This window comes from Panicum virgatum, chromosome 8K (genome assembly GCF_016808335.1).
Source record: "Panicum virgatum strain AP13 chromosome 8K, P.virgatum_v5, whole genome shotgun sequence".
In the NCBI taxonomy this organism is placed as follows: Eukaryota; Viridiplantae; Streptophyta; class Magnoliopsida; order Poales; family Poaceae; genus Panicum; species Panicum virgatum.
Window position 1 is genome coordinate 9,631,741 of NC_053143.1, and position 71,786 is coordinate 9,703,526.

Below are 71,786 nucleotides of genomic sequence, written 5' to 3' on the forward strand. Positions count from 1 at the left end.
ATACACGTAGTTATCCGTAACTATGCCCCAAGGACCTGAGCAGCCGGACCCCTGTGGTCTGAATTTGTCTCACCGGGCCAACGGCCTCGGATCCACTCCGCTGCGGGGAGGTGGATCCGGTGACGCCAGGTGTCCCAGAGGTGGAGATGCTCAGGGCCTTCCGGCCGTGGGTCCGGACCCCCAGCTGGGTCCGGGACCTCCACGTGCCCATCCGGACCCCCAGCCGGATCCGGGACCGACACTCCCGCGTGCGCGACCGGACTCCCGGCCGGGTCCGGGACTGCCGCGTAGTCACCCGTACCCCCGCAAGCCACGGCTCAGCACTCCGCTCGGGAGGGGTCCGGAGCCGCCACGTGTCCCACTAGCCAGGGCGCGGGCGCAAGCCTTCCGCTAGTAGCATTCCCGCCACGTGTCCCACAGACACGGGCCGGGGAATAAGCCTTCCGCTGGAAGCTCCCTCAACCACCCGCAATTAATGCGGGTAGTGGAGGCGTGCTCTGCAGCCGCCGCAGAGGTGTGTCAGGCCACACTGTAGGCCGCAATTTACCGAGGTGGGCTTAGTGACCACACTGTTGGTCACGAGTTACCGAGGTAGAATAGTGCTGTTACAGGCGCCGCCCACTCCTCCACGCTAAACAGAGGTGACTGTTCGTCTCTCCATCATGACGCCTACGCCGTCAGCACACAGTCTACGTATTAGACTGTGCATCTACGCCGCAACCTATCTCATAGGCGCCGCTCCCACAAGACGGGGCGCAACGGGCAGGAGATTAACGCCGGTCTGAACACCCACGAAGGCAAGACAAGGATCCAGGATAAGATCTCCGTCACCTGCAACGTCATAATGCTCTGTACAGTATGTTATTTTATACTACATCGCTGGGCCCATCTGTTGGGGACCCAATGGCTATGTACACTCCTCCCTTGAGATATAAAAGGGAGGAGTACGTAAAGCCAGGGAGGCTTTCCAAAGGGCTTTCCAAGGGCTCTACACACACTCTCCAAGGGCTGTGGGTTTGCACACCACGACATTTGGTGCGCCAGGTAGGGGAACTTTAGCAAGTTTAGTTCCTCTCTTGCTCATCTCCATGGTTCGGGTGGTTGAGCACTCCCACCACCACAACGACATGGAGATGACGGAGGGTGTGGCGTCATCCGCGCCACGCGCCTCTCGCCTTCCTGCGCCAGGGGCAACCGTGTCCGTGGAGCAGCCACCGTCGGCAGCGGCGTGCGCTGCACGTCAGCGAGAGTCAGGGCGCCCGTCAAGGGCCCCCTCACAAGCTGCGAGCGGCGGAGCACTGGTGGCAGCTAGGGAGTTGCCTCGCAACCCTCCGGCTGCTGCAGCCTCGCCAGACGCCCTGAGGCAGTGGCGGGACGACGTTGACCGTCTCCTCCATCTGGCTCAGGCCTCCCCCAGTTCTACAAGGACTAGGCAACGACCTCCGCCTGGCAATGCGGTGGTACCCTACCACCACCAGCGCCAGGGCGGTGCGTCAGCGTCCGTGCGCTCCCCCACAGTGAGGGGTGCGCGAACAGAAGACCTGCGGGCAGAGCTCAACCGCAGGCACGCGGGTGAGGATGCCCGCATCTCCGAGGAAAGGGCGTGAGAACGCTGCCTCAACATCGAGCACCTCCGTAAGTTTTACCCATAGATAGGATGGGGAATTTCCTCCTCTGAAAAAAGGTAGTACCAACGTGTGGCCTAGAGCGGTAGAGGTCCGCCCTTGTAAACCCGGCCTCTGGCATCCATCGCACAAACTGGTAACGCCTCGGTGTGGTCCAGAGCAGTGGAGGTCCGCCCTCGTAAACCCGACCTGTGATGTACACCACACAGATCATATGTATCAAGATTATTCCCAGTCCTATCTTTGTGTAATTTCTACTCGCCTTCATTTCTGCTTACAATTTACCTTCTTCTAACCCCTGCGCGGATCCCTACTCATGTTGCTGAGATTTGTATTGAGTTCGCCGGATTGTGGCCAAGGACGGGACCCCCCTTTCTGCTAGAGGGAGGTCCAGACCCCTAGGGACTAGCTCTAGAGAAGTGGTACTTGTTTCCTGGGGCGGTTCGAGGTCCCGTGTAGTCGCTTAGCCTGGTTCTGTACCCTAAGCCTACGCACCTCACCACCCTGTTACGAGTACCCCAGTACCCGGAGCTGCTGTATCTAGGAGCCCGGACCTCATTCTAGCCAAGGGAGTGGCTTCCTAAGCCATACCACTAGCTCCGGTTTCATATCTCAAAGGATCAGTCACAACAGGCCAACTCCCCTACTGCTAGGAAGTGGTCCGGATCACTAGGAACCTGGACCGGAGAAGAGGTGCTTGTTCCGGGGGATGGTTCGAGGACTCGTGTAGCTGGTTCCGTGCCCTAAGCCTACGCGCCTCACCACCCTGCAGCAGGTGCCTTAGTACCCAGACCTGCTAAATCTAGAGGTCCGGACCCCGTTCTGGCTCCAGTAGTAGCCATCCCACGGTGTGCTACTAAGCATCTATCTTGAAGTTGTATGCAGAGCACGCTTGGTGGTAATCAGCCTCAATAACTTGAGAGCCTACCTACCAGGGGGCCAGGGGGCCAAGGTATGCCAGGGTACAACTCTGCATAGGCCAGGACAGGAACAAGTGGCAACAGCCTAAAGCAGCTAAGTCTAAGTTCCATTCCTCAACTTCATTAAAGATCAAATAGAGGATACATTGATTTTTTACATAAAAAAACTACTGCTATGATGGCCGGAAAAGCTCCCTGTCTTCTTGCAGGTTATCTTTTTCAGCATCGGCACGCCTCCACGGGTGATCCGCCGGACTCCGTGGTGCTCATGGGGAAGAACGCGCGGACCGACGAGCGACTCCGTGGTGCTCATGGGGGAGAACACGCTCGTCGGGCGCGGGCAGATCCGTGGTGCTCACGGAGAAGAACACGCTCATCAGGCGCTGCATCAAGGCCTATGCCGGCTACAACATCTAGAAGGAATCCATCCTCCACCGGGTGTTTCGCCTCCGCGGAGGAGTCATCGACAAGACTGGAAACCACACCTTCGACCAGCGCCAGTCCAACCGCGACCTCTGCTGTAGGGGAGCAATCCGGCACTCGAGGGAATCCCCGAGCATGGACCTTGAGGTGGCCAGCTCCCTAATCTTGCCCAGCACCGGGTCGAACTCCGACGGCAGGAACGGCTTGGTCCCCCAGCCCTTGCGGTCGGAGATGGGCCCGGTGGCTGGCAAGATGAGGTGCTCGCCAGCGACGATTCCGGTGACCACCTGGCGCCAGAACTCTCACTCTCACTCCCATTGTTGCGGTGACACCGGATGCAAAGGGGAAGATTGCACAGTGGAGGAGGGCTCAAGGGTTTGGAAGGAGAAGGCAAATGAGGTGGCGTGGCCGCAATCTGTGGCGGAGTGCCCCTTAAATGCCCATCTCGCCCACTCATCCCGAATCATCGCGCAAGACGGCCTGCAACACTCACACCGGGTGCTCGCCACCCAGGCCATGACAAGGGGGGCCGGGGGCCACCTGTCATGAAAGAAGGGTAGCAAGCCAAGGTGTGGAAAAGAAGGAAGCTGAACCGTCGCGCGCGCGCGCTTTGCGAGGGCACGGGGAATCTTAACCGTCGCTCCCCCCTAATGCGCGGTCAAATCAAAGTCCCTTCGGGAACCGCTCAGGTCAGTAAACCACTAAACCGTGACTTGTGGCATGTAATCCGGGGATAAACTCCTGCAGTACATACTGCAGAGCACTAGAAGCAACCAAGTTGATTGGCGCAAGATCACAGTAGTGGCCCCACCTGCGGGTTCGTAGCCTAGCCCGAGGTGGGCCCGGGGTCCTCTGTCGGTACTCCACGGCTGGGGTACCCACTGCTACTGTGCCAAGACTAAATACGCGTAGTTATCCATAACTACGCCCCAAGGACCTGAGCAGCCGGACCCCTGTGGTCTGACTCTGTCTCACCGGGCCAACGGCCTCGGATCCACTGCGCTGTGCGGAGGTGGATCCGGTGACGCCACGTGTCCCAGAGGTGGAGATGCTCAGGGCCTTCAGGCCATGGGTCCGGACCCCCAGCCGGGTCTGGGACCGACACTCCCGCGTGTGCGACCGGACTCCCGGCCGGGTCCGGGACTGCCGCGTGGCCATCCGGACCCCCGCAAGCCACGGCTCAGCACTCCGCTCGGGAGGGGTCCAGAGCCACCACGTGTCCCACTAGACAGGGCGCGGGCGCAAGCCTTCCACTAGATGCATCCCCACCGCTTGTCCAATAGACACGGGCCGGGGAATAAGCCTTTTGCTGGAAGCTCCCTCAACCACCCGCAATTAATGCGGGTAGTGGAGGCGTGCTCTGCAGCCGCCGCAGAGGCGTGTCAGGCCGCACTGTAGGCCGCAATTTACCGAGGTGGGCTCAGTGACCACACTGTTGGTCGCGAGTTACCGAGGTAGAACAGTGATGTTACAGGTGCCGCCCACTCCTCTACGCTAAATAGAGGAGACTGTTCGTCTCTCCATCATGACGCCTACGCCGTCAGCACACAGTCTACGTATTAGACAGTGCATCTACGCCGCAACCTATCTCACAGGCGCCGCTCCAACAAGACGGGGCGCAACAGGCAGGAGATTAACGCCAGTCTGAACACCCACGCAGGCAAGACGAGGATCCAGGATAAGATCTCCGTCGACCGCAACGTCATAATGCTCTATACAGTATGTTATTTTATACTACATCATTGGGCCCATCTGTCGGGGACCCAACGGCTATGTACACTCCTCCCTTGAGATATAAAAGGGAGGAGTACGTAAAGCCAGGGAGGCTTTCCAAAGGGCTTTCCAAAGGCTCTACACACACTCTCCACACTCTAGACTCTCCAAGCGAGATCGCTCGGAGAAGACAAGCAATACAACACACAGCGGACATAGGGTATTACGCTCCGGCGGCCCGAACCACTCTAAACCTGCTGTGTTGATCGTGTTCTTGCATCTAGATCGGACTAACACTAGCTACCCCTGAGTACTCACCCTCTGGGTTTAGGCAGGTGCACTACGCCACGCGACAGTGAGGCCTGGCAAAAGCTCTCCCACGTGCCACGGCGGCAGAGCACGCCTCAACTACCCGCATTGAATGCGGTGGGTGGGCGAGGCGCCCCCAGACCTCCCCCCGGCGGTATATTGATTCTATGCACGTGGGGGGCCTGGACGGGCGCAAGGAGGTCCCGGACCCCCATGGGGGGGCCCGCGCCCTCGCCGTTGGCGCGGAGCTTTCCTTCCTCGGGGACACGTGGCGTCACCGAACCTGTTCCCGAGCGGGGAACTGGTCCGGGGCCGTTGGCCCGGTGAGGTAGGTTCCGGACCCTAGGGGTCCGGCTGCTCCGCCCCTTAGGGTGTAGTTACGGATGACTACGCGAGTCCTGCCTTGCTGTAGTAGGAGTGGGTACCTCTGCTACAGGGTACCAACAGCTTCCATTAGTTAAATTTGTTAATTAAGGAACCAAATGCAACCGCATATACTTACAATGCATATGTATTTGCATCATATATATATCCAACAGGAGACATTCAGGCCGACTAGATTTACTCATTAATTTAATATAAAAATATACATGCTTCGCTTTATGGAGCACAATGGAATATATTATTTGAAAGGAAAAAGGATATGGTCTGAAAGGAACTTAAGATGCCTAGAGGGGGGGTGAATAGGCCATCTGCAATTTAAAACACTTAACAAAAATGTCAGACACAGACTAGCCCGGATACTCCGGGTATAGGCCCGGATACTCTGGGTTTTGTGATCCGGAGTATCCGGAGATATATCCGGAGTCTCCGGGTATGAATGACCTGAAAAGAAAACTGCAAGAATCTGTGTATGAAAAGTAGATCGAGTTAAAGTAAGAGTACCAGGGGTTCCTTAAGGTTGATATCCAACAAACAAAACTTACTAGAAACTTGTGAGTGAGTAGATCGAGATCAAACCCTAGAAATGAAGTCTCACAAGCAAATAGCAAAGAAATCAAGTAAACTAACACAAAGAAGACAAGGATTTGTTTCAAGAAGTTCACACCCGAAGGTGCTACGTCTCCGTTGAGGAAGGATTCGAGAGACGGTGCTCAAGAACCCCTATGCTCCTCTTCCAAGGGCGAGATCACCTCTCAAGCCCAAGGTTACTTACTATAGATTCCTCGGCGAGGAATGAATCTTACAAACTTCTTGTGCAGCTCACAATCTTGATTGAGCAATCACAAGCACGCCTAGCCGTCTAGGAGCACAAGGCTCCAAGAGTGACAAACTTGAATCCGCGGGCTTGACCAAAACCAAGTGCTCAAGAGATGGAAATGAGGCTCACTAGCACTAATCCTTGCTCTTGCTTGCTTCTCACTCAAATCCCTCAAGGGAATCACTCAAGAATGGAGAAGGGAGAGTGAGAGAGCTCTTTTTGGCTTAGGTTTGAGTTCTGTTTGTCAAAATGGCAAGAGGGAGGGCTGAAGGGGTATGGAGGGAGTATTTATAGTCTTCAGCACAAAAATAGCCGTTGGGCGAAAGGGTACCCGGAGACTCCGGGTATATGCCCGGAGACTCCGGACAACCCTAACTTTTCAGCCCAGAAACAGCACCCGGACACTCCGGGCAATGGGGTCCGGAGTATCCGGCCCTATACCCGGAGAATCCGGGTAAGGCAGGGATAAACTTTCAGTTTATGGCTCTTTTGAGTTGTTTTGTGGCTCACAAATGTTTGTATAGGTTCTCTTGAGCACAAGATCTAAATCGAAACCCTTGAACCAAGTCCCTCTTGATAGTACGGCGTCCCTATACTCAAATTTCAAAATCAAAATCTAATTTCTTGAGTAAACTTGAACTCCGCCTTTTCATTTCCTTTTTGAGGGTCGTATATCGTCACTTGATTCACCTATACATGTTCACCACCTGCACACATGCTCAATTACACAATTAAATGCACATGTGTTTTGTCATTAACCACCAAAACCCACTTAGGGGCCTAGATCACTTTCAATCTCCCCCTTTTTGGTGATTGATGACAACCCACATGTAACTCATTTGATAATCATAAAGAGATAAACATCTAGCATATAAGAGCTCCCCCTAAATGTATGCCATGAACTTTGAATTTCAATTTTGACTTGACATGTCAACAATTGGCATATTTATCGAGAGAAACACAAAAGCTCTTATAAGTTTTACAGTGGGGTGAACAGGTGAGTGCCAAGAATATGTGTGATGCATATGACATGTTATCCACTCAATAATGTGTATCTGTCAGCTGGACCCGGAGACTCCGGGTATAAGTCCGGAGACTCCGGTCAAGATATCCGGAGAATCCGGCCTGTAGCCCGGAGTATCCGGCCTTTCTGAACCAAAACACAGAAAAATAGAAAACAGATAATCCACAGCTCAAATATGTCACACACTAGCAGAAATTCCTTAGAAATAACTCAAGTTTGACAGCTAAGCACAGAGCACAGAGTATCACATATTACAAAGGTTCTCACACCACATAGTCCTTACAAACGATCAAGGGAGTTTAAAACGGAATGGAAACGACATGAGTTCGATACAAAGGCGACACATGCCCAAATGAGTACATAAATGGCATTTTCACTCCCCCTTTGTCATCAAGTGCCAAAAAGGGAATGAAAAGAAGTATGAAGTTCATCTATTCATCATCTTCATCTTGAGCGGCATCCTCGGAGGTATCCTCATCTTCATTGGAGTCGGGGTGCTTACGATAGCCTATGGGCTCATCCTCTTCGGTCTCCTCTTCCTCATCAAAGATCTCTTGGCCACTTGGAGGAGCACGGCGGGAGGAAGAAGAAGCATGGCGACGAGGAGAACGGGGCTGACGACGAGCACGTGGAAGTGGAGCATGTGTAGCGGCAATAGAAGCCTCATCGGCGGCATCCCACTCAGCAAATGGATCATCAAAGTCCGGGAGCTCGCGGTGAGGATCCAAAGGAAGTCCCAAATGACCCCGAATCTCATTGATGGACCTTGAGTTCTCATGCACATCATTTGCAATATTCCTACACATCCCAAATAAGCTGCGGAGGGCCCTCTTCACAAAGGAGTCATGATGACGGTGACGAGACGACGAAGAGGCACCCACAGAAAATGGAGGAGGATCATGTCTTGGATTCCTTGTTGCACCGGCATGAGCTGGAGGAAGAGGTGGTGCATCACCTGAGCGGGCACGCAAGTGAAGAGGCTCATGCTTAACTGTCTTTGGAAATGTGACCTTGGTCACCCTCTCTATCATATACATGATGTATGGTGCAGCAGGAAGGGACTTCTTGGTCTCAATCATAGTCCTTCTTAGCTCATTCCAAATGAAGTCCATAATGCAAAAAGGTCTACCACTTGGCAAAGTCCGGGCTAGAAGATTCACTGCATAGTATCTAAGTGCCACGGGATCACCATCCTTTGCATCAATGGTTGCTCTAAAGAATTAATTCATTGCATAGTAAACCGGCAAGAGATGATTTGCTTTTCCTTCTTGAGCACAAATAGGATTGTAGAACAAGGTGGGTACTTGATATGTCTTGAGTTGTTCCTCAACATGAATGGGATCTCTCTTCTCATCCTCAGGGCCAAGTCCAAGTAACCTAGAGAAAGTCATGTAATCCACTCCATATTTTGCTCCTTCGGTGGTCCAATAAAATGCAATCTCATTTTCATCATAATATAAAGAAGAATGAAATTGAGCAAGAATCTCCTCATTCCAATCATAGCGAAAACCCATAATATCATAGAGACTCATCTCCTTGCACTTTTCCATAGCCTCATTAAAGAATGGATCCTTCATATTCTCATAATATTTCCAATCCACATACTTGCAATGAACAATGGGAGCACGAGACTTACGCATCACAACTAAAGAATAGAAGTCTTCATGAAGCTTGCACCAAAAGCGCCGCTCAAGACCTTCACTCTTGTCATATCTGTAAACTTTCTCCTTGCGTGCCTCCCTAAGTGCCACATCTTGCTTGTAATAGTTTCTTTCCATCTCTACTGTGAAGCCAGGCACTATCCCAGGTCGATGAAGTCTTGGAATGTTAGGATAAGTGCGCTGCCCGGGAGGGTACTCAACTACCAAGCGAGGAGGAGTCTTAGGACATATGTCATGAGCAATACCCTTGCTTGTCGGAGTCGGACGGGATGGAGGAGCCGCGGCTCGGCTTTGCAAAATGTAAGGAGCTTTCCTTGGCTCCTTAGAACTGCTGCCAGCGGGTTCCTTGCCCGCACGATAACGTGGACACAGCTCCCTTGGAGGATTTCGAGGAGCATCTTCCCTTTGAGAGTGAGGATCATGACGCCTCTTTTGTCTCCGTTGTTCTGCGTCCTCCAAGGACTCACCCGGACGTGGCCTTACCATGCCTAAGGATGGATAAGAAAGATCAAGACCAAACCGGATACAATTGGGAATAAAAGATTTGCTGGTGGTGATCAAGTCCGGAGACTCCGGGTATATCCCCGGAGACTCCGGCCCAGAGCGTCCGGAGTATCCGGGTGTATATCCGGAGTATCCGGACAAGAGCGCCTGAAACCCTAAGTTTCAAGAATCTAAGAATTTGACCATGGGATTTGAATGAAACTTGAGCCAAAGGTTCCTACACATGCTAGGAAGAGATGCCCTAAAGATTTTTTCAAAGAAACCTACGATATTGGGAGATCGGGCGATCCGAAGTTCAAAAGTACCTTTGAGACCGTTGCGAGCGCGGGAGCTTCAAATCCAAGGCCTCCCCGGAGTTTCCGGAGGGGAGGAGAGCCTTCCTTCAAAGATTGATGAGTTCGTGATGGCCGGAAGGTAGAAATCGCCCCTAGGGCGTGAGTGGAAGTGTAGAGAGAAGAGGGGGCGGCGGCTGTGGTAAAAAGAATGAAGCGAACCGTTTGCCCCGACCCTCCCCGCGGTATATATAGTAACTTCCAGATATCCGGAGTATCCGGCCTCAGGACCGGAGTATCCAGATAGTCCGGAGTTTCCGGGCCCTGGGCCGGAGACTCCGGCTCCCCCTGAGACTGAGCAGAAAGAAGTTCAAGGAACTTGATCTAGATGGATTTGATATAGATAGATTTTGAGGATATAATGGTGTGAGAGAAATTACTCAACTTGAGATCAGCCAACATTCAATCAAGGAGAACAATGATTTCAAGTGAGCAAAGTGAATAACCAAATTTTTCATAAAACAAAGGTCACATAATTTGAAAGTTTTCAAGATTCTTAATCTATGATCAGTCAAGTGTATGCAGTAATTCAAGCTAGGTTACGAGAAACCAAGATGTTTAGTTCACTTCTCAAAGCACAAAACCTTGACTCATCTAGAGGCTTAGTGAAGATATCGGCAAGTTGCCCGTCGGTGCTTATATGTTGTAAAGCAATATCTCCCTTAGCCTCATGATCCCTTAAGAAATGATGACGAATATCTATGTGCTTTGTTCCGGAGTGTTGTACGGGGTTGTTTGCTAACTATAAATATCTTAGGATTCTCTTAACCGCTATCAAATGACATTCTTTCGGATTAACTTGAAATCTTGCACACATGCACACACTAAGCATAATATCGGGCCTAGATGCACAAAGGTAAAGAAGGGATCCAATCATGGAGCGATATACCTTTTGATCCACGGCATTGCCATCTTCATTGAGATCAAGATGCCCATTGGTTGGCATGGGAGTTTTGATGGGCTTGGCATTTTCCATGTCAAACTTCTTGAGCATATCCTTGGTGTACTTGGTTTGACTAATGAAAGTGCCATCCTTGAGTTGCTTGATTTGAAATCCGAGGAATAAGGTCAACTCACCCATCGTAGACATCTCAAATCTCTTTGTAATAATCCTACTAAAATCATCGCACCAAGTTTTGTTAGTAGAGCCAAATATAATGTCATCGACATATATTTGGCACACAAAGATATCTTTATCAACTTTGCGAGTGAAGAGAGTAGGATCGGTTTTGCCTATTTCAAAGCATTTCCTTAAGAGAAAGTCCTTAAGGCATTCATACCATGCTCTAGGGGATTGCTTGAGCCCATAGAGCGCCTTATGGAGCAAGTAGACGTGATTTGGGAATTTTGGATCTTCAAAGCCCGGTGGTTGCTCAACATATACCAATTCGGAGATTGGTCCATTAAGAAAAGCACTCTTCACATCCATTTGATATAGCTTGAAATCATGGTGAGTAGCATAGGCAAGCAAAATACGAATTGACTCAAGCCTAGCTACGGGTGCATACATCTCACCAAAATCCAAACCTTCGATTTGTGTGTAGCCTTGAGCAACCAACCTTGCTTTGTTTCTTGTTACCACGCCATGTTCATCTTGTTTGTTTTGAAAGACCCATTTGGTTCCAATGATATTTTGCTTGGGTCTTTCTACTAAGGACCAGACTTCATTCCGAGTGAAGTTGTTCAATTCCTCTTGCATAGCCATCACCCAATCCGGATCATCCAATGCTTCTTCTACCTTAAGAGGTTCCAAGGAAGAAACAAACGAGTAATGTTCACAAAAAGTAGCCAAACGAGATCGAGTGGTTACCCCTTTACTTATACTTCCAAGGATATTATCCACGGGATGATCCTTTTGAATTATGTGATGAACTCTTGGATGTGGAATGGAGGATTGATGTTGGATTGGTTCAGCTTCTCTATCATCTTGAGACTGATCTTGATGTTGAGTTGATGCCTCGGCTTGAGTATCCCGGATACTCCGGTCTGGAGTCCGGATACTCCAGTCAAGATGTCCGGAGTCTCCGGCTTCATATCCGGAGTTTCTGGGTTTTGCAGCGGATGTAGAGGTAGATGGCCCTTGAAACATCAACTCATCATCATCATTGTCCACTTGTTCTTGAGGCTTTATTTCACCAATCGCCAACTTCTTGATAGCTTGACTTGATGATTCTTCCATTCCTACAACATTATCAACTTGCTCCCCTTGAGAGCCATTAGATTCATCAAATGTCACGTCACACGCTATTTCAACACAACCGGAGGTTTTGTTGAAAACACGATAGCCATGAGCATTTGAGGCATAACCAAGAAGAAAACCTTCATCAACTTTAGGTGCAAACTTAGAGTTCTTGGGCTTCTTGTTAAGAATGAAGCACTTACTTCCAAAAACTCTAAAGTAAGACACATTAGGCTTTTTACCAAGTAGGAGCTCGTATGCCGTCTTGTTCAAGATCTTGTGAAGATATAGGCGATTGATTGCATGACATGCCGTGTTGATTGCTTCCGCCAAAAATTGATCCGAGATCTTGTACTCATCAAGCATTGTTCTTGCGGCCTCGATGAGAGTTCTATTTTTCCTCTCAACAATTCCATTTTGTTGAGGAGTATATGGAACCGAGAACTCATGACCAATGCCCTCTTCATCTAGAAACTCTTCTACATTAGTGTTCTTGAATTCGGTGCCGTTGTCACTTCTCACTTTCTTGATCTTAGTCTCAAATTCATTTTGAGCTCTTTTTGCGAATTTCTTGAAAGTCTCTTGCACGACACTTTTGTCATGCAAAAAGAACACCCAAGTGAAACGAGAATGATCATCAACAATGACAAGACCATATATTGTTACCACCAATGCTAATGTACGCCACCGGGCCAAAGAGATCCATATGTAGAAGTTCAAATGGCTTGACGGTGGTGACGATGCACTTTGATGAATGTGGAACACCAACTTGCTTCCCGGCTTGGCATGCACTACATACACGATCTTTCTCAAAAGAAACATTTGTTAGTCCTAGAATGTGATCCCCCTTTAGAAGCTTGTTGAGATTTCTCATCCCAACATGAGCTAGTCGGCGATGCCATAACCAACCCAAGCTAGACTTTGCTATCAAGCAAGCATCAAGTTGAGCCCTCTCTTGAGAAAAATCCACAAGATAGAGCTTTCCCTTGAGCACCCCCTTGAAAGCAATGGAGTCATCGCTTCTTCTAATGACGGTTACACCCTCGTTAGTGAACAAACAATTGAAGCGCGAATCACAAAGTTGTGAGATGGACAACAAATTGTAACCAAGTGACTCAACTAAAAGAACTTTTGAGAGAGTGAACTTTGAGTTTAGATTAATGTTACCGGTACCAAGCACTCTTCCCTTTTGATTTCCCGCAAAAGTAATGAAATGATCTCCACTTGATGCGGTTATTGTTTCGAACATACTCCTTTCTCTGGTCATATGATTTGTACAACCACTATCAATCACCCAAGTTGATCCACCGGAGGAGTATCCCTACAAAATAAAGTTACTCTTTTCTTTTAGGTAGCCAACAATACTTGGGTCCTTTAATGTTAGTCATAAGAACTTTGGGCACCCATACATGGTTTTTCACTTTTGAGTTCCATGTACGGTGTCCTACAAATTTGGCAACCACTTTACCACAGTGGTTCCTTGTCAATACATAATCGGCATAGAAGGTTACATGAGATGATTCTTGTGCCTTGATCTTAGTTGGGTTAGAGGTCTTGAACTTATCTTCTTTGAATGAGGATGCAACAATCTTAGCACCCTCATCACATGTTGTGCCTCTCTTGATGAAGTTGACATGACCACTTTCTTGAATTACATCATTTGTCTTGTGAATGGGAGTGGTCATGTTCACTAGACCTCCTTGAGCACCCAAGGCGGTCTTGTTCTTGTTCTTGGTAAATGGAATGGCATGTGGGGTACCTTGCCCATTCCTACCAAGTCCCTTACCCACTTCAAACCCAAACTTGCTCATGTATCTTGACCCAAATCCCTTGGTGTGTTTCTCAAATTCACCTACCCTTGTAAAGGGAATTTTCTTTGGGACTTGAGTATGTGATGGAGCCTCTTCTTGCAACAAGTGAGTGAGTCTAGAGATTTCTTTCTTCATTGCATTCATCTCAACATGGTTAGTAGCACAAGTTTGAATATCAATATTAAAGCACCGTGCACATCCATTACTTGTAGAAGGACTAGATGAATTAGATGTCTCTTTAGTCTTAGAAGTACTTTCCCAAAGAGTATTAAATTGAACTTCAAGTGTCGTGTGATTAGCTTGTAAGCTTGTCATGCTCTCTTGAAGTTTCTCATTATCCTTCCTTAGGAAAGTGTTAGTGTCATTGACAAAAGAAAATTTTCTAGTCAAATCATCCACTTTTTCTTTTTCACTAGAGAGTGACTCTTTCAACTCAAGAAGAGTGCCATCCTTGACTTTGATTGAGTTCACAAGCATCTTGTTTTCCTCCCTTTCATAGGTGAGGTCCTTTTCAAGAGCCTTGAATTTTTCTCTCTCAAGTCTAAGCAATTCTAATTGTGTTTCAAGAGTCTCATCCGCTTCATCTAGTTTCATAACTAATTTCATCATTTTAGTTGCGGCCCCTTTACCATATTTCTTGACTAGTTTAGCAACTTCTACTTCATTATCCAATTCATCGTCCGATGAGTTTGGAGATGTTACCTTGGAGTTTTTAGCCATGAGGCACATGATAGGAGCTTCATCTTCATCGTCGGTGAGATCTTCAAACAAGCTTGGAGGATGTGGAGAAGATGCCTTGAAAACCATGGTTGCAACATCTTCTTTCTCGGACTCACTTTCTTGTTGTGAATCCCATTCTTGACCAAGATGAGCTTCTCCGGCTTGCTTCTTGTATCTTGATCTCTCTCTCTTGGATGTGCTTTCTTTGGTGTCTTTGTCCTTCTTCTTCTCTTCCGGGCAATCGGCAATGAAATGCCCAACTTTGTTACACCCAAAACACGGCCTATTAGATCTTCTTCTTGGCTCATACTTCTTGTTCCTTCCAAAGTTTCTAAAGTTGCCTCTCTTCAATACTCTTGTGAAGTTCTTGATGAAGAAAGCCATTTGCTCATCATTAAGCTCTTCATCATCATCACTACTAGTGCCATGATTTTTTGAGGATTGGTTTGCCTTTTCTTTGTCTTTTGACATAGCTTGAAGTGCCAACCCACTATTCTTGGCCGCTTATTCTTGAAGCTCGGCTAGATCTTGGTTGATCTTGACTCTCTTCAATTGATCATAGTGAGCTTCAATTCTTCCAAGGACATTCTCGGCGGTGAAGTGCTTAAATCCTCTTTCGGCTCTAATCAAGCTAGGTAGAGTAACATCCCTAGCCATATACACGGTCAAGAGCTTGTCTACAATCTCACGGTCACCCCACTTGTCACCACCAAGAGATTTGATTTGGTTTGTGATCTTCTTCATACGGTTATACATTTCTTTCACACATTCATCCTTCTTCATGGAGAAAAAGCTCAATTCATCTTCTAAAGTTTTGATTCTTGATTCTCGTACTTTTCTTGACCCTTGATGGTTCACTAGGAGTGTCCCAAGCATCTTTGGCGGTTGGTGCATCCTCTATCTTGTCAAACTCTTCGGGACTCACGGATGTGTGTAGGATGTTCAATGCTTGGAAATTCCTTTGTAGCACATATGCTTGAATCGGTGTTGGAGTTTCATCTTCATCCGGAATTTCACACCCAACTTCCACAACTTTCCAAAGATCCTTGTGGATTGCATTCATATAACCGAACATCTTAGTCTTCCATTGATTATATCCGGTACCATCAAAGAAAGGTGGCTTGCCCATATGAATTGATGCATTGTGCTCACTAGGTAGAGAAAAAGTGTAATCATGAGCAACTCTTCGATAATCACCTTTGTCTTTTGACTTTGATGAGCTGCCCTTGTTTGAAGAGCGTGAGGCTCTTCTCTTAGAATCGGTGTCGGAGTCATCACTAGAGTCAATGATAACTCGGGAGCTAGTCTTTTTCTTCCTTTGCTCCTTCTTCTTTTTCCTCCATGCCTTCCACTCCTCGTAAGACATCTCATCATCAGATGTCTCTTCTTCACTTTCTACTCCACCATTCTTATTCTTTCCCTTCTTGTTGTTGTTGGATGGCTCTACATTCTTGTCTTTGTCTCTTTTATCACTAGGATCACCTTTTTCACCTTCATTAACCGGATTCTCTTGATTCTTTTCATCATCCGACATCTTGACCTCTCCGGACGGTTAAGCTCTTTGAATGGAGAGCCAAGCTCTGATACCAATTAAAAGGAACTTAAGATGCCTAGAGGGGGGGGTGAATAGGCAATCTGCAATTTAAAATACTTAACAAAAATGTCAGACACAGACTAGCCCGGATACTCCGGGTTTTGTGATCCGGAGTATCCGGAGATATATCCGGAGTCTCCGGGTATGAATGACCTGAAAAGAAAACTGCAAGAATCTGTGTATGAAAAGTAGATCGAGTTAAAGTAAGAGTACCAGGGGTTCCTTAAGGTTGATATCCAACAAACAAAACTTACTAGAAACTTGTGAGTGAGTAGATCGAGCTCAAACCCTAGAAATGAAGTCTCACAAGCAAATAGCAAAGAAATCAAGTAAACTAACACAAAGGAGACAAGGATTTGTTTCCCGAAGTTCACACCCGAAGGTGCTACGTCTCCGTTGAGGAAGGATTCGAGAGACGGTGCTCAAGAACCCCTATGCTCATCTTCCAAGGGCGAGATCACCTCTTAAACCCAAGGTTACTTACTATGGATTCCTCGGCGAGGAATGAAGCTTACAAACTTCTTGTGCAGCTCACAATCTTGATTGAGCAATCACAAGCACTCCTAGCCGTCTAGGAGCACAATGCACCAAGAGTAACAAACTTGGGCTTGACCAAAACCAAGTGCTCAAGAGATGAAAATGAGGCTCACTAGCACTAATCCTTGCTCTTGCTTGCTTCTCACTCAAATCCCTCAAGGGAATCACTCAAGAATGGAGAAGGGAGAGTGAGAGAGCTCTTTTTGGCTTAGGTTTGAGTTCTGTTCGTCAAAATGGCAAGAGGGAGGGCTGAAGGGGTATGGAGGGAGTATTTATAGTCTTCAGCCCAAAAATAGCCGTTGGACGAAAGGGTACCCAGAGACTCCGGGTATATGCCCGGAGACTCCGGACAACCCTGACTTTTCAGCCCGGAAACAGCACCCAGACACTCCGGGCAATGGGGTCCGGAGTATCCGGCCCTATACCCGGAGAATCCGGGTAAGGCAGGGATAAACTTTCAGTTTATGGCTCTTTTGAGTTGTTTTGTGGCTCACAAATGTTTGTATAGGTTCTCTTGAGCACAAGATCTAAATCGAAACCCTTGAACCAAGTCCCTCTTAATAGTACAGCGTTCCTATACTCAAATTTCAAAATCAAAATCAAAATCTAATTTCTTGAGTAAACTTGAACTCCGCTTTTTCATTTCCTTTTTTAGGGTCGTATATCGTCACTTGATTCACCTATACATGTTCACCACCTGCACACATGCTCAATTACACGATTAAATGCACATGTGTTTTGTCATTAACCACCAAAACCCACTTAGGGGCCTAGATCACTTTCATAGTCAACACTCAAAATCAATTACTAAACAAAATTTAATTAACCAACATATGAAAATTCTATCTAACATTATTCAAAAGCATGCTGAAAGTAGCTAGGTACCTAAATAAAGGAGCGCCGTTACTGTACACATGCTGGTCTTACTGCACGCCAGACGTGCATGTTTTTTGCTTGTCTTGTTTTATTTTAAAACTTTCCATGTATTTCTTCTTAATTTATTTTCTCTTAGTCTTTTTTTGCTTGTCACCACACTCTTTTATTATGTTTACTAAAAGTAGATTCATTCTTGTTAATCTTATAATCTCTTTACCTCCATGTTTTTATTGATATTTTATCGTGAGAACTTTTTGAAGTTTTTTACACAGAACTTGGTTGATGATGTTTTTTCTAGAAAGTTTATTTTCAAATGCTTTTTCATTTCACCATTCAAAAAAGTTTTTTTTAAGAAAGCTTTTCGAACATTTATTGTATGGCGAAGAAACATGGGGATATGAAGGGGGAGGGGTGTAGTGCCCATAGGCCATATATATAGGCTGAAACCATCTGGCATACATGGATAGACATGGAGGCTGAACAGACGGACGCGAGCACTCTCAACGTGGCTGGGATGCTCTGCTTTGAGGTGGCTCTTCCGCAGCAGCAACTGCTAGGACATGCAGTGCACGCCAGGGAGCGGGAGCTGCACCAACCGCCAAGGGAATAAACACAGGAAAAGGGAGAACCAGATTTCATTTTCCAAACCTCACAAACAACACATCGCCTAATAATGACCATGACCCATAGTGCATAGTTTCCGCATTCTTTTCAGGGGAAAATTTTATTATACTGCCCTACAGCAAAGACAGAGCAAATCTAGTAATGCACCAACCCTGATCTGATTCTGGTACCAATTTTTTATTTGAGTGTAAAGCTGAATCATATTAATAACAAAACAAAAGCAATGGCAAGAATCAGAGGATCCCGCTAATATTATCATCACACTTCAAATTACAGATAGGAGAAGTTAACTAATCTCTAATGCTAATGCATAAGGCACAAAGCTCTCAATACTACCGAGGGTACCTTGCAGACATCATCATCGACTGCTCCAAACTGTATCTTCTGCTTGACTCTTCAAAACATTGTCCTTCTTTAGTTGATGAGGGACGGTTAATCACAATGCTATCATTTTCAGATTCTGCTGCTACCATATCATCTACTTTGTACTTTGTGGAACCACGGAGCCCCTCTAGTGTATGTTCCACTTGTCGCATCGTTGGCCTTTCTTCACCTCTCAGATTTACACAGGATGCTGCAAGTGCAGCAACTTCTTGTACTTCTTTACCTCCTTCCTCTGTAACTTGTGGGTCTATTATCTGAACTAGGTTTCCCTCAGCAATTAGTCCAACAAAATGGGCAACAAGTCCATCACCATCAGCAGACAAATATGAAAATGGTTTCTTCCTAGTGAGCAATTCCACAAGAATTACACCAAAACTATAGACATCACTTTTCTCAGTGAGGCGGCTGGTGTAAAAGTACATAGGATCCAAGTATCCTATTGTTCCCTGAACCCTTGTTGTCAATCCTGTTTTCTCAATTGGAATGTACCTTGAAGCTCCAAAATCTGATACTTTTGCTGTCAATGTGTCATCAAGAAGAATGTTACTTGACTTTATGTCCCTGTGGATTATTGGTATTGAAACTGCCGAGTGAAGATAGGCAATAGAAGTAGCTACTTCAGTTGCGATCCTCAACCTGTTACCCCATGATAGTGATCTTGGTCCTTCAACATGAAGGTGGTGGTAAAGGGTTCCATTGGAAATAAACTCATACACCAACAATGGGACCTCAGTCTCAAGGCAACATCCAAAGAGTTTGACCACATTCCTATGGTTGATCTGTGATAGGATTGCCACCTCATTTATGAACTCATCTATTTCTTTTTGGATGGTGATCTTTGACTTCTTAATGGCTACAACATGTAGATCCGATAAGATACCTTTGTAAACAGTACCGTGGCCTCCTCCACCAAGCTCACGAGCTCTATCGAAGTTGTTTGTGGCCTTTGCAAGCTCATCCACTGGTATGATCATCCTTTCTGCAATGTCTGCTTTTTGTGACATTAACTGCTGCAGCAACTGTCCACGGTTTTGCTTGAAGTACTTTTGTTTGAGTACTTTTACCCTATGCCGCTTAATTTTGCGGAGTACAAATATTATAATGAGAACCAAAAGTAGGACGGTCGGGGCACTAGCAACAGACAAACCAATGATTAAACCTGAAAAATGTATATACACATCATGGTACCATGCAGAAATCATCATTAAAACTTTATTACGAGGATCTAGTGGCAATCACCTGTGGGGGAGCAGCCACCGGGCTTGTAGGGGTTGCCATAGGATCCTCTAGGGCACCGGCACTCGTGTCCACCAGGAAAATTAATGCACTTGCCGAAGCACGGTTTGCCTGATAACGCCATGATGTGGCACTTGTCGATAACTATACATTTCCATCCAGAATGAGCAGTAGTTGAAGGCCCCAATAAACAAACATTGAGAAATTAAACATGCCCGTAAAACAAATACATCATCACTCATCAGAGGAGTAAGTAAGTACTCGAGTAAAATGATCAGTAGTGACCTTGGCATCCGCCGTCGAGGTAAGGGTTCCCCTGGTAGCCGGTGTTGCAGTGGCATGTGAAGCCTCCCCCATCATCTTGCTGGCAGACTCTGTCCTTGCTCTTGCAAAGCAGGCCAGTACTGGCTACGTCCCCGAGGCACGGCCCCAATGAGTAGTTGGCAGGAGCGGTGACGCCTTGCTTAACCGCCCATCGTAGAACAAGGGGAGATGCCATGTAAGAGAGCCACCAAAGGTCAGACCTATTTAAGATAACACCCCACTGATCAGTCAGCCCGTCTTCCGAGACGAGCGCGACCGCAAGCAACAGACTATTACGAAACTCCTGTCTGGTGGTTCCGTTAAGCCCTTTCATCTTCAAGCCCTTGGGCGTGCTACCCAGGGAGATAGGCGCATGGCAGCAGCCATCATGGCCGGAGCAGTACCCGCCATGGGGGTGCTGCGTCGAGACCAGCGGCCGGGCTCTATGATGATCTCCAACAATGATCTGTACGCTGCTGGAGCTGCAGGTGGAGGCGCAGTGGCTGATGCTATCAGTGGTCTTGTTGCTGCCTTTCCTTTTGTACAGGGTCGCCTGCAGGTCGCATCCGAAGAGGATGAGCTCGTTCCTCGTTGACAGCATGTAGGGCGCGCCAATGTCGGGGAGGTCGAAGTAAACAACCCACTCGGGCTGGGCACCGAAAGGGTCGGCGTCGAAGGTGTTGCTGGTGTGATGGATGACGCGCATCGTGGAGTTGGGTAAGAAGATCTCGATGACCTCAAGGGTGCCGTTCTTGTGGAGAAGTAGCCGCGGGGGACTGTAGCTCGTGTTGCAAGTGAGGTTGAAACCCGGCAAGTAGCACCCAGGGCTGATGCCGAAGGGGTACGGCACCCGCACGCCACCGCAGGTGGTGCTGCAGTTGGGCTTCCCTACCAGCGCCGGAGCCACCGTCGGCAACAGTGCATCTGCGTCAAATGCAAGAACTTAACATTTGTTGCAGCTGTTCGTGCAAGAAGTGCGTCGCTACAGCAGGTCGATTGTAATACTGACCTCTGGTACTGGAGCTAATCTTGAAGCAGCCACCTTTGACGCCAGGGTTGCCATATGTTCCAAACGGGCACCGGCAATCCATTGACCCGATCGTGTTGATACATTCACCGAAGCACCTACTCTCTTCATGTGGGAGCTTGCACTCATCGATATCTGCAGCCAAACCCAATCAACCGCACCAATTAATACATGGATGTTGGAAATCTATCTATCTATTTTCTATGCATTTCTGTGATAGTATAGTGGTGGGTAACTTAAAATACCTCCAAATTAAACGTACTTCTAGTTTCCCGCCACTGTCATTATTTAAAACAAAAATCCAGGTGACAAAATAAAAGGCAGAAACAACGACATAATTGGAATGCATAAATTTGTTGCACCTAGATGATGCATTTAAGGTTCAAAGTTTCAATTCAGTAATTAGGTAACTTAGTTCATAATTTATGATCAGTTTGTGTCAATAATATGACTGCTGGGTGTAGAATAAAAGCTAAACCTAAAATGTATATATAATATATATAATAATTCACTTGCTACTTGATTCAAGCGCAAACCAGCTAGTTAAGTAGGAGTAGCCACTAACCTTGGCACCCGCCCGGCAGATAAGGGTTGCCGTCATAACCACTGTCGCATTGACATGTAAAGCGGCCTTGTTCTCTGTACGAGCACCAGCTGTGTTCGCTCCTGCAGACCATGCGGCCTATGCCGCTGTCGCAATCTTGGTGCTGCGGCAGGCCCCGCGTGACGCTCCATCCGAGGAGAATGGGAGCCTCCTCCAGCCCGTCGTCGCCCAGCAGCCCGTTCGCGTCGACCCACCCCTCCTCCGCGACGAACACGTTCACCGGCTGCTGCAGGAGCAGCTCCGGGGCGTGGTTACTGTACAGCCACCTGGCCTGCACACCGTTGGGCAGACCGCTGAGGGAGATGGAAGCCTGGCAGCAGACGCCGGTGCGGGTGCAGTATTTGCTTGCCTCCGCCAAATTGTACATCGAGACGTACGCGCCGGGACCGTCCTCGCTGTCGATTATGGTGCAGAAGCTGGCGCAGCCGCCGATGATCCTGGGGGTCTTCTCCCCGATGTCCCCTAGGAGCGTCGCCACCACGTTGCAGCCGGAGACGACAAGCTCGTTTCTGATCGACAGTTGGTAGCCGTGCTCCGTGAAGCCTCGACCGAAGGAGGCGTTCCAACCATCAGAGGTGAGGTTGCCGGTTGCGTTTAGGACGAGGCCGGCACGCACGACGCGAACGGTTCCGTTGTTGAGGGAGATGTCGGTGACCCGGAGGGTGCCGTCGCCGAGGAGCAGCCGCGGTGGGCCGCTGCGGCTCGTGTCGCAGGTGAGGTTGAGCCCGGGCCAGTAGCAGTGCGAGGGCCCGAAGCCGAAGGGGTACGGCACGCTCACGTTCCCACAGGTGGTGCTGCAGTTGGGCTTCCCCATCACCGGCGCCTGCGGTGGCGGCGCCGCAGTTGCTGATGCGGCCGCCGGGAGCTGCAACAACACCACTATCAGCACCGCCGCCGGTAATAGCACAGATGCTGCAGAGGTTTGCGACATTGTGGCTAAAGAGTGTGTGGACTTATATTTGCTATAGCTGCTGCTTCTACTCCCAGACCCCGCACAGTGCGGGAAGCCTACGGCACTGGGTACGCTCTTTTTAGCTGCTGCTCCTACTGCAGTCTGCAGCAAAGACTCGCTCACAATGCAAGATGAGCTGGGCCTGCGCTCTTCGGCTAGCTAGCTAGCTGCATCATGCTGCCATTGTGCTGCAGCTAGTGAACTGTGGAGCACACAAAGGGCATCTATCTCTCTATATATAGATACATGGATATGGGTTCTCTAGCTAGTAAGCTGCGCGTTCCCGGCTATGGGGAGGTGGTGTGTTCTGATTACGACAGATCTCACCAACCACGCGAATATATGCCTCTACCCAGCTGCGTGTGCTAAACTTGAGAGAGAGTAGTTAGTTGATCTGCTAGCTGGTCACGAGAAGCGCACTTCGTCTAAACAAAGCAGGTGTCCAAACTCAGCGATCTGTGGATCCAACATGTTTATTTACAGGTGCCTGATTAGCACTGTGTGGTTTTTTGGCTGGGCATGGCGCGTGCAGTGATTCCTTGATCCAATCTAGGTATCAGACTTTTGAGATTGAACTCTCCAATCAATTGGCCACCCTCAGCTGTCCATCTCGGATCCAACGATCACAACAGTACATCTGCGGCGCTTAACCACCCTCCCCCCCCCCCCCCCCACCTCCGGCCATCATGGAGGCATGCATCCAGCCTCTCCTATCGATCAAATCGTCTGTTTATACATATATATGCCAAAATCAGAGGTCACTAATATGACTTCCCCTCTCTAATCATGCCAATCACTGCTAGAGTTCGTTGTTGGCCTTTTCTATTCATGTTTATCTTAGACCAGTCTTAATGGGAATTTCACGAAGAGTTTTATGGTATTAAATTTCATGCCACATCATTAATTTTGCTGACATCATGCTGGTTAGAAGAGAGGAGGGAGTTTCATAGGATACGAGTGGAGTTTTATCCCCATAAAACTCAGCCGACACAGTTATCTACTATTTATTCTTGGTAACTGTACCATAAAAATATGCACTGAGACTGGCCATAGGCATCTAAGCTCATAAGAGGAGCCAATAACAATAATACAACGAGGAATCCCACGTAGTAGGGGGCATTATGCAATGTGAAGGACGTGACCAATGCAAAGAGGACGACACTATTGCAGGGTACTTTCGTGGCAACTACGTACTATATACCAGCACAACTCGATCACCAAACACGCGCAAAAAGAAGTATGCACTTTGGAGCTACATGTGCAAGTTAATATATACCGTATGTTGGAGCCACATCTTGAACTTTGTAGAAAGATACCATGTGTACGTGGTTTTTGTATGCTTCATTGACGTTTAGCCTGACTAACAAGCTGGCTTCAAATTTTGTATAATTTTACTGAAGGATTAGCATGCTGCCGGTCCTGACCAAAGGTACCAGTTGCTTTTGCAACCGGTAATGATGCCAGCAGCTGGTACCTTTGGCCAGCGACGATCAAAGGTATGGTGTTTGGTACCGGGTTAAAGCATTATCCGGTACCAAAACCCCAGTATAGGCACCGGTTAGTGCCACCAACCGGTACCAAAAGAACAAGGAGGAATATGTACCGATTGGTGGCACCAACTGGTGCCTAAAGGGCGGACAATGGCACCGGGTTTTGACATGACCCGGTGCCGCCACGTGCCCACAACAAAGGCACCGGTTGGTAACTTCAACCGGTGCCTATGCCTTTTGTTTGGCACCGGTTGTTGAGCACCAACCGGTGTCTTTGAGCCACGCCTATAAATACCCCAACACCTCCCCCACCAAGCTGCCGTGAACTCACTGTTCATGGCAGCTGAGTGAGGGGAGGGGAGACGAATTTTTATTTTTTTCAAAAAAGGTTAGTTATTTTTCTCCATAACTTAGCAATTGGTTTTTAGAAGCAGTTATCACTTAATTTAGTTTATACATGTGATAATTATTTTTAGTTGTAGCATTTTATTGTAGTTATATGCGTTATCAATTTATTTGATATGTGAATACTATCAAATTATTGTATTTATATGTTTTATCAATTTATTTGATAAGTGAATAGTATCTATTTATTATAGTTATATGCATTATCAATTATATATTTGAATTCAAATTTTGTATGGAAATATTATCAATTACATATGCAAGGGTGCTTTATTTAGTTCCCTTCAAAATTCCAAAACTTTACAAGATTCCACATTCGAGATGCATGCTGCGCCAATTCGAGACCCGCAGCTCAGCTAGGCCAGAAGGCCACATGCGTCGTTTCTTGTACAAAAAATAAAGTTCCATATAGAAAACAAAGTTTTTACATAGTCATGCAGTCGGAAGGCCATATGCATCGTTATAATTTTGTAGTTTAGTTTTATTAATAGCGTATTCAATATTAGTTATAAATTGGTAGTATGAATGAACTATTTGTACACTACAATGATGTATATAAATGTATTGTGGACCCAGATGAGCCGGCAATGGATGTACATGGCCGACCGGCGTTCAGAGGAGTTCATTGATGGCGTGCATGAATTCATAGAAGCGGCCGAGAAACACAAGTATGGCGGTTTCATTCGTTGTCCATGCAAATTCTGTAAGAATGAGAAGGATTACTCATCATCAAGAATCATCCACAGTCACTTGTTCAATAGTGGTTTCATGCCGAACTACTATGTTTGGACCAAGCATGGCGAAAGAGGAATTATGCTGGATAATAATGTAGAAGAAGAGGACAGGATTCCTGACTTTGCAGCCAATTAGAAGGCATTTTTCAATGACACTGCAATGGGTGAGCCTGAAGAAGATACTGAAAGATACGTTGTAGAAGATGATCTTGGTCAGATGCTGCGCGAAACTGAGGAAGGTTGCGAAACAGAAAAGGAATCGAGAGATCTGAAGCATATGTTGGAGGACTACAGAACATTGTTGTACCCTGATTGCAAACAAGACCAAAAGAAGTTGGGTACGACATTGGAATTGTTGCAATGGAAGGCATCAAATGGTTTGTCTGACAAGGGATTCGAGGAGTTGCTGAAACTTATAAAAAACTTACTCCCTAAGGGTAACACCTTGCCGGCGACAACATACGAGGCAAATAAAATTGTTTGTCCTTTAGGATTAGAGGCACAGACGATACATGCTTGTCCTAATGACTGCATCCTATATCGAGGTGAGTATGAAAATTTGGATGCATGCCCTGTATGCAACGCATGCCGGTATAAGATCCCTCAAGATGATCCAGGCGACGTTGAGGGGATGCGTGTCAAGAAGAGGGTGCCTGCCAAGGTGATGTGGTATTTCCCTCTAATACCACGTCTGAAACATTTGTTCATGAACAAAACGAATGCAAAATTGATGCGATGGCACATAGAAGAACGTAAGCAAGACAATATGTTGAGACACCCCGCTGATGGGTCGCAGTGGAGAAAAGTGGATAGAACATTCCCAACATTTGCAAATGATGCGAGGAATATAAGGTTCGGCTTAAGTACGGATGTCATGAATCCTTTCGGTGAGCAGAGCAGTGGCCATAGTACCTGGCCTGTGACACTCTGTATATACAACCTTCCTCCCTGGTTGTGTATGAAGCAGAAATTCATTATGATGCCGGTGCTTATCGCCGGCCCGAAGCAACCCGGTAACGATATAGATGTGTATCTGAAACCATTGATTGAGGATCTTCTATTGTTGTGGAAAGAGGAGGGTGTTCGTATGTGGGATGCGCACGCAAAGGATTATTTTAACCTTCGTGCATTGCTTTTCGTAACCACCAACGATTGGCCAGCACTAAGTAACCTCTCCGGACAATCCAATAAGGGTTATAGAGCATGCACCCATTGTTTAGAAGAAACCGACAGCACGTACCTCAAGCACTGTAGGAAGATCGTGTATATAGGTCATCATCGATTTCTTCCAATCAAGCACCCATTAAGGAGGAGGCATGCTCACTACGATGGAAAGGCAGATCATCGTACCAAGCCTAGGCACCGTTGTGGGAAAATGGTGTTTGAAATGGTCAAAGATATAAAAGTAGTATTTGGAAAAGGACCCGGCAGCAGATCAGTGCAGAGTGATGATGGACGTGCACCTATGTGGAAGAAGAAGAGTATTTTTTGGGAGTTACCTTATTGGGAAGTCTTAGATGTCCGCCAAACAATTGATGTGATGCACCTAACAAAAAATCTTTGTGTGAACCTTCTAGGCTTCCTTGGTGTCTACGGTAAGCCAAAGGATATATTGGAAGCGCGGCAAGATCTTCAACGTATGAAACATCGGGCCGCCCTACATCCAGAAAAAAGGGATAAATGATGTCATTATCTAGGTCCCATCATGCTACTCTTAGTAAGGAAGAGAAGCAAACTATGTTCGACTGTTTGAACAGTATCAAGGTCCCATCAGGCTACTCTTCGAATATAAAGAGGCTACTGAACTTGAAAGAGAGGAAATTCACACACGTAAAGTCCCATGATTGTCACATGTTGATGACACAATTGATTCCAGTTGCACTTAGAGGTATTCTACCAGCTAATGTTCGAGCAACAATTATAAAGCTATGCGCCTTTTTCAACATAATTTCTCAGAAGGCAATCGATCCATCGAGTTTAAGCAGGCTACAAGAGAATATTGTTCAAAGTTTAGCCAGTCTTGAAATGATATTTTCTCCATCATTCTTCAATATTATGACGCATCTTATAGTTCAGCTGGTCAAAGAGATTGGTATTCTCGGTCCTGTTTTTCTTCATAATATGTTCCCTTTTGAACGATACTTTGCAGTCCTAAAGAAATACGTTCGTAGTCGGGCTCGTCCAGAAGGAAGCATTGCGAAGGGTTACGTCACAGAGGAGGTTATTGAGTTTTGTGTTGACTATGTGGAAGAACTCTGCCCAATTGGGATTCCAGTATCACGTCATGAGGGGCGGCTGATTGGAAAGGTCACACTTGGAAGAAAATCAGTAAATGCCACAGATCATGCCACGTTGAGCAAAGCACATCTCACAGTTCTGCAACAATCAGCCTTGGTGGCTACATACATGGAGGAGCATATGCAAATTGTGCAAAGCATATACCCTTTGAAGTCTGAGACATGGATTACAAAACATCATAACGATACATTCGCCACCTGGTTGCAGAAGGAAGTCATGGCCAACGATCAAATTCATGAGCAGCTAGCTTGGCTGGCTAGGGGTCCGGCAAATTCAATCCTGATTTACCAAGGATATGAAATTAATGGTTACACATTTTATTCAAGAGCCCAAGATAACAAGAGCACCAATCAAAATAGTAGTGTCCCTATAGATGCCACCGACTCTAGTGGCCAAACGAACTCATATTTTGGTTACATTGAAGAGATCTGGGAACTCGACTATGGGCCGTTGAAGATACCTCTATTTCGTTGTCAATGGGTTAAACTCACAGGAAAAGGTGTCGATATCGACGAGTACGGAATGACAACGGTAGACCTCAAAGAGCTTGGCTATCGAGACGAACCATTAGTCCTAACTAAAGATGTCACTCAAGTTTTCTATGTGCAGGACATGTCTAGCAATCCGAGAAAGGACAAGTCCAAAAATAAATCAAGTTTTGTAGGTGCCGGAGATGAGCCAAAGCGACATATTGTTCTGGCAGGAAAAAGGAAAATTGTGGGATTCAACGATGTCACAGATGAAGAAGAATACAATAAAGTTGAAGATATGACTCCGTTCGCAGTGGAGGTTAACACAAGTATTCTTTTAGCCGAAGAGGAGGCTCCGTACGCACGTCATGATCATAATGAAAGGACGATTGTAAAGCGAACCATCGTTAATATTCCCTTAGTTGAATGATTATGTCTTGTAATATTTTCTGTGAACATTATCAGATTTCTTATACAATGAATTGATTTATTGGGCAATTAAATGATTTATTATGCAATTATTTGATTTATTATGATTTATTTTGCAATTAAAATGATTAGTTATGAACCTAAATGATTTATCATGTAGTAATTAAAATTATTGTGCATTTAAATGATTTATTATGCAATTATTTAATTTATTATGCAATTAAAATAATTAGTTATGCACCTAAATGATTTATTATGTGGTAATTAAAATTATTGTGCATTTAAATGATTTATTATGCAATTATTTGATTTATTATGATTTATTATGCAATTAAAATAATTAGTTATGCACCTAAATGATTTATTATTTAGTAATTAAAATTATTGTGCATTTAAATGATTTATTATTCAATTAACTAATTTATTAGACGATTAAATGATTTATTAGGCTATTAATGCAATTATTTGACTATTAATTGATTTACTAAGCATTTATCAGATTTATTATTCAATTAACTAATTTATTGGGCTATTAATAAGTCAATTAACTAATTTGTTGGGCCATTAACTCATTCACACACACAATAATTGATTTATTAGGTATAATATTTTTTTCGAATATCATGAAGCAATATTTGATTTATTGGGCAATTAACAGATTTATTAGAGAACCAGAAAAGGGAAAAGAAAAGAAACAAAAAAGCCTTAGGTACCGGTTCGAATTTTGAACCGGTACTTAAGGCTGCCTAGTCCAAAAAAAAGGGGGTTGAGGAGTTTCGAACCGTGGCCGCGGCGAACAAAATACCCAGAGTTACCATTGCGCTATCGAGTAATTTTAGTTAGATTGTCGCCAACAAGCAGGGAAAGCAAATGTCATGGAAGCCTTAGGCACCGATTTTCGTTCCCCACCCGGTGCCAAAGGGGAATTTCAGTTCCCGCCTGTTGGGCACCTAAGGCACCGGGTGGGAGGTCACCCGGTACCTAAGGCATTCCTTAGGCACCGGTTGGACCGGTGACTAAGGAATGCCTTAGGTACCGGGTGACTTTATCACCCGGTGCCAAAGGCTTCCACCATATAAGCACCGGCCCTCTCCATCTTCCTCCACTCGCTGCCGCCCTCCGCCGCCGCCCGGCCCATCCGCTCCCACCATTCGACCACGCCATCGCGCAACCCGTCTGCCTCGATGCCCCTGTGCACTTCTCGACCGCCGCCTCAACGACGCCCCCTGTCCCCTGCACGCCGCCGCCGCCTCGTCCCCTGCGCACCGCCGGCGGGCCATCCCCTGCGCACCGCCGACCCCATCCGAGCCCGCGCACCGCTTCGCGCTTCGCCTCGACATCGTTCGCGATCACGTTCGCGCGCTGGTAAGGCCACGCCGTCCCGTTTCCACCTCACCTCGCCGCGGTTCGCGCATCCGCCATGGCCAAGCCTCGCCGGAACCCTAATCCGGCCGCGGTTCGGGGGGAATAGCTTCGCCTCGTGACTCTGAACGTGATGCACTAGCTGGTTTGGCTCGCCATCGCTTAGACCCGCGTGTTCGCCGTCGAACCGCGCTGCCGTGCCGCCATTGTTGCCGACGAGCTCCGTCTCGTCACTCCAGCCTAGGGTATTGTAGCTCGTTGAGTTCGCGGTCAAGAGAGGAGTCGAGTGCTGCCGTTAGTTTTGCCGGAGACCTCGCCGACAGCGAGTTCCGCCATCGCCATCGTCATCCTCCCTGTTCCCCTGTCCCTGTCTCGCTGTCCGGTGGGGCCCAGAGTCAGCGGGACCCACCTGTAAGTGACCGGCAGTGTAAAAGAAAAGGAGAAGTTTGTTTTTATTTCTTGGTTTCCTTGCAAAAATCACAGTTCAAAATGTAGGGCTCCAAATTGAGTCAAATCAATTTTGTTAGTCTTCTTAAGTCCAGTACTACATGCTAGAAATATAAAACTTGGTCATTACTATGGTAAATTTAATTGTTTAGATTTAATCTTGAATCTACAATTTTCCTTATTAAATTCATAACTGCTATTCATAACTGCTATTTTATACTAAGTTCTAAAATTGTTCTCCTTATGAGCTTTGAGACATGAGCTCTATAAAGTGTAGTTAGCTTTAGATAATTTTTTTTCTAAACCAACTAATGGACTTTACCTCATGCTTTTAAAATATTAAAGAGAGAATTTAGGTACAAGTGTACAATTTAGTTATTAGAGAGAATTTCTATTATTAGTCTTATGTATAGTGTACAATTTTTCATTATATATAGTGTATAATTTAGTTATAGAATTTAGTTATTAGAAAGACTTTATTTAGTCATGTATTTAAATAGAGAGTGAATAATGCTTGTATTTATGTATTTATCATGTATTTCTGTAACTCATGTATTTTATCATGTAACTCATGTATTTATCATGTAACTCGTGTATTTCTGTAACTCATGTATTTATGTATTATGAATTCTTCATTCTTAATTATGAAATCAAACACGATGCTCTCTCCTTCTTAACGACATCTTAACGGTGATCGGTCTCTCGCTAACTCTCGTTGTCTCCTTGTCCCCGACGCTCTCTCACTGTCTCCCCACCGACGCTCGGTCTCTCACTCACACACGCGCACACACACACACACACACACACACACACACACAAACACACACTCACTCACACACCCACACTGACTCACACACACACTAACTCTCTCTCTTTCTCTGTCCCACTAACACACAAACACACACACACACTGACTCACACACACAATCACTAACTCTCTCTCTCTTTCTCTGTCCCACTAACACACACACACACTGACTCACACACACACACTCACTAACTCTCTCTCTCTCTTTCTCTGTCCCTCTAACACACACACCCACACACACTCACAAACTCTCTCTCTCTCTCTTTCTCTGTCCCTCTAACATACACACACACTCTCTCTCTCAAACACGCATATTTGTTCAAAAAATTGAATTCTCCTACTTAATTTAAGGATGGACACATACTCTAACACATTTTTACAGTTTCAGTTAAGGATGGACCCCTTCGGTGATGACGAGGTCGCCGAGCAATACATGTTGGACGCAATAAACGAAGATACGAGGGCCAACACCACCCAGCCAATCGCTGAAGAAGATGCTCAGACAGCTGATTTATTCCTAAATATGTCTGGAGATGCCGATGAAGAAGATGATGACTTTGCGCCGCCGCCCAATCAATAGCAACATGTTCCAGTACGAATCTTAAAACTATATGCATGGTGACTTCGGTAGATTAGTTTTGCGATTAACATATATCTTTTCTGTAATTTAGTCGACCTCCGCATCGACTTCGTTGAGCCAGTCAAAAGGGAGACGCCGGCCAACTAAGAAAATGGAGGGAAGACAGGTCGTCACAGAAGTGGACGTAGAGGGCTGTCCAAGTGCTCCAGAGGCTGCTAGCACAAAATTTGTCAACCAATGTGGGGTTATTGTTCGGGCAAGAATTCTGATCACCACAAGACTATGGAAAACGAGCAAACCTGAAGAACAGCAACACGCCGTGCCTGCACATCAGAAGGAAATGCTATGGGCAGAACTCAAGGATATGTTCACTCTTCCTGAAGGAGTTGACCAAGAACTTATGAAGAAATGTTACTTGAAAAAGATGGCCCTTGCCTTTATAACTTTCAAGAAGAAGTTGTACATCAATTACATCAAGAAGGATAAGGAGCCGAACTGTGACGATCTTCCTCAGGTTAAACCATACTGGGAGGAGTTCAATACAAACTATTAGAGGTAGCCCAAGAAAAATCCGAACAGGCCAAGGTGAATGCAGCAAATAAGAAGTACAGCCACCACCTTGGGACTGCCGGGTACAAGAAGTCAGTTAAAAAATGGCAGAAGATGGTGCAGGACCTTATGGATAGAGGCATCAGGCCGACGACTTGGGATTGGCTGCATAGATCCAAGTGGTGGTTATTTGCTAATGGCGTGACACTAAACCAGTTGGATGGAAGTTTGGTCGTGCCCGAGCATATGCAAGAAGTGTCCCGCGATCTAGTCGCTGCAATAGATGAGACCCAACAAGGAACATTCCAGCCTCAAAGGGAGAATGATGAGCTGACAAGGGTATTAAAGAATCCGGAACACCCTGGATGAGCCCGCGGCATCGGCGTGGTCTCATGGAAAGTTGCTTGGGCCAGAGATTCCTCTTACAAGACTCACTGAAAGAGCAAAGCTGAACAGGAAGAGAAATTTCGTGCCATACAAGAAGAGATGAACAGGAAGTATGCGTCCTTGGAATCTCAGATGGACGCCAGGGTCAATGAGGCAAGTGCAGCTAGATCTGAGCCAAAGGGCCACTGCTGGGTCGCACTCGGATGTTGTGATAAGCCCGGCCTCTCAGCGATGCAGCAGCTGTGCATCCACGGCGGCGCCCGACGTACAAGCGGAACAACAACCCCAGATTGAGCCAACGGCGGTAGATGACCAGAGGTATCTAGTGGATGATGTCACCATGCCGACACCGTGCGAGCTTCATGTGCAAGCAAAAAATATATCCATTCATGTCGCATACGGGTCAGCCCTGCCCCTGAATCCTTCTACTACAATTCATGGAAGGCCGATACCCCCTGGCTACACCTCCATCACAGTCGAGCAGATAGTTGGAAACAATGAGGATCTTGAGCTCGACTTCGTTGGAGGGGATGGAGAGAAGACATTGGGAGACGCACTGCACGGGGTCGTTCTATGGCGCAAGGTCGACATCAAACTTACTGCAAGCACAACGGCTCCCGTGCAGACCGATCGCCCGTCTCCGCGGCCTCCCTCACCGCTGTCCCCACAACCAACTCCTTCACCACCGTCTCCGCCGGCGCAAAGGGCCACGAGTACTCCAACTCCTCCTGCACCAGAAAAAGGAAAGAAAAAGACAGCCCTCCCAGCGGCTGGACCCTCAAAGAAGAAGCAGAAAACGGTCGAAAGAAAATTAACCTACGAGAAAGCCGCTGAGGAGTTAGAAGAGGAGACTGCTCGATATATAAAAGAACATTTGAAGCCTAAGGTCCCCCTGCCGAGCGAAAAGGTAGCTCTAGAACTAGGGAAAAAGCTTCTCGCAAACCTAGACAACCCACCAAAACCGAAAAGCTTACCCTCGGACTATGATCGTACTCTGACAAAGGCACACAAGGTGAGAAATCTGAAGAAAAAAAGTGGGAAGACCATTCCTCAGCTTGGCACACAACAAAAAGAACTCGAGCCTCTCCGGGTGCCAGGGTTGCCACTCCTACACCCGACGGACGTACAACTCTAGGCGGACCTACAGGCCGCGATATTTGTTTCTGAAACTGGATTAACGCTAGAGGAGGCAATGTGGCAAGTGGAGGCAGAAATCCCTGTCGCTCCCGTTCTTACTCCATTCCAACATGGAAAACCTTTTGTCACTGAGGAAGCGGAGAAAAGACTAGGCACGCAGATGTTCAATTTGCATAGATGGTACCTGTGAATGTCGAATGACGAAGGGAAAATGTTTGGAGTCAAGTATCGTGACCATGATTTCTTCCGCGGGGAGGGCAACTTCTGGGTGTACTTCGAAAATTTATATCACATTTATCATCGACAAGCCCTCGACGCCTCTATCATCACCATTTGGGTTTTGTAAGTATCACTTACATCTACATTAATACTTTTTGTTAACAAGAACATAATTATATATGTGTATTATAAAATTTCTATTGTATCGTTTAGACAGGAGACCCAAAGAAGCTGAAAACATGGATGGCACCATTAGATCGGCTTCATGTCTCCTTTGCTAGTCAACCAGAAAGTGCTCAACGAAAATTACAAGGAAACGTGCCAAAACATGTACGATTCGTTGACTAGGCAAAATTACAAATTTTATATATTCATACCATACAACTTTGGGTAAGCCTTGGTTGACTCAATCCTCTGTTATATTACTAAATAAATATTAAGTCATCTAATGCATGTATGTATATATCTTATCTATATCTGCAGTTATCATTGGATTTTACTCATACTTTCCGTAGAGACCGGCAATCTTATAGTCTTTGACTCAATGAGAAATCCAAAGTCCGCAATCCAACATATCCTAGACCCCTTGAACAGGTAAGTTCAGTTTGCACAATCAAATCCTTTTTCTGTTAATAACAATTCCTGAATATCAAACTTAACTTTGAGCACAGGGTTTGGAAAAAAATTGTGAAAAATAACAAAGGACGTGGTCAATGGAGGCCCGAACTGAACGTTAACATGGATTATCCTGTATGTTGATTCATAAAGATTTGTCTAGTTAAGTATATAATCCCAAATTGTTCTAAATTGAGTAATTTATTTGTTTCTCCCTAAGTGTGCGAGACAATAATAAGGAACTGATTGGTGCGGGTACTATGTATGCGACTACTTGCACATCATGACTCCATGCGGAAGGCTACTGATGAAGACACGAGAGTACGTCCAAACCGTTCACTAGTATATTTTCATAATTGTACTAAAGCACATGATGTTAATCTTTTTTTCCTAAATGATAGATGTCTCAAATGGGGGATGAATGTTACTCTACTGATCGGATCAACGCCGTGTGCGAGCAGCTCGCCGGATTCATTTTGAACGAGATCTTGGATCCTAGAGGCGAGTTCTACCACGACAGTCACATCCATAGAGGACTTCCATCGACCTCCTGAGGGGACCAGTAGTTGGACTACAAACATGACTTGTACATTTGTAAATATTTCTAAACGTGATGTCTTGATGTTTGTATATTTGTAAATATATTAGTTCATCTAATTAGCTTAATTATATGCTCGCATTTCACTTTTAGTTAGTTTCAGATATTCTTTGAAAATGAACACATACGTACGACCAATGAACGTATACTACTGTAGAGCTCGAGTGCGTTTAGGAATTATAAAAGAATAAATAGTAATAAATAAAACAAACAAAACTGGAATACAGGAAAAAAAGGGAAAAAGTCATTGGCACCGGTTGGAAAGACCAACCGGTACCAAAGGGGCTGCCACCTTGCGTCAGCGTGGCAGCCGCTTTGGCACCGGTTGGTCTTTCCAAGCGGTGCCAATGGAAGCCTAAGGCACCAGGTTAAATACCCGGGGTCTTAGGGAGACGCCATTGGTCTCGGTTTGGGGGAACCGGTTGGAAAACCGGTGCCGAAGGGTGTTTACAACCGGTTCTCATGGCGTGTTTTCTAGTAGTGTAAGTCAAACGCGTAATCTAGTTTACGAAAACTATAAGTAGTCCATGCAAGCACCTGGTTTTGCAAAATTCACTGTTTCACACACCCTCGTTTAGTTGGTTCCATTAATTAGTTTACATGTGCTACTCATCTTACTATTACTAATTGGAGGCTCCGTTTGAAGGCTCCACGTGAAGCCACCTAGGATCCTAGGTGGACATCCTAGAAAATAAGAGAAATTAAAGAAATTTTTACGTGAAGCCACCTAAGATCCTCGGTGGACATCCTAGAAAATAAGAGAAATCAATAAAATTCTTTAAAAAACATCTAGCCATCAATCTATATAATTTAATTATAATAGCCTTTGGATCTAAACACATCCACCCATACAGCACCTAGCTGAACGCTGAACAGACGGAAGCAAAGCTCCCCAAGTAACGGATGCAGTTTAATATTGAGTGATTTCCTTATATCTCATCGTTATTTGAATCATAGAGAATCTATCTCGATGGCTAATCTCTATCTCCAACTAACAAACATAAAAGGATGGCTCCAAAACCAGATCACGTAATCACGTGCGAGTCTCTATCTCCAAGGCTAATCTCTATCTCCAACTAACAAACATAAGAAGGAGATTTCCAAAACCAGATTACGTAATCACGTGCAAGCACACCACTGTTCGTCCACCGGCAGGAACATACGTTGGAGCTGTTCATCGACTCCCCACCAACAGGAACATACGCCGGCCGTTCTAACGTCGCTTCGATCAACACATAGGTACGCTGGCCGTTCTAACGTCGCTTCGATCAACACAAAGGTAAGCATGTTGAATCAATACCGAACGAAAGACACATGCAATTAGTTTAGTGTCAACTAATGTCGCTTGAAATTCTAGATTCATTTCATCATCTCGCAATGGTATTACTCTTTGTATAGAAAATAGTTCAATTTTACATTCCTTTCTGAATATATCTCACAAGATCGTTGTTCTTTTCTAATGGTTGTAGTCCCATATTTGTGTATATGATAACTTTTGTATAGAAAAATAGCTGAATTTGATCCATCACCACCTTGCTGATGCTGTTGAACAAGTCGCAATGGTGAGCAAAACATTAAGTGAAATTAGAACAGGAAAAGAACTTTAGAATATCAAGGCAAGGGTAACCAGAGTATGGGTAGTGGTGAACAATTAAGTCTTGACATGATCCTTATTGATCAGCAGGTATAATAGTATTTCACTATTATTGCAATTTTTTAAATTTTTTAGTTTATAAAAATTATTAATGATGATGATAAATCAGGGAACCATGATATACGGAATTATCAATAAGACCTATATGGAAAAGTTTAAACCACTAATTGAGTAAGGTAAATAAACCATCTTATGATGCCATAAAAAAAATAACACGTACAACAACCACAGTAAATTCAATCGATTATTTATCTTGATAAATTTTTTAACAAAATGTAATGTCAAAATCACCATCAAATGTATCCCGTGCGGTAATTCTACCTAATAACATTCTAAACATGCCGAAAGTGGCTAGGACGACGGCTAACCAAGCTAAGAATTTGCTGAGTACCTTACCTTAGCATCTCGAACACTGATTAGGGGCCGGCATGTGCCCTCGCTCAGGGCCGGACCAAAAAGAACATCACCACTACTAAGACTGGACAAAAAACTCGTAACTTGGTAGCTCGCTTGGTTCGGCTCGTTAGTGGCTCGGCTCAACTCGGCTCGTGAGAAAATATTATCGAGCCGAGCCAAGTATTTAGCTCGGTTCCTTAATGAGCCAGCTCGAGCTGGCTCGCGAGCTGCAACAAGCCGAAGCCTGCAGCCCAACTGTAATCTAAATAAGATTAAGCCCAATCAACCCATTGTACGAAAGGTGGCCCTCTCAATCTCTAGTTTTGTAACCGACTATTTGGCTTGCGATTGTGCTGAGCCACGGGTTTCTGAATAAAGCAGCGACAGTTATCATCAGAAAAAAAAAGTGGCCCTCTCAATCTCTACCGATCGACCCTCCCCGTTGCGACTATATGTCGCGCGTGTTGCAAAATCTTCATCTATCGCCTGAAAGGAAGCGATCAGATGGGCCACTATCATGGAAAATCGGCCCAATAAATTTCTAACAGCCCAACTTACAGTCCATTTGTATGTAGTTTGGGCTGGCTGCGCTACGCATAGGTTGTTGTAGTTTGGGCTGGCTGCGCTACGCATACTGCATGCATGCCAAGCTTTAGAGTTTTTTCTCTTTCTTTTTTCTCTTTTCTAAGTTTTTTCTTTCTTATTTCTCTCTTCTTTACTTTATTTTTAATCTAAATGTAGATAATTCTTCTATAATCTGTCTAGTCCTCTGATATGGAAATAATCCTAATGTGCATATACGGAGTATTCTTTATTTTTCATCTTCTCATTGAATATTTGTGGGTTGTTAAAGGCAATTATCTTGTATCAAAGATATTCAATGGTTTATTTTGAAATCATAATTAGGCATGCATGATAGTACTGGTGGCGTCATACCACTCCCCACTTGGTCTATTCTTCCCTAGTTTTGCCTTTTTTCCTCAAACTTAATAAGACGTGTGAGAAAAATTATCTATACATGTCATTGAGAAGTAGTACCTTCATCAATATATTCCTTTGATTCTTTTTGTTTTTTGACACATAACTCATATACCACTAAGAGTGGGCGACTAGCTCATTGTTGCTGCTATTATAGCATAATTTGAGGATGATCCGTGGTGCTCTTAGTCCTTATTCGGTGATTCAGTAACTTATTGAAACATACTATATAGCAGGCACATAGCGAACAATTATGTGTCTGTGTATATCTATTTGTTCGCAATGTCAAATTATTTGTTCTCCTTGTAGATTAAATTGTTCCGTGATGTTGACTCATTTATTCGTGATATTCATTTTTATTATTTATTCTATAAATTAAATGTTCATTATGTGTAATATTTTTGTTTGTTGTATATTATTATTTGTTCGTTATGTTTAATTTTTTTGTTCGTAGACATAATTATTTATTCGTGTTGTTAAAATATTTATTCCCAGTTGCCGAAATTAATAATCAAGAATTGAAAAAAAATAAATTTTTAAAATATCGTGCAAAATATAGGCAAGTGTGATCTTGTTTTGAAGATCTTGTCATAAAAAAGAGAATGGTATAATTCAAATTTAATTTGGATGCACGGTTTAATATCTATAGCTTTTTTTAGTTTGGAATTTGAATGCACGTGAGTCACATCATCGACATCATCATCTCTGTCCTCTTATGCATGCACAGAATCTCTCCACTTATTAAAAAATAGTATGCCTAAGTAATTGGGCCTACTTTCTGCCCAAATCACCATCCGCTCTCTGTGCTCCACTTCAGGCGATGGTTCCGGGTACTATCACCCGAAGCGACGCATAGTCGCGCCCCTGGAGCCCCGTCCACTCTCTTGTGCCCTGCTCCAGCCCCGTCCCCAGGTCGCCGCCCGCCGCACAAGAGTGCCGGGCACTCGCCTCCCTGGCTCCCCGCCCTCTCCTCCAGCTCTCCCTGGCCGCTGGCCGGCCAGCGCTAGAGGCCGCCGCGCCATGCCCTGCGGCCCCATGTAGCCGTGCCAGGCTCGACGGCCAACACCCCGCTGTTGCCTCCCGTGGGATGCGGCCATGAAGAGAAGCGTGGGCACGAGAGTCGCCTGCTTCCCATCCTGCCCGTGCGCCTCCCATCCTCCCTGTCCTCGCCTCTGGCTCCCCATAGCCCCGGTGTTCAGCTGGCAGCAGGCGGCGGCGCGTGCAGCCCGCGCGCGCCAACCTCGACCTGAACGCACTACGAGCCCCCTCCCCGCAGGCTGTGGCCATGGAGAGGAAGTACCGCCAGCATCCAACAGTACAATCTCAAGGAGGAAGAAGGCTGGGAATTCTTCGATCTGGCTCGTGAGCTAATCGAGCTAGCAAACGAGCCGAGCTGAGCCTAAGTTCTAGCTTGTCACAATAACGAGCTGAGCCGCCAGCTCGCTATCTTAACGAGCTCGAGCTGAGCCGAGCCAAGCCGAACTAGCTCGATATACAGTCTTAACCACAACTACACGCATTTGCGCCGTGTGCGCACTCAATGTGCATGATTTTTTTCTTTTATCCTTTTTCTTTAAAAAAAATCTACCACTGTTTCTTTTATTCTATATCTTATCCCTTTTTCTATTTGTTACAACATTTTCTTTTATCATTACTACAAAAGTACAAATAGGCATGTTCAAATTGACCATGGGAAGACATACGGCCGGAGAAGGGACAGAGCCAGCGAGTAAATGTGAGCGAGATGGCTAGAAAGTTGACGTAGAACTGCCTACAGATTGACAGATTGAGCTAATTGGTATCTGTTACAGGGGCACAATTTAATCATACTAGCAGCACAAAAGCAACTGTACATTTCCTATCGGTATTTCACTTTCCAGTAGTGTGCACAATTTAACCGACAGGAATATTCTGCTTTCCAGTAGTGTGTAAGCAACAGACTTCGTTCTATGATAAGGTACGTTGGCAACATCATCATTTCCTGCTCCAAACTGTATCTTCTACTTGACACTCCCAGCTCGTTGCCCTTCTGCCTGATTCTCGAATTTCTATGCTACCGTATCATCATTCTTACACTTCTTGGTACCCCTAAAACGCTTAGTGTATGTTTCACCTGCCGAATTGTTCCCTTTTTTCTCGAATTATGTAGGTGACTAAGTTGTCTGTGTATTATAGAAAAAAAAACGAAAATATTGGGTGCAAATAACCGTCTCGGTGGAAACATAACAACACCTTAAACATCATACTTATAAGTATTCAAAATAATTGAAAAGATGCACATCCATAGTGTGCCCATTGATGTACTTTGTGCATAAGTTGGGATGCAAATGCAATCTAGAAACAAGTCAAACAAAAATAAAAAATTTAATGTTCATGAGGCACTAGAAGTCAAAATTCCCAGGAATTTGTCTTGTAATGCACATGCACATAGAATTATTAATTTTCATATGAATTTTGCTAAAGGATTTAGTCAGAAAATACAGCTAGTAACACACTATGTATGGGGATTGTTTCAATTTTTTTGAATATTTGAAAGTATGGTTTTTGAATGATTTTCACATTTCTGCTGAAAAAGTGGTTTGCACTAAATAATTTTCCATAAGAAACATCTCATTACATTGACATACTCGTGCCACAAAAAGAAGATGAAGAAAATAAAAAGTGCTGGCCTATGGCCTTGTAAAAAACACTAATAATATCTTTCGACTAATAGTTAGTGAGCACATCCTATTGACTTGTACCAAAAACTAAGTGCAGAGGGACCAGAGAGAACCCAACCCCTTCACACCTGCTTTAATCAATAGCTATGCATCATCAATGATCTACTGGATGACCACATAACTTGAGGACAATAATACTGTAAAGTTTATGATAGGTAGTCTTTTTTTCCAAGAAAATATTATGATTTCTTTTCAAATTTAGCTTAAAGTGGGCCCATGCTTGCTCATGCCAAAAGGGACCAACAAGGCCCATGGATAAATGGGGGGATACTAATGAGTAAAAGCATATCGCTAAGTGGTAGAAACGGCTGAACATTATAGCCCCCACCTCTGTTTTCCCCACTTCATCTTCCATTTTAATTCCTTCCATTTCATTTCATCTCTTCTTCCTCCTTCCTTCCTCCTACCAGTGACGAGAACCTCCAACGCCGTCGGGTACATCAACATAAAACTGAGAAGGAAAGACACCTCCGCCCCTCCTTGATGGCTACTGTTGTTATTGCACAACCCGGCTTTCGTTGTCTCCACCTCGCCCTCCACTAACCACTTTGGTTGCTCGCCGCCGCCACCATCCCCAGCCCAGCCAACGGTACGGTACCACTAACTCCCTTTTTCCTCCCATCCACCATTGCAGTGTTGATGACTATCGGCAATCATCCCTTACTATTAGCTCTACCCCTTCTTCGATTTTAGCACCGCCCCAAATCTCATCTCAAACCCTAACCCTAACCCTAACCCCTTATTTCTCCATATCCAACTAGAGAGACCCTCGTGGAAGTTTCATAGGCTTTCCTACCATATACAACGCTACATCAAAAAGTGATTTGGTGGAACACATTCTTTCTTCACCTCGCTAACACCAGTAGGCCCACATTCCCAACCTGCATCCAAACAATTCTGGTCCACTGACTGAATTTAGATCCTGGATACCCAAGTATCATATATAGGTACCACTGACTTAGTGTATCAGTGATTCATATCTGGTAGTGCATTAGGCAGCGAGGCGACCTAGTGAACTGTATCATTGTAGCTTGCTAATAAAATTTAAACTGAAATAGCTCCATCCATTTCAATTCCAGGCTCCATGGGTAAAAAATCTGCAAGCAGAGAATCTTTTTTGAGGTGCTAAGATGTGATAGAGCTAGGGATCCACCTTTCTTGATTTAATCCATCAATTTTTTATCCCCTCCAGGCCACGTCACCTTTTGGACACAATGCTGCAAGAAGAGAGAACGGTTAATGAGATAGAGCCACCTGAGGACAGGACCAGAACACTTCCAGATGAGATCCTAGAGCACGTGATATCATTCCTGCCGGCGCAGGAGGCAGTGCAAACCTGCGTGCTCGCTAAGCATTGGTGCCATCTCTGGAAGTCTATGCCTACCTTGCGCATCATCGCTAATGAGTGGCTCGACGAGGAGGGTGTCAAAAAGCTTAACATGTTCATTAAATCTTTGTTGCTCAAGCGTAACAACAGTGCACAGATTGATGTTTGTGAGGTAGAAATAGGTGAGTACAGCGATTATGGGGATGATCCACAGGTTGACCAATTGGTTCGTGATGCTCTGTTGTGCCAAGCTCGGATCATCAGGATCACAGTGTCCTCAGAATTCAATTGGGTTCGCTTAGGTGGCCCGCCTTTCATATCCCAGCACTTGACAAGGTTAGAGCTTACACAAGTGGATCTGCAAGATGATGTTCTTGATTACTCTAGCTGCCTAGCATTGAAGAACATATTGATGAGAGGTTGCTTCATTCAGAATAAGAATATATCATCCCAATTCCTTGAGGAGCTGACTATTATCAATTGTACATTTCATTCACATGGCCGGGCTCATATATCTGCCCCAAGTCTTGTTAGGCTAGAACTTGTTGATTGTGATGGTGCTACTCCTATGATTGAAGGCATGCCATCATTGATAAAGGCAACAATCAGATTATATGGCTCTGAGGATGTTTGTGGAAAAGAAGAATTCGGCGGCACTTGTTCTACAGTCATATGTCATAATTGTGGTAGTCTTTCTAATGAGGATTTCAACAGACATTGTGTCCTTATGAAGGGTTTGTCAGGGGCTGAGAGCTTAGAGTTAATGGCTGAATCTGGAGTGGTATGTTGCTGCTTACTTCTGATCTTTACTCTAATTCTAGTACCACTATTTTTGTCTGACTGTATATTTTGTTGTTATGTATCCATAAATAATCTTATTTTGTGCAAGATGATAAAAGGATCTTTTATGCGCAACATGTTTCGCCAGGGAAACTAATGGGTTATGGGTTTGTTTGCGACTAACAAAATATTCCGGCGTGTTCTTCATAGTCCCTATGCATATTTTTGTGTTTAATTTGATGGCTTGGATTACTTTGTACTCTTTATATTATTAATTTAATTTGTAGCCTTAGCTTAGGTTCTTGAATGTCTAACCAAAATGGTAACAATAAGTGTTGGCGAGAGTCAGAAAAAGTATTTCTATGTTGTTGTTATTCTTGATGTGATGTTATAGTAACTACTTTAAAAAATTACTGTAGAAATTCATGTGGAGACAAATTAAATGCTTTTCTATGCCACAGTCAAAGCTCAAATTGGGTAAGTGCATCTATTCTAAGAAAATAATTTATGGAGCGTGGGGGTAAGATCATAGCAGTTATTTCCTTATGTATGTAGGTAATTATATTATATCACAGTATAGACATTTATTTCTATAAAATAAATGGTTTTATTAACCTTTGTGTGTTCTTGTTACATTTCATACTTAAAGGAAATTAAATATTTGAGCAGCTCCTAATATTGTCATTCTTTGCACATTGCACAGTTTATTTTCAAAAGGGACTTGATCTGGTGCCCTACATTTCACAAGTTGAAGACTTTGATACTCAACGAATGGTGTGTAGCTATCGATTCTCATCCACTAATATGCATTCTCCAACATGCACCTGTTCTAGAAACACTCATTCTTAAACTTTCCCAGGTATATGTTCTAAAAATCTGTCTGTTGTCTTATCAATAACATAAAGTACCATATGCATGACTAATTCTTTTATTGTGAACTATGATGTTCAATTCAGGCACCTGACAATTGGGATGAAATGGAAGGAAGCTATGATCCATCAGCACAACCACTTGCGTTATCCAAGAAATTGAAGCTAGTTGAAATTCATTATGATGAGCTTGATAGGAGGGTTCACAATGTTATTAGGATCATGAAATCTCATCCTAATTTTGAAGAAGTGAATGGTAAATCTCATCCTAATTTTGAGGAAGTGAATGGTGACGAGACATTCTAAATGTAAGTTGGTCGTTTGTATCCTAGTATTCCAATATATTATTGCTTACTTATAAATGCTTCAAGTTTTACTGGTTACTTATGTAAGAACAGACATGGCATTGCAAAAAAAAAAGTTGCTTGCTTGTCAGTATTATTCTTGGTTCTTATGATGCTTTGTAAGAATAAAAGGCTGCAGTGTAGGAAAGTTAAATAACTAGATAATTAAAGAAAATTTACAGATCTAAAGTATTCGAGAAGGTAAGCAATGAACTACCCTTTTTTAGTCAAGGACAAAATAAATGTTATATCAAACTATGACTTGCATGGGGCACTTTCATCCTTGCTAATTCCTACCAAACTGAGTTATACACAAGAGATTGCTTTACCATTTAATTGAAATTTGGATTAGTTTTATGAAAGTAGAACATCAGCCCATCTTTTATTTAAAATAAAAGCAAATATAGTTGTCACAATTACATCAACTTGCATGCTGGTCGTGATTGTGGTCCTTACAACTCTTCATCCTTGTGGTCTTACCAAGGATTTTAATGATATCCATAAGGACTAACCGGAGCTTTTCCATGTTCTTGTTCCTATATGTTACAGCTTCCTGAAGATAGATGCTCATCTACTCTGGTGGTGATGGAATCTGCTTATGCAATCTCAAATAAAGTGCTCATCGCGGCTCTAAACATCTAGCATCATATAGACATCGTCGTAAAAGGAATGATTGTGCAAGGATGAAACGTGGATGAAGAGAAGGATTGAAGCTTATTAGTCTTCTTTACTTCTTTGTTTGTTTAAGTTTCCCTTCTTATATTTTCAAATCCTCGTTTGAGGTTCATAGTCTAAGAACTCTTATAACTATTGGTTGTAGACATTCACATGTGAATTTTCAAGGCTGGGATTTTCCTTTATCTAAAAAATATATATTCTGTGTAGATGTAATTGGACCGGGTTTAATACTCCATCCTACATTTCCACTTTTAGGTGTTGTGAAGTTTTGCATATTTTTCCAGATTTATAGGTGGTATGATGGGTTGGACCCTGCTGAAGCTATATGTTTCTTATATTTTTGTTGGTTGTGCTGCTGAATATGATTTTTGCTTGGTTTTTTGCCATGACCTTGTTTATTCTCAGCATCTTTGTTCCCATATACTACGTACCTCCATTTTTGTTTACATATCATATTAGGTTTGTCCTAATTCAAACTTGATTAACTTTGACCAAGTCTAGCTATAGAAAATATAGCAACAACTATAATATCCAATATATATTTTATGGTGGATTCAATTAAACAAATTTGGTATTGTAAATGTTACTATTTCTTTCTATAAGTTTGGTCAAAATTTGTCATGTTTGACTTAGGACAAACCTAATACGACGTGTAAATAAAAATTGAGGGAGTATCTTTGGAAGCCCTGTAGGAGCGCAGCTAGGGATGTAAGTCATATACATTTTGGGTAATTGAGTCTACGCAAAACATTGATAAAATAAACTTGAATGGCATTATACATAAATAATTTGGGAGGAGAAATGAAGTAGAGTGGTATGCCATCGTAATTAATTAACTAACCCAAAAAACACTATTGGGTATCCATTTGCATCCTTAAGCACAACATATGCATATACAGATTTTGGATGCATCTTCAGTAAGTTATGAAAAACCAGCAAATATCACCACAAAAGAAACTTGAAAACTAGAAAAAAGTTACTAAGGACTTGTTTGGATCCATGGACTAATTTTTAGCCCTGAATTAGCCTCCAAGGATTCAAACAGGTGGGCTAATGGGGCTAATTTTGCGTGGGCTCCACAAAAAAGGTGACTCTCCACACATACCCCCAAACGCATTGACTCCACACCGGTTCCCCCCATCCCGTGCCCTCCCGACCTCATCCGCGCTGCAGCGGCACGTCCTCTCGCTGTCCACTCTCATCCACGCCACTGCCCGTATCCACACTGCTGCTGTCTCCCATCCGCGCGCCGCCAGTCCCGACCCACCGCCATCTCCTTGTTGCGCCGCCACTGCCCTGACCCAACCCCAGCCCGTCGCTCAAGATCCACGCAGCCGCCAGCAGGGTCGCACCAAATCTGCGCTGCCCGCAGTTGTGGTCGACCTCCCACGGTGTAGATGGAGGGGCTACGGGAACTTCAACTTCTGCTCCCAATTTCCGGCATCAACCTCTTCTCCTAGCCATCTGCGACTGGTGGCGTCCACCCTCCCCGGGCGGCGGCGGGCCTTGGTGGTCTCGACCTCAACTCTGTCGTGGCGGCGGCGGCGAAGGAGTTCGCCCATCTCGCGGATTACTTGAACTTCTTTTAGTCTGGCGGCGACCAAGCTGCACCGACCATGTTGAATTCTAACATCTGGGAAGTTTATAATTTTCTACTTTCTCTGTTCCAAATTATATGTCGTTTTGGCACTTCTAGGTGCATAATTTTTCTATGTATAGATCTAGATGCATAGCAAAAACTATGCATCTAAAAATGCCAAAACGACCTCTAATTTGAAACGGAGGGAGTATTATTACTTTAGCTGTCACTTTACTCAGTTATATGTTTTTGATGTGGTGCCCTATATTTAGCAAGGACTTTGGTACTCAACGAGTGGTGCGTCACGATCAATTTTCATGCACTAGTGTGTTTTTTCCGTTATCACCTGTTCTTTAGAAGCTCATTCTTCAACTCCATCTCGTACATGTATGTTTTGTGACTGTTGTCATATTAAGATATATATATAGTTTAATTAATGCATTGTTGATTGATTTTGTTAACTATGAGACTATGACATCAACGCAGGCGCCCTACAATTGGGTGGGGAAGTAAGGAAGCTACTACCCATCAAAAGAACTACCTGCATATAAGAAACTTATATGGTCCTTCTGCAGTGTGATAAGCTTGACACATGGGTAGGCAAAATTATATGGTTACTAGTCTATCAAACCTTGCTCCCGCACGGGCTAATTAGAATTCATATAAAAATAAAACTTACAACTAATAATTATAATTATCTATTGTAACACCCTAAATTTTGCATTAGAAGAGTCTAGCATAGTTTCACAATCTTTCTAGCTTCAAAAGGAATTATTTTCGCACTTTGGAAAACACACTCTAGGATCTAATTTGTTTTGTTGCATTCATGCTAGTACATATTTTATTTTTGTATGATTGTGCTCGAGTTTCTAAAGCTCCCAGAATTTTCTGGAATTTTCTGAGCCATTCTTCTATTTTCTACGGCTTATTCTATTTTCTGTGCAAAGGAAATACTCCTTTATTCTTTCCTTTTCCTTTTTCCTTATTTATTTCTCTATTTTCCTTTGCAACCTGGGCCGCCACCCCTTTCTTTTCTTTTCCCAAGCGGCCCGTTTCTTTCCCTTCCCACTCCCTCCTTTCGGCCCGAACCGGCCCAACCCGCTTTCCCCTTCTCTTTTCTTTTTCCCACCCCTCTCTCTTACCGACAGGGGGGACCCACCGGTCATCCCCCTCCTCCCGCAGGGAGCTGAGCAAGGCTCGGACTCGGGCGCGCCCCGGCGCGGGCCCACCTGGCCCGCACGCCAAGGAGGCCGACTCAGCCCCGTGCGTCGCGTCCACGTCCTCTTTTCCCTGCGCACAACCAGGCCCCGCAGCTAGCCGTCTTTTCGCCCTGTTCCTCGCTCCTGCTCGTGCACGTGCAGCCGCCACCGCTCGAGCTCGCCGCGCCACCGCCGCCGATCTCCTTCCTCACCGCCGCTCAAGTCAGTTGGGTAAGCCAGGAGGGTTCCCCGTGCCTTCCCGATCGTTTCCCCTACTGGTTCGCCCTGATTCCACATCAGGTCGGGCTCCATCGAGCTCACCGGCGCACAGCCGCCGTCGGTCACCATGGTCCGCCGTCATCGGTCGTCCTCCGGTGTCCGTGGGCACCTATTTGGATTCCCCATGCCGCGCTCTCGCTCTAGCACACTTCAGCGCATTTTTTTGGCGCTCCGTGGCACCGAAATGGTGCTATGCCGGCGAGCCTCCGCCGTTGCTATGGCGGCGGCGGCGCCTGCTGGCAACCTGCCGCCGCCCAGCGCCCCGACGCGACTCCGGCCGTGAGATTGAGATCCGACGGCGCAGAGCCGATCTAGCCATAGTCAAACTCCAACCCGCCGGTCAACTTGGCCATTTTTTTTGGAAAACCCCCTCAGTTTTCCAAAATTCAACCCGCCGTCCGCTGCTATTCAAAATATTTACATTTTAGTCCTGTTTTCTTTCTATTTAGCCCTGTTTAATAGTTTTTCTCGCGAACAAGTCCCTGCAACATAGTATTTAGCATATCTTCACCGTTTTAGCTCTGTTTTTAGCGTTCTTGGTACTGTTGCGATAGTTGCAACATGTAGGATTAATTTTCAAGTGTTTTACCTCTATTTTTTCATGATTGGTGTACTGTTTTAATTCATTTCCATTGTTTGCTTGTATGTACTTGTATTGCTTGGCGTGTTCGTGATGTATAGACGAGGAGCCGTTCGAGAACTTCCAAGAGCAGGACTTTGAAGACTTCGACCAGCAGCAAGAGACTGAGCAAGGCAAGTATATTCTTTGATCATTTTTTGTCCCAATAATACTTAAATAAGCTTGCATGCATTAATATTGTGGGGGACTAGCTATATACCATTATTGATGATCCTTGTCCTTGATTAGTCGGCTTTTTGTTATAAAAGTCTTTTGGGTAGTATGCTTAGCCACTGAACATTGGTTATGGGTGGTTTCTACAATACTTTTGAGACATGAAACTTCGATATATACATTTTCTTTGGGACAATATCATGCTTTTGTGAACTTGATTAAAATCAACCATGGAGCGACCACCTGGGAAAATAGCGCAACCACAAGAACTACATGGCTCTGGTCTTGGCTGATTAATTAGATTTTTCTAGCTTATTAGTCGCTGACCGGAAGGCGCAATGGGGGGGACTAGGTTTAAGAGGGGTAACCAGCCTGCCAAAGGGGTTGGTACGCCTATGGGGTACGCTCGCTTTGGGGGAGGGTGCACTCGCCTAGCGGCTGAAACCTCAGCGGGCTACTACTAGTTAGGGAGTCTTTGTAAAGACCTAGTAGTAAATCCCTGCCACTCACCAAAGGAAGTGTTTAAGGGCCTTGCAAACCCGAGCACAAAGGGAGACACGACTTGTGGGTAAAGTGTGCAACCTCTGCAGAGTGAAAACTGATATATCAGTCGTGCTCACGGTCAAGAGCGGCTTGGACCCTCACATGTTCAACTCAATGGAAATCACTATGGTTAATTCAGATGTTTAATTTGTTCCAAGTTGTTTATTTACTTCAGTTTTTCTACTGCTTTTATGAATGTGGGTTTGGTTCATACATTGCTTAGTAAATATTTGCTGATAATTTAACTAAAATGCTTAATGCTTTGCTCAGCTAGCCTTTATTCCTTGATATATGCCTTGCATGTCATTTACTTTTCCAATATACTTGCTGAGTATGACATGTGCTCACCCTTGCTATTACCACATCATCCAGAGCAAGATCAGTTTGAGTAGTTTCCAGAGGATATTCAGGACTTCTAGGCGTATGTTTCCCCCAGTCAGCTACCTGTGGAGTTTGGAGTATCCGCTGCTAGGATAAATGCGAACTAAAATGCTTATTTATTTATATTAATGACTTTCGGCTTGGTTTGTAATAAATTTAACTCCGGTACTTTATGACATTGCCGCTGTTATTCACTATTGTCGTCATATGTGTGTAATTTGATCCTGGCGCACATATGAGTATTTGCTCGGTTTTATCCCTTCAAAACTGGGCGTGACAAAGTGGTATCAGAGTCGTGTTGACTGTAGGACGTCAGCCTAGATAGTAATGGTCATTAGCTAGCTTTGCTTTAACTACTATTAAGGTTGTTCTTGCTTTTAATTAGTTAATTCTTAGTCGTTGGTCATTTATCTCCAGCTTGTTGCTAATAATTGCTATTTAATATATCCTTGTACTGCTCATTTATATCTTATCATTGTTCTATATCTATTTCTCTTTGTACTAATTTGTCTAACTGTCCACTTGTAGATGGTTCTTACTAGAAGCGTCGCCCGGAGCCTGCTTCCCGCTGACGCTACCTCAGCCGTACCTGCACCCGAGCCTGTAGCCGCACCTGCACCTGTACTTGTAGCTGAGGAAGACCCTCTAGAGGAGGATCCTGAGGAGCTGGTGCACGTAGAGGACCTGACTGAGGAGGAGATGATCCACCTTGAGGATCCACCTCAAGCTGGAGATGCACCTGCCGAAGCTGGAGATGCACCTGTTGAGGCCGCACAAGCTGGACCTGGAGCAGTACCACCGCCGCAGCCGCTGCCTGAGCCAGAGACGTGGACCATGAGGTTCCACCATCACCCTGGGGACTGCTACTTCTCCAGAGCTTTGCGTATGCTGTTCCACCGTCTGCATATTCTGGTGGAGATTGACTTGGGCGCTGAGAGGACTCACCCGCGCTATCCAGAGGAGTGGATAGTATCAGCTCACATCCTCGCACCAGACTACGAGCTTGGAGGGACCGTGGAGATGGCAGTGCACTATGCTTTATCGCCCAGAGCCACTTTCGCAGCTGGGATCAGTGATGCTGCGAGCCAGGCTCTCTCAGTTCTGTGCTATTTTGCTGGGGAGGAGCTTGATCATTTAGTTTGGAGGCATTTTCCTCGACGTGCTCCAGGCAAGATGAGGAGTGCCATCATGGGAGTGCAGAACATGTTGAACACAAGGATGGTTGCCCAAGTTGGACTCACCACCGCACTTCACACTCATATGGAGCGTAACGCTGAGGAGCTGCAGAGGAACCGTCGTCAGCTAGCGGATGAGAGGAAGAAGAATGAAGTGCTTCAATCTCAGCTTGAAGGAAGAGATCCACCAGTGCAGGAAGATGATCATGACGTCGCTCTCTCACCGCCCCGCAAGCGGACTAACTTCGGCCCTCGGCACCCCACTACCACCGTCCTACCTTAGGAGGATCCCATGGCTAGTAGTTCTACGTTTAGAGTCGCTTAGAGTTAGTCGAGTCGTTTGAGAGTCGTTTGTAATAAACTTTTAGTTTGGTGTGCTTGAGACATTGTTATTATGCTATTTGTGTGATTTGGATCTTTGTAATGACTGCGATGTGTTGTGGGGGTGATTGACACAACGACATCGATTTGGGTTAATATAATTAGTGTTGAGTCATATCTCGGGTTCCTTTTAGCTTAGTACCGTTTGTTTTTTTGTTATATCTATCCTCATTATATCATATCTTTATCATTATCTATGCCATTTATGTTTATCATATCCTTGCTGTCCGGTTATCCATGATATCTATATCTGTCATATTTGTGCTATCTATACCTTGATCATGCCCATTTATTTTCTATATGTTGATTATATCATGCTCTTGCTCTCTAAATTGCTAAGGTTTAGAATATTTAGGCTAGAACTGTATTAGTTACTATTTGTTAAGTAATTCTTATCTATTTAAGATGCTGTTCTTCAATATGTCCTTGCTATCTTTGCCTTGATTTCAGCTATCCATCTGTCTTATATCTTTTCTTTATCTATCTTCTGGACAGATGAACGGTGGAGGCAGAGGCAGAGGTAGGGGCGGAGGTAGAGGCAGAGGAGGTGCAGATCCAAATGCCAACATTCCACCACCGCCACAGTTCGACGTGGCACAGCTTATGGCTATGCAGACTTAGATTCTGCAAGGGATGGCAGCAACTCTTGCCAACCTGCAAGCTCAGCAGAATCAGCCGCCACCACCACCTCCACCTCAGCCAAGGGACAAGCACAGGGAGTTCATGAGCCACAGACCTCCTACATATTCTCATTCAGCTGATCCACTTCAAGCTGATGATTGGCTCAAGGCAGTTGAGAAGATGCTGGACATTACTCAGTGCAATGACAGAGAGAAGGTTTTGTATGCTTCCGGCAGACTTGAGGGTTCTGCAGCTGATTGGTGGGATTCATATACTACTACACATGCCAATCCTGCCACCATCACCTAGATAGAGTTCAGGGATCACTTTAGATCTCATCATATCCCAGCCGGGGTGATCAAACTCAAGAAGAAGGAGTTCCTCGGTCTGAAACAAGGGAGCATGACTGTGAGTGAGTACCGTGACAAGTTCCTTCAGTTGTCGCGGTATGCTCCTGAGAAGGTAGCTCAAGATGAGAAGAAGCAGGAGTTGTTTTTGGAAGGTCTGCATGGAGGACTGCAGTATCAGCTGGTAGCTCACACCTTTCCGTTCTTTCAGCATATGATTGATAAGGCGCTTGTGCTTGAGAGCAAGCGTCATGAGCTGGGTGAGCAGAAGAGGAAGTTCAATGGGTCAGGGCAGTCAAGCAGCAACACTCACCCACGTTTGCCCATGCCACAGGGACCACAGCAGCAGCGTACTGGGATGCAGCAGGGGCAGTATCAGAATCAGTTTCAGCGCTCCAACCAGAATCAGAATCAGTACCAGCGTTCCAACCAGATGGTTCAGCACAACAACACCCCCCTCAGAACCGTCAAAACACACCTTCTGGCCCTCAGATGAAGACTAGTGCCCCTAACACTCCTGTTAAGGGATGCTTTCACTGTGGTGAGACAGATCACTTTGCAAACAACTGCCCAAAGAAAGCAGCACAAAACAATTCAGGGCAGTTCAACAACAATGGGCAGAGGCAGAATCAGCAGCAGCAGCCTCGCAATGGGAACCAGAATCAGCAGGCCAATAGAGGGCAGCAGAACTTTGCACGTGGGAGGGTGAACCACGTGACAGCTGAGAGTACTCAGGAAGCTCAAGATGTGGTGACTGGTATGTTTCTTGTCAACTCAGCCCCCGCTTCTGTTTTATTTGATTCTGGTGCATCATATTCTTTCATCACTACAAAATATGTAGCAAAATATAGCATACCCATGAGTATCATGCCAAAACCTATGTTTGTTAGCTCACCTGGTGGGGGTATGAAAGCTGCATACATATGTCCTAAAGTAAACATGAAAATTATGGGAGTAGACTTTTTCACCAACCTAATTGTTTTAGAATCAAGAGGTATTGATGTGATATTGGGGATGGATTGGTTGGCCAAGAGTGATGGGGTAATTCAGTGTGCCAAGAGATTAGTGTTAATGACCAGTCCACAGGGAGACAGAGTTGAGTTTGTAGCAACTTTACCATCAGCAGAATATTGTGTGGTTAATCAGCTAGGAGGCACCAGATTGGAAGATATTAGAGTTGTGTGCGAGTTTTCGGATGTCTTCCTAGATGATTTGCCAGGTATGCCACCTGATCGAGATATCGAATTTGTTATTTATCTTTTACCTGGAACTGACCCATATCTAAGAGACTATATAGAATGGCTGTTAATGAATTAGAAGAACTAAAGAAACAACTAAAAGAATTATTGGATAAGAAATTCATTCGTCCTAGTTCTTCACCTTGGGGTGCACCTATTATATTTGTCGAAAAGAAAGATGGTACTCAGAGAATGTGTGTGGACTATAGATCACTTAATGAGGATACAATTAAGAATAAGTATCATTTGCCTCGTATTGAAGATTTATTTGATCAGTTGAGAGGTGCCAGAGTATTTTCTAAAATCGATTTGAGGTCAGGATATCATCAATTAAAAATCAGACCGTCTGATATTGAGAAGACAGCTTTCACTAAAAGATATGGATTATATGAGTATACAGTTATGTCTTTTGAGTTGAATAATGCTCCAGCCTACTTTATGTACCTGATGAATAAGGTATTTATAGAATATCTTGATAAGTTTGTAGAGGTGTTCATTGATGATATTCTGGTATATTCTAAAGATGAAGAGGAACAGGAGGAGCATTTGAGATTAGTTTTGCAGAAATTGAGGGAGAATCAGTTATATGCTAAGTTGAGCAAGTGTGAATTCTGGTTGAATGAAGTATCTTTCCTTGCCCATGTTATCACTAATGGAGGTATTGCAGTGGATCCAGGAAAGGTCAGAGATGTGCTAGATAGGGAGCCGCCTCAGACAGTGTCAGAAATCAGGAGTTTCTTGTGATTAGCTGGATATTATCGCAGATTCATTGAGAATTTCTCCAAGATTGCTAAGCCTCTTACATCACTCTTGGAGAAAGGAAATGATTTCAAATGGATAGATGATTGTCAGAGCTTTGAGGAATTGAAGAAGAGATTGACTACAGCACCAGTGTTAGCGATGCCTGATATTCACAAGAACTTTGATATATATTGTGATGTCTCTCGTCAGGGTCTTGGTTGTGTGCTTGTGCAGGAAGGCAGAGTTATAGCTTATGCTTCGAGGCAGTTGAGAAAAAATGAGCTGAATTATCCAACACACGATCTGGAACTGGCAGCAGTGGTTCATGCACTCAAGATTTGGAGGCATTATATTTTGGGAAACAGATGTGAGATATATACTGATCACAAGAGTCTGAAATACATCTTCACTCAGAATGACCTTAATCTCAGGCAGCGCAGATGGTTGGAGTTGATAAAGGATTATGATTTGGGTATTCATTACCATCCAGGAAAGGCAAATGTTGTGGCAGATGCTTTGAGCAGGAAGAGTCATGCTAATGTGGTGCTAGCTTACCCTTTGGAGTTATGTAGTGAGTTCGAACGGCTCAACCTTTCCATAGTGTCTCAAACAGAAGGAGTAACTCTAGAAGTTGAGTCTACACTAGAACAGGATATCAGAAAGGGACAACTTGAGGATGAGAAAATAAAGGAGATCAAGGAGAAAATGAAAGAAGAAAAAGCTCCAGATTTTACAGAAGATGCTCGAGGTACAATTTGGTTCAAGAAAAGAATTTGTGTGCCTGATATAAAGTCGATCAAAGAGACAATATTGAGGGAAGCCCATGATTCAGCTTATTCGATCCATCCTGGAAGTACAAAGATGTACCAAGATTTGAAACAGTTGTAATGGTGGTATGGCATGAAGAGAGATGTTGCAGCACACGTGGCTTTGTGTGATATATGTCAGAGAGTCAAGGCAGAACATCAGAGGCCAGCCGGTTTACTTCAGCCATTACGGATTCCAGTTTGGAAGTGGGAAGAAATCAGTATGGACTTTATTGTGGGGTTACCTCGTACTCAGGCTGGATATGACTCTATTTGGGTAATTGTGGATCGTTAGACTAAAGTAGCTCACTTTATTCCTGTGAAGACTACTCACTCTAGTGCCAGGCTAGCAGAGCTGTATATGTCAAGAATTGTGTGTTTGCATGGTGTGCCTAAGAAGATAGTCCCTGATCGAGGCACTCAGTTCACTTCTCGTTTCTGGCAGAAGTTACATGAGAATTTGGATACGAGGTTGAATTTCAGCTCAGCTTATCATCCTCATACCGATGGTCAGACAGAAAGAACAAATCAGATATTAGAGGACATGTTGAGAGCTTGTGCTTTGAAGTATGGTACTAGTTGGGACAAGAGTATGCCGTATGCTGAATTTTTATACAACAATAGATATCAAGCTAGCCTGAAGATGTTGCCCTCTGAGGCTCTATATGGCAGAAAGTGCAGAACACCTTTGCATTGGAGTGAAACCGGTGAAAGTCAAGTTTTTGGGCTAGAAATTCTAAAAGAGGCAGAACAGCAAGTTCATATCATCAAAGAGAACTTGAGGACAGCACAGTCTAGACAAAAGAGCTATGCAGACACCAGACGTAGAGAACTGGAGTTTGAAGTCGGTGATTATGTCTATTTGAAGGTTTCACCTATTCGAGGTCTCCGCAGATTCAAGGTCAAAGGAAAACTATCACCAAGGTATATTGGACCGTTTCAGGTACTTGAGAGGAGAGGAGAGGTAGCATATCAGTTGGAATTGCCAGCTCGCCTTTCAGATGTGCACAATGTGTTCCATATCTCTCAATTGAAGAAGTGCTTGCGAGTGCCTGAAGAACAATTGCATTTAGATGAACTCAATGTGGAGGATGATCTCACCTATACAGAGTATCTAACTAGAATTATTGAGACAGCCGAAAGAGTCACAAGGAACAAGATCATAAAGATGTGTAAGGTTAAATGGAGTCACCACTCAGAGGAAGAAGCGACTTGGGAAAGAGAGGATGAATTGAAGGCCGAATTTCCCCAACTCTTCTCAAATCCATCCGATTCTCGAGGACGAGATTCATTTTAGGAGGGGGTAGATTTGTAACACCCTAAATTTTGCATTAGAAGAGTCTAGCATAGTTTCACAATCTTTCTAGCTTCAAAAGGAATTATTTTCGCACTTTGGAAAATACACTCTAGGCTCTAATTTGTTTTGTTGCATTCATGCTGGTGTATATTTTATTTTTGTATGATTGTGCTCGAGTTTCTAAAGCTCCCATAATTTTTCTGGAATTTTCTGAGCCTTTCTTCTATTTTCTACGGCTTATTCTATTTTCTGTGCAAAGGAAATACCCCTTTATTCTTTTCTTTTCCTTTTTCCTTATTTATTTCTCTTTTTTCCTTTGCAACCTAGGCCGCCAGCCCCTTTTTTTCCCGCGCGCGAGCCCGTTTCTTTCCCTTCCCTCTCCCTTTTTTCGGCCCGAACTGGCCCAACCCGCTTTCCCCTTCTCTTTTCTTTTTCCCACCCCTCTCTCTCACCGACAGGGGGAACCCACCGGTCATCCCACTCCTCCCGCAGGGAGCCGAGCAAGGATCCGACTCGGGCGTTCCCCGGCGCGGGCCCACCTGGCCCGCACGCCAAGGAGACCGACTCGGCCCCGTGCGCTGCGCCCACGTCCTCTCTTCCCAACGCATAACCAGGCCCGGCAGCCCTAGGGCCGTCTTTTCGCCCTGTTCCTCGCTCATGCTCGCGCACGTGTAGCCGCCGCCGTTCGAGCTCACCACGCCACCGCCGCCGATCTCCTTCCTCACCGCCTCTCAACTCAGTTGGGTAAGCCAGGAGGGTTCCCCGTGCCTTCCCGATCGTTTCCCCTACTGGTTCGCCCTGATTCCACGTCGAGTCAGGCTCCATCGAGCTCAACGAAGCACAGCCGCCGCCGGTCACCGTCGTTCGCCGTCACCGGTTGTCCTCCGGCGTCCGTGGGCACCTATTTGGGTTCCCCACGCCGCGCTCTCGCTCTAGCACACTTCAGCGCATTTTTTTGGCTCGTCGCGGCGCCGGCGAGCCTCCGCCGTTGCCATGGCGGCGCCGCCGCCTGCCGGCAACCCGCTGCCGTCCAGCGCCCCGACGCGACACCGGCCGTCAGATTGAGATCTGACGGCGCAGAGCCGATCTAGCCATAGTCAAACTCCAACCCGCCGGTCAACTTGGCCATTTTTTTTAGAAAACCCCCTCAGTTTTCCAATATTCAGCCCGCCGTCCACTATTTTTCAAAATATTTACATTTCAGTCCTGTTTTCTTTTTGTTTAGCCTAGTTTAATAGTTTTTCTAATGAACAAGTCCCTGCAGCATAGTATTTAGCATATCTTCACCGATTTAGCTCTGTTTTTAGCATTCTTGGTACCGTTGCGATCGTTGCAATGTGCAGGATTAGTTTTCAAGTGTTTTAACTCTGTTTTCCCATGATTGGTGTACTGTTTTAATTCGTTTCCATTGTTTGCTTGTATGTACTTGTATTGTTTGGCGTGTTCGTGACGTATAGACGAGGAGCCGTTCGAGAACTTCCAAGAGCAAGACTTTGAAGACTTCGACCAGCAGCAAGAGACTGAGCAAGGCAAGTATATTCCTTGATCATTTTTTGTCCCAATAACACTTAAATAAGCTTGCATGCATTAAAATTGTGGGGGACTTTTGGGTAGTATGCTTAGCCGCTGAACATTGGTTATGGGTGGTTTCTACAATAATTTTGAGACATGAAACTTCGATATATACATTTTCATTGGGACAATATCATGTGTAGTGAAAATGGCCTCTCATGCCATATTTCAATATAATGTTTTGGCGATTGATGACACACACAACACTTGGACTAATATATGTGTTAAGATGATCATTATCAGGCTTATAGGTCCAAGGGATGAAAAGATACAAAACCCCGAAAAACCAACTCTCTGGACAATTGCACCAACGTTCACCAAGATCCAATCGTCGGTTCATCCGTTGTATAGACCTTACCTTAGCTTCTGGATCCATTGCACCGACGTATTCAACTTTCTTCAGCGTCGGTTCAACCGGTGCACTCTGCTAACTGAGTCTTCTCTGAGCCCATTGCACCGGTGAGTGTAATTTGCCTCACGCCGGGTTAACCAGTGAGTGCAAATTACTTTTGTCTTGGTCCTTTCGACCTGATTTCTTCGGGGTTTTGTATCTTTTCATCCCTTAGACCTATAAACCTGATAATGATCATCTTAACACATATATTAGTCCAAGTGTTGTGTGTGTCATCAATCGCCAAAACATTGTATTGAAATATGGCATGAGAGGCCATTTTCGCTACAATCTCCCCCTTTTTGGTGATTGATGACAACACAAGCAAAGCAAGTAAGATGAATTGCAAGAATAAGAAATTGGTACCAAATTGAAAAGTTAGAAACTACTTAGCTTGCTCGGATGACATTTCAATGCTCATTTTAAAAACCACCGGCATTTGATTAGTCCATAGGACGAAATACTTCCGGCTTGATAGCAATTGCGAAACAATGGCTTGTGGCCAATGTAAGACAATTGTGTGGTTTGAACCATATGAGCAATGAAAAAAAAATTTGTACCTTAGTCCATGGGATCATCAAATTGCACTTCTCCCCCATATTGACTAAGTACCTCCCCCTATCACCATGCATCCTTTTGCATTGTATTTTCCATGCCTCCCCCTTGCTAATGGCATCATTTACTCCAGACTATTTGTTTGCTTTTAGGGTACATTTCTCTCCCTTTGTCATCAAACACCTAAAAGCTTCATAACCACTAGCAACAAGGAGCATTAGTAGTGAAAGAAATTTACTAGTGACAGAGTGTTACACCAACTAGATTTGACATATCTCCCTTTGTTTGAACAAGCTCCCCCTTTTTCAAAACTTGTGGCACCTCCTATCTTGACACCAATTGTGATGCCAATTGTGACTTGTAGGGGTAGTGTTCAAAAGAAATTTGAACTCATGGAGATAGCTCTAGGTGGCTACAACAAATAGCACTTGTAAAGCATATTAGTCACACAAACGTAAGTTATAGAGTTAGCTCCCCCTAAATGTGTGCATTAGTGTTTGAATCACTTTAAACAAATGTATGCACTTGTAATTCACATAATGGGGATTTAACTTCATAACTTGCTAATTATGGCATCATAACCAAGCAATTGATATCAAAAGTATTTTTACCACGAATATGAGAGATATCAAATTGCAAGATATGCTATGAAAGACATATGCCATGTGTGAGAATCAATTAAGCTCATGTAGATTGCAACAAGATATGATAAAGCATAGACAACCTACCATATGAAATTTCTAGGAAAGTATATCAAATGAAAGATACCAATAGTAAAGATAAGATCATGCATTTCTAAAGAGGCATTGAGCTACAATGATGCATGAAGGATATCAAATGAAATTGAGATCATCATTTTACCTTGCTCATTACCTCATATGTAGGGGAGGGGAATTTGGGTCACTAATCTTTAATCCATAACTTGGCTTTAATTCAACTTTGCATGATGCATCCCTACTCATGCATCCCGAACCTTGCCAAGCCTCCAAATTCCCCGTTGTGCTTGTTTGGCGCCTAAATTTTAGGGATCCAAACCTTTTGAGAGCCATCCATGGTATGAATAATATCATTGGGCACCCAAATAGGCCGGTTCCATCCATATGTTTCCACCCCATGGCATGAGCAACCACCTTGCCATTTTCCTTCTTCTTGAGAATGTAGCGGTCGCTCTTTTGCTTGAATTTGTGGGTGGGCTTGGTGTACACCAATGAGGCCTTCAAGTATGGAGATGTGTTTTTCTTGATCTCCTTAGCCTTCTTGTGGCCCTTCTTGCTCTTGTTCAAGTTCTTGGGCTTACCGTTTTCTTTGCCCTTTGCTTGGCCCTCTTTTTCCTTGCATTGGTAGGACTTGTGGCCTTCTTTGTGACACTTGAAGCAAGTCACGGTTTCTCCCTTCTCAAGCTTGTTCACGCCCTTGAGGGGGTTATCTTGAGAAGGTTGGGCTTGCTCTTGAGTGTACTTTCCTTTGAGCCACCTCAAATCCGCCATTAGTCTTTCTACCTCTTGTTTGAGCTCATCATTTTCCTTAGCAATGAGATCATCACATGTTTCTACAATCACATCCTCATTGCAAGGGGTTAGATCACAAGAGGTAGACGCATCTACCTTGACAATAGGAATTGCACAAGGAATATTGCAAGAAAAAGATTCATCCGATGATGATCTACTTTTAGATTCAAGGCTCTCATATTTCTTTTTAAGCTCTTCATGCTCATTGTCTAACAAATTGAATTTGTTTAGCAAGTTCTCATATCTTGATACAAATGAGGCATGAAGTTTTTCTTTAGCCTTGAGAGCTTTGATTTCTTTATTTTGTTTAGTGAGATGTTCTTGTTGATTATGAAGAAGTGTCATCATCTCAGTAATTTCATCAGTTTCAACATCGGATTCATCATTGTAGGAGGAGTCATCACTTACATCATTATTACCTTGTACCATGAGATACATGGGAGGTGGTGATAATCTTCGAGGGCGATGGGTGGTGGAGCTCTTGAAATTTTTCTTGTGACTTGAGCTTTCACCATTTTTCTTGGGCTTGTAGATGGCGGAGAGAGCTTGAGATCTTGATTTGTTCTTTTTCTTCACCATCTTCTCCATCCCCACCGCACTCCCTCTAATGAGAGTTTTGTACACAAGCTCATAGAGCTCATGTAAATGCTTGGCAATCTTGCGGTGATGGTATAGCACGGTCCTTGGATATTCTTCATCACTTGAACTTGATTCATCATCACTATCTTTCTCATCCTCTTCTTCTTGTTCACTTGAGCTCGATGAGTCTTGTCGCCTTGGTTGATATTTGCATGAATGCTTGGCGGCAAGACTTTTGCGGCTTGAAGAAGAGGTGGACTCTTGCTCCTTCTTTGTCATTCCCATACTATACTCATGGGCAATGATTTGATTGATGACTTGGTTGGGTGTAAGCTTGACCAAGTCTTCTTTTTACAAGAGAGCATTGATGATGTCATAATCGGGCTTGCGAAGGCTTCGGAGGATCTTGCGGTTAATTTCTTCATCTTTAACTTGATTGAGACCTAAGGCATTGATTTCATTGACAAGAGTATTTAATCGTGAATACATGTCATGAGCATTTTCATTGGGAAGTTGCTTAAAGCTACTAAGCTCCTCGCCGAGAATATGATATTTTTGATTGGCAACATCCTTTGTGCCCTCATGATTCTCGACGATTTGCGTCCATAGCTTATGAGCATCTTCACAAGCATAAACACGATTAAACACACTATCACATAAAGCGGACAATAGAATTGATTTAGCAATGGCATCATATTGTCGCTCGGCCTTAGTCTCATTTTTCTTCCCTAATCCGGTGACACGCCAAACATCAAGCCCACGGACTTGGAGATGTGCTTGCATAAGCACTTTCCATCGAGGAAATCCCGTGCCATCGAAAAACGGAGCCCTATCGGTACTCATCCCTTCCCCAGACATGATACTCACTCGACGGTGAAGTCGACGGGTCTCCTACAAGCTTTCTCACAAATTTACCAATGGAATTGGCTAATCCTCGTAAGAGGTGTGAGACCAAGCTCTGATACCAAGAGAGACGGTGGCGGTGCACGAGACTCGGTGTCTTGTGGGCACTTGTCTTTGCTTGCCGGTGCGCCTTGGTGGCCTAGTGCAAGATGGTGATCGGAAGAGCCTCGGTGTCCCGTGGACGTAGGCGTTTGAGCCGAACCATGTTACATGACCATGTCTACTCGGGAGTTTGTATCCCTCTTGCACTTTCCTCTTTACTTACCGCATTATGTTTTCGCACTTACTCTATCTTGCGTACCTTTACTTTCCTAGTTAGTTTGATTAGGATTGGTTATAGGTTGCAAGTCTTTTGGGGTAAGTAGAGAGTAGCATAAATAAACCTTAGTCATAACTAGCAAGTATAGGATGTGTTAGATTTATCTTATGCAAGTAGATTGAGCCCTAGGATTAGAAAGCGAATTAGCGACCCTATTCACCCCCTCCCCGTCTAGGGGCGGACACCCCGGTGGTCCTTACAACCCCAAAGAAATCAGGTCGAAAGGACCAAGACAGAGGTTATTTGCACTCACCGGTTAAACCAGCGTGAGGTAAATTACACTCACCGATGCAATGGGCTCAGAGAAGACTCAGTTAGCAGAGTGCACCGGTTGAACCGACGCTGAAGAAAGTTGAATACGTCGGTGCAATGGATCCAGAAGCTAAGGCAAGGTCTATACACCGGATGAACCGACGATTGGATCTTGGTGAACGTCGGTGCAGTTGTCCAGAGAGTTGGTTTTTCAGAGTTCACAGGACAACTACACTCACCGGTTAAACCGACGCAGCATCGGTTGATTGCCCGTACATGTAACGGCTAGTTTTTGAAGCGGGCAGTTTAGTATCACCGGTTGAACCGACGATTGCTATTGGAGGAGCGTCAGATTAACCGGCGTTAGGGGCTTTTCAGGCAGCTTTTCTCCAACGGCTATATTTGCTTGTGCTGCCTATATATACCCCCATGACCGGTTGCCACATATGGTTGGAAGCCTCAAGAGCTGAAGAAAGTGCTGCCCAAGCAAAGATCCATCACCAACCATCCTAGAAGTGCTTAGTGTCATATCTAGCTTGTGAGAAGCTTTGAAAGAGTGCTTTGTGCACTTGTATAGGCTTAGTTCTTGAGAGATCTAGCTTAAGAGAAGTCTTGCCGAGGCAAGCAAAGCATTCCCGTCGACGACCGTCCGACTTGGTGTGGAGCGGTGCCAACACTTTGTACGGGGGAAGAGGAGACCCCCTCCATGGTGGAGAAGCTCCGTAGTGGATTTCGGCCGGGTGACCGAGAGAGACGGTGGCGGTGCACGAGACTCGGTGTCTTGTGGGCACTTGCCTTTGCTTGCCGGTGCGCCTTGGCGGCCTAGTGCAAGACGGTGATCAGAAGAGCCTCGGTGTCCCGTGGACATAGGCGTTTGAGCCGAACCACGTTACATGACCGTGTCTACTCGGGAGTTTGCATCCCTCTTGCACTTACCTCTTTACTTACCGCATTACGTTTCCGCACTTACTCTATCTTGCGTGCCTTTACTTTCCTAGTTAGTTTGATTAGGATTGGCTATAGGTTGCAAGTCTTTTGGGGTAAGTAGAGAGTAGCATAGATAAACCTTAGTCATAACTAGCATGTGTAGGACGTGTTAGGTTTATCTTATGCAAGTAGATTGAGCCCTAGGTTAGAAAGCGAATTAGCGACCCTATTCACCCCTCCCCCTCTAGGGTCGGACACCCCGGTGATCCTTACATCATGCTTTTGTGAACTTGATTAAAATCAATCATGGAGCGACTACCCAGGAAAACAGCGCAACCACAAGAACTACATGACTCGGGTCTTGGCTGATTAATTAGATTTCTCTAGCTTGTTAGTAGCTGACTGAACGGCGCAAGGGGGGAGAATAGGTTTAAGAGGGGTACCCGGCCTGCCAAAGGGGTTGGTACGCCTACGGGGTACGCTCGCTTTGGGGGAGGGTGCACTCGCCTAGCGGCTGAAACCTCAGCGGGCTACTACTAGTTAGGGAGTCTTTATAAAGGTCTCGTAGTGAATCCCTGTCACTCACCAAAGGAAGTGTTTAAGGGCCTTTCAAACACGGGCACAAAGGGAGACACGACTTGTGGGTAAAGTGTGCAACCTCTGCAGAGTGAAAACTGATATATCAGCCGTGCTCACGGTCAGGAGCGGCTCGGACCCTCACATGTTCAACTTAATGGAAATTACTATGGTTAATTCAGATGTTTAATTTGTTCCAAGTTGTTTATTTACTACAGTTTTTCTACTGCTTTTATAAATGTGGGTTTGGTTCATACATTACTTAGTAAATAGTTGCTGATAATTTAACTAAAATGCTTAATGCTTTGCTCAGCCAGCCTTTATTTCTTGATATATGCCTTGCATGTCATTTACTTTTCCAATATACTTGCTGAGTACGACATGTGCTCACCCTTACTATTACCACATCATCCAGAGCAAGACCAGTTTGAGGAGTTTCCAGAGGATATTCAGGACTTCTAGGCATACGTTTCCCCCAGTCAGCTACCTGTGGAGTTTGGAGTATTCGCTGCTAGAATAAATGCGAACTGAAACGCTTATTTATTTATATTAATGACTTTCGGCTTGGTTTGTAATAAATTTAACTCCGGTACTTTATGACATTGCTGCTGTTATTCACTATTGTCGTCATATGTGTGTAATTTGATCCTGGCGCACATATGATTATTTGCTCGGTTTTATCCCTTCAAAACTGGGCGTGACATCTATGTCACACCTTCTTTCATCTGTTAAATATTCTAACACATACTCTTAAATATATTTTTATCATTATCTTGCAATAGATTTTCATTTGCATCACACAGCCATGTGTTCTTGATATATATTTAATTGAAACATTTGTTTGTGAGTTGGTATTCTTATTTCTTCTACTATACATGCATACATGGTGACACATATCATGGATAGTGTTTTATATATAATTTAGATTCAGATTAGGGGGTTATTTTAAATTTTAATAATCACATAATTGGTAATTCATATGCAAATTTAGGATGTTGTTTTGTATTATTTTTATAGTGGTATAGGTGGATAATTTACACAAGCATCAGGGGGTTACTTTAGATCTTCTTTTATAATGCCAAATGTGGGTAATTTAGATACATATTTAGAAAATTACTTTAGTCTATTTTTATAATGGTATAGGTGGGTAATTTATTAGAAAAATATAATAGATCTAACGACTATATAGTTAGATTGAGTTGTCGGATCCATGTCCGGATGTTTGTATTTTTTGTGAGAATTTATCTATTTTTTAATGTTTATTTAGGATTCTAGGTGGCTTCATATAGAAGCTTCAAAGTATCCTTCAATTAGTAATAGTAGGACCGAGGACCCAAGCAATGAGATCTTGAATGTAAGTTGGCTAATTGTTCTTATTGCTTATACTCTCAGGGGTCTTTTTTTTTTGGAGTGCTTCTTCTAAAATAGCTTCATCTGTGAGCACAAAACTAGTGACGAAAGAAAAATTAGATTTATCCGGCTTGTAGTTTATTTTTGTTTGGTTTTGCGAAACGGCTTCACGCTATATACACCGCGTTCGGCAGGCTGGAGCTGGAGGCTAGAGTTGGAATGGTGTGAGAGAAAAATACTGTTACCTGACTGGTGGCTGGATGCTGGAACTGGAGTGGTATGAGAGGGAATTACTGTAGGACTGGAGCTCTACCCACCAACCGGACACGGTGTAGTTTCTTTCCCGATTTGTACAAAACTCTGAATTCCAAGGCTTGTTTTTCGCCTCCAATGTGCTAGATCGACGCGCTAGCAGGAGGGTGAAATTTTCGATGGGCCTAGACGCGGCGCTAGGCACTGGGATGGCGGCCCAAGTTGCAGAAACTGAATGAAAAAGAGAGCGTCTCTGATTCCAAAGGGCGTGTTTGGATGCCTATGTGCCCCTACCTAGGCTGACCGAATGCAGCTGCGCGGTGTTTTTTTAAAACAGAGTAAGTAGACGTTCACAAACACGCACGCACACAGCTGCGTGGTGTTTGCTTGCCTACGCGGACGTCTGAGCCAGGCTACACTCAGGCGACCATACCACTCGAGCCAGGCTCACGGGAAATGTAGAATTCGAGAGCGTTTTCACCGGACCTGGCTCGTGCGGTGCAGGAACGAACTGATTGGGCGAGCATGGTGAGAAGAAAAGGTTGCTTGGCGCTGGTTGTGCAGGCAACCAAATAATTTCTGCGATGAGCCTGTCTGTATGGATATGGGAACCAATCAAGAGACTGCGGCACTAGCAAGCCTGGCCAACAGGAGTCTGCATCGCTGAAGCGAGCCAAGTTGCGGTGGGAAGTAAACCAAACGTGCCCAAAATTTCCGTGACTTCTTTCCCAACCTCGTACTCTTCCCCCTCACGTACCTCATTCACCAAACAGCCCCCGCTCACCTTATGCTGTTGTCACCAAAATATCGTAACATTTGCTCTGCACGCCACCATCCTCAAAATGTAGCCTGATATTTCTTTGCTATGATTTTCTTCATGAAAATATTGGAAAATAATTTGAAATACTAGGACTCAATCCAACTATCTATCAGAGGAAAATTTGATGGAAAGGGAAGAGGTTAAACTAGATATATATCAATAAATGAAAAAATATTTTTGTACAAAGCAAAGGGAAAAATAAACACAACATGTTCTAAGCCATCTATAGTTGTAGGAAGGTGCTAAAGTCTAAATTATTACCTTTAACTATAGCCAAAGTCTGGATAACCTCTAAACTATCATTTGGTACATTTTACCCCCAAACTATACCATTTGGTTCAAATTACTCCAAATATAATTTTTTTTCATTTCTCCATGCATAGATGAAATTTTAAGTTGAAATTCTACAACATAATAGTACACACCATAGCGCATGTTAAAAAAATAAATCATAATTTTTTATCATTATTTTGATAGGTTAGGATATTTAATAATAAATTATCATTGGAGTTTAAAATTACATGAAAACTAATGGGGGAAATTATAAAAAATTCTCTAAATATGCATTGTGATGTCCACTACTATCCTGTAAAATTTGAAATTAAAATTCCACTTGTATATAGAGAGATAAAAAAGATAAATTATATTATGGGTAAAATAAATTAAATGGTATAGTTTAGATGTAAATTGAACTAAGTTATCATTTAGGGGGTTATCCAGACTTTGACTATAGTTGAGGGGAGTAAATCGGACTTTTTCCCCTAGATAAATTACTCTAATAAAAAAATTAAAGAAACAATGATATGTGAACTTATTAAAATTTATCATATCACAAAGGTACCTAAATGCACGTTCATAAAAAAAATCAAAATATTTTTTAAAAGAAAAATTCTAAAAGGATGAGAAATATAATTGTGAGAACATATAAATTAGCTCGAAATGTGGACTTGGATATTCTCAACACTTTACGAAAGAATTCATCGAGTTGCAAATTTATTAATGATGAACTGAAATACCAAGTCACCAGGTACTTAAGCATAACTTTACCATCCTCAAAGCTTCACCGACTTCGCACAAAAAAGGAGGGAAAAGGAAAAAATTCATAAATAAAACATTCAAAATATATAGAGCAAAAGGGAAAAACCTCGCAAAAACCCCCCACCCGTGACCCGTCCCGTTCCCCTCCCGCAACCGGCGATCCCAACTTCCGGCGGCGGCGGCGGCGGCGGCAGCGGCAGCGGCGGCGAAGATGATCATCCCGGTGCGCTGCTTCACCTGCGGCAAGGTCTTACCGCTTCCGCCTCCCCTTTCGCACCTACCCGGTCCCCTCCTCCGTGCCTAGGGGCGAGGGATTCGCTGTTCCGTGCGCCTAGGGTTCAGTACTCCTCAATTGTGCCTAATTTTTCTTTTTTTTGTTCTTCTGATTTGTGGCGGCGCAGGTGATCGGGGACAAGTGGGACATGCACCTCGACCTCCTCCAGTCGGACTACACCGAGGGGTAGGCTCAATTTTACCCACACAATGGTTACATCCCCTAAGAATCGACATCTGTATTATGTAATTTTAATCTTTCTGCGTTGGTACTTTGATCACATCTTTGGGTGTTTGGGATTATGATGGAATGCCATGTGCAGACGATTAGGTTGTCTACGGTGTTTGTGGAACAACAGGCTTAGTTACACGCTCTCGGTTTTTAGATTCAGTTTGTAATCCTTGTGAAATGGATTCAGTTTGTTTGTTCATTAGTCATACTGTGAGGAATACTTTCCAGGCATGTAGAATTGGTTGGGAATATGCAATGAGTGCCGCGGCTCCAGTGATCTACTAGGTCTGTTATGCTGAATTTGTACATGGCCAATGCATCCAGCATCTATACTGGATCCTGGTGTGCTTTGACTGAGGAATCTGATGCTCAGAAATGATAGTAATATGTCATAAAGAGGCTTCTGTAGCTTCTGCATCTACACATGCTCGATTTGTGTCACTATGGAACTTCTGCAGTATGATAAGGACATGCTCTTCTGCTATGAGGCAGTTTGTTAACCACCAAGGCAATTAATTGTAGAAGAATGTTTTAGATAGTTGGTTTCAGTACAATTTGTAACAGAATTGCCATAAGTACAAAAAATCAGTAGTAGCTATGGATGCGCGTTCCTTTTCTGAACATGAAACTGTTGTAGCCATTGTTGATCTCCACCTACGCGTTATCACTTGGAAATTATCTTGTATGCTCTGCATTGTACTAGACAACAGTGAACATTCCTCGTGGTTTTTAAGTATTTATCCTACGCCAATAGCATTATCCAAAAATCAAGAGCCTGTGGCAGCATGTATATGTGTAGAATCTGAGTATATTGAATTTGGGAATTTTCCAATTAGGATTATGATTTCGGTACACATGTAACAGGTAACTCAATCTAAGTGGAAATTTTGCAAGTTGTTGAAGCCACTAAGCCTATAGTAAGATAAGACTTGAGGAGACCTACAATTGTTTGAGATTGTCTCGTTTTCGAAGCCATTTCAGATTGCTGTTTTTTTTCTTTCAGCAATGCCATGAATCAGCTTATTCTGAACCTTTTGTCACCGGTACGTTTAGGAAGCTATGATGTTTTGTACCAGGAACATTAATATCCTTTTAATAGCCAAAACCCCTTTTTTAGGCACAAGGCTAAGTTTGATGCTATTCAACATGAAGTTTTTATATTTTTCTCGTATGCATTAGGTCTGTCAATTACTTCCACAATCCACATTCGTATCACAACAATGTCTGTGCTATTATATCTTGGATTGTGTTTTGTTTGGAAATGTCTCTATGCCATATGCAGTTCCTTGTTTAGTTGACTGCACACTGCAGACTGTCTTGAATTGAATCGGCTGGTATGGAATCACCTGCGCTAAGTTAGTTCTCTCGAATAAAGAACATGTTCTATGTGGTGTCCAGAGTAATCGAAAAGGGGGAGCTGGGTGGGTAGTACGAAGTTTAGTGTACTTTCAGACGTCTGATTCCATGTAAATGGAAAATTCATATGCTGATACAGGCACTGCTATTGCTTACCAATTAAACACTGTTTTCTGTGTCCATCTATTTTCAGGGACGCTCTGGATTTTTTGAACTTAGTCCGCTACTGCTGTAGGCGAATGTTGATGACCCATGTCGACCTCATCGAGAAGCTCCTCAACTACAACAGTAAGTCGTTCAGTACAGCCTTGTGCACTCTTCAATCAAGATTCGTTCTCTCTTCCCTCAACATGGCATGTGACTATAACACTCTCATTCCTTGACAGCGCTGGAGAAGACCGACGCTGCCAGTTAAGCGAACCTGGCATGCCCGAATGCTGGTCCGTGGTACCTAGAACCCTTCAATGGAGTGTTATGATGTGTGTTAATACAATGTGTATGGAGTCTGTACATACTTAAATGATGTTCTCTCTATCCCATGCTCTATCTGCTGATGAGTGTATTTGGAAGGTCATCCTAACTCCAAGTTGACCAGGGATCTGCCTTGTGCTGCTTGCTATGTGACAATTTCTGAACAACTGGAAGAGTCATGGGCGTACTAATTGACATGCCGTTTTACCTTATGTGCCAAATTTTCCATGGTTATATATAATATCTTCCCCTGAAATTTGCGAGATCGAATGCGTCATGCTATACATTGTAAATTCTAAAGGTAGCCCATGTTGATGGATACCCGTTGCTTTTTTATCAGTGTTTATATTATATACATGATGCAGTCAGACTTTGCTGTGGAAAGGAGGGAGAATTCACCGCCCTTGCACCGTAAGGAAAGGCCAGAGACCTGCAAGATTTCTCTTGTCCTTACACCATCCATAGAGGCCCGTGATTTTCAACATATTGAGATTATTATCCATGTGCAAGTGTGACGATCATTCTGACAATTTTTTGGACGCAACTTCACCATCATGACTCGATGTCGGTTTGCCCCTGTTGTCATGCACGCGCGAAATAATTTTCAAGATCCCTTTCAGTGTCTCTAGGGGTTTGTCCATGTGCATGTCCCATGTGATGTAACATGCCCCAACTGGGCTCTTATGATATGATGGTGATCCTAGCTTTCGCTTTCAGGGTCTTTTCAATGAATCTGTTCAACCCGACCTGCTCAGATCGTTCGTTGTCATGATGCTGTTGACAATTACCGGTGAAACCGACAGTGGTTGTATAATGCTTGGACATGCACCGTCATGGCCTGCAGCTTTTATATTAAGGGTATACTTTATTGAGAAGGGCATCTTACAAGGATAAATTTCTGCAGATCCTGAATTTTATTTTGTCAGCTTGGAGCAATTTAATGATTTTTTTCTCAGGAGAAATAAAAACTAGTGTCGAGAAAGCAAATTCAGGGCACTGATGCAGCTGAAAATTGCTCAGTGAAGCTCTGGCAGAATTCCTTTTTTTTTTCAGAGCAGGCAGCCAGGCACACAGATAATTGCTTTTAATCTCAAGCCCTGAGCTATGACTTTACGAGCAGTGTATATAGAACAAAGATTACACATTTCGCTGTGGGAAGAAACCCACAATTTCATATGGCTCCTACTTTATTTCTCATCCCTTTGGATGAGAATTCCTGGGTATGACTCTTCACTCTTTAGAGTTCAGACAGTAAAAAAAAGGGTCCTTTCAGAGAGGAAAAAGACCCTCACATAAAAACAAAAGAACTAAGCCATGCATGATCAAATGAAATTCCTGGTGGAGGGCATTGCATGTGCCGACTCTCATCCAAGGAGCAAAAATGTAACTTAAATTAAAAAAAAAGATCTATACACTAACAAGGGGTAACTCTGCCATTGATCGGTCAGTCGAAGCTCGAGGACCGGCTCCATCTTCCCTTCAGATACTCTTCCAAGGAGGTGTTGGCTGCGATGAAGTCGGTGCTGGTGACAGAGGCAGAGTCATCATCCACATCGAATGCGAGGTTGATGTAGGACTGGATGTTGGCATTAGTCCCTTGTGCTGGTGGTGTCATCACACATTCATCGGCATCAACCTCGTATGACAGTCCGACTTGTGATCGTGCCCACTTGAGTATATCACTGTCACCTTCAAGAAGCTTTACAACCTGATGTGTACATCCAAATGCTTGTAAGAAAATGATAAACAACATGGGTGCGCAATTCATGCATCAAGAGGGGAAAAAAAACTTACAACATCAATTTGAGGACGGTTTTGAGGTGCTTGTCTGATGCAGAGGGAAGCAGCAAGGGTCATCCTCTCAACTTCATTGGTGTGGCCTTCAGTAGGTAAGTTGGGATCTACAAGTTGTGCGAGCTTTCCTCCTTGTATGATGGAATTTGCCTGGAGAAAACAAACAGTAATTAATTATCTGTTTAAGCTAAAGAAAAGAACCATTTCTTGTACATAATCCAAACGTGAAATTGGCACACAGTGGCAGATGGTATAAATGAATGGAACTTACCCACATCACCAGGCTCTCCTGCCCTTTCAGACAACCAGTGCAAAGTGGTTTCCTGCCCGAGATGAGCTCAAGAAGGACGGCACCAAAAGCATACACATCGATTTTGTTGTTCACCTTGCCATGCATGAAGTACT

At 44.4% G+C, this 71,786-nt stretch overlaps 4 protein-coding genes across 5 annotated transcripts in view; 2 read left to right on the plus strand and 2 right to left on the minus strand.

Annotated features, from left to right (window-relative positions):
- Positions 1-18,222: 18,222 nt before the first annotated feature.
- Positions 18,223-22,553, minus strand: LOC120645412 (wall-associated receptor kinase-like 6). The gene is made up of 5 exons (XM_039922197.1): positions 21,569-22,553; positions 20,986-21,138; positions 19,959-20,900; positions 19,677-19,817; positions 18,223-19,596 (listed from the first exon to the last, which is right to left on the minus strand). The coding sequence occupies exons 1-5, from the start codon at positions 22,536-22,538 to the stop codon at positions 18,386-18,388; spliced, it is 3,417 nt and encodes a 1,138-aa protein (XP_039778131.1). The 5' UTR covers positions 22,539-22,553; the 3' UTR covers positions 18,223-18,385.
- Positions 22,554-42,049: 19,496 nt separating this feature from the next.
- LOC120645413 (F-box/LRR-repeat protein At3g26922-like) lies at positions 42,050-48,660 on the plus strand. Its single transcript, XM_039922198.1, has 3 exons — positions 42,050-42,943; positions 43,899-44,067; positions 48,572-48,660. The coding sequence occupies exons 1-3, from the start codon at positions 42,050-42,052 to the stop codon at positions 48,658-48,660; spliced, it is 1,152 nt and encodes a 383-aa protein (XP_039778132.1).
- An 18,665-nt stretch (positions 48,661-67,325) lies between these two features.
- LOC120643861 (DNA-directed RNA polymerases I, II, and III subunit RPABC5-like) lies at positions 67,326-69,843 on the plus strand. The gene is made up of 4 exons (XM_039920345.1): positions 67,326-67,502; positions 67,657-67,715; positions 69,310-69,404; positions 69,503-69,843. Exons 1-4 carry the CDS (start codon positions 67,467-67,469, stop codon positions 69,529-69,531), a joined length of 219 nt encoding a protein of 72 aa, XP_039776279.1. The 5' UTR covers positions 67,326-67,466; the 3' UTR covers positions 69,532-69,843.
- Positions 69,844-70,665: 822 nt separating this feature from the next.
- Positions 70,666-71,786, minus strand: part of LOC120643862 (receptor-like cytosolic serine/threonine-protein kinase RBK1) — a 4,226-nt gene continuing 3,105 nt past the window's right edge. For both annotated transcript variants that reach the window (XM_039920346.1, XM_039920347.1), the window contains 3 exons: positions 71,653-71,786; positions 71,382-71,531; positions 70,666-71,295 (listed from right to left, as the gene is read on the minus strand). The exon at positions 71,653-71,786 is cut by the window's right edge and continues 14 nt beyond it. In XM_039920346.1, the coding sequence (XP_039776280.1) occupies positions 71,032-71,295; positions 71,382-71,531; positions 71,653-71,786 (548 nt within the window). In that variant the 3' untranslated portion in view covers positions 70,666-71,031. The remainder of the gene's footprint in view (positions 71,296-71,381; positions 71,532-71,652) is intronic.

Excerpts from the sequence above, each read along its gene's own strand:
- LOC120645412 (XM_039922197.1), bottom strand. The coding sequence starts at position 22,538 with ATGTCGCAAACCTCTGCAGCATCTGTGCTATTACCGGCGGCGGTGCTG. Across the intron at positions 20,901-20,985 it reads GATTAGCTCCAGTACCAGAG|ATGCACTGTTGCCGACGGTG; the intron begins GTCAGTATTACA and ends CATTTGACGCAG. Across the intron at positions 19,818-19,958 it reads CCTCGACGGCGGATGCCAAG|TTATCGACAAGTGCCACATC; the intron begins GTCACTACTGAT and ends GGAAATGTATAG.
- LOC120645413 (XM_039922198.1), top strand. The coding sequence starts at position 42,050 with ATGCTGCAAGAAGAGAGAACGGTTAATGAGATAGAGCCACCTGAGGAC. Across the intron at positions 42,944-43,898 it reads TAATGGCTGAATCTGGAGTG|GCACCTGACAATTGGGATGA; the intron begins GTATGTTGCTGC and ends TGTTCAATTCAG. Across the intron at positions 44,068-48,571 it reads TAATTTTGAAGAAGTGAATG|ACGAGGAGCCGTTCGAGAAC; the intron begins GTAAATCTCATC and ends CGTGATGTATAG.
- LOC120643861 (XM_039920345.1), top strand. The coding sequence starts at position 67,467 with ATGATCATCCCGGTGCGCTGCTTCACCTGCGGCAAG. Across the intron at positions 67,503-67,656 it reads GCTGCTTCACCTGCGGCAAG|GTGATCGGGGACAAGTGGGA; the intron begins GTCTTACCGCTT and ends GTGGCGGCGCAG. Across the intron at positions 67,716-69,309 it reads CAGTCGGACTACACCGAGGG|GGACGCTCTGGATTTTTTGA; the intron begins GTAGGCTCAATT and ends ATCTATTTTCAG.